Genomic DNA, 72,089 nt, shown 5'->3' with positions numbered 1-72,089 from the left:
ATGTATGTTCATGCTTCATATTTTTCCTTACAAGGTAAATGAAAGACAGAGACATTGGTGTTCGAACCATATTTGTGGGCGATACTTTATTGCAAAAAAGGAAAACATTATTCATTCCTTTCTTAAAGATACTTTAAATAATCCAAACTCATTTACGCTTGCAGCACTCCATTGAAAAAAAGCTTATGATGTATGTTCAGAGAGTTAACATCATGTTGCAATTAAACTTTACACAAGATCAGTCTTATCTAGTCTACTTAATAGTATTCCATTCTACCTCACTCTACAGCACGCTACTCCACTGAATGCTATCACACTCGGGCCAACCCCACAATGCACTACTCCATTCTGCACCACTTGACTGTTCTCGACCCACTGTCGGCTAATACACTATACGCTTTTAAACGTTATGCCATTCCACTGTATGCTACTCCACTATATGCTATTCCACTGTACACCACTCCACCCTCTGCTATTTCACTTTATGCTACTCCACTATGTGCATGATCACTAAACACCCCTCCTGTGTGCTTTCCTCCACTCAATATACCTCCACTATACAAAATCCCACTACAATCTATGCCACTCTACTAGGCTCTACTCCACTGTAGTCCAGTACACTCCACTGTCCAAATTTGCTCTTGACTCTATGCCTTAAACTATGGTGCTACACTCTTTTCTTTGTGACACATCACTCCATTCTACTGTGTAGGATGCCACTTCATTTCATAACAGTTTACTCAACTCTATGCTATGCCACTTCAGTATATGCCTCTCCATTTTGCTCTACTTCACTGTACCAGACTCACCTCTATGTCCCTCCACTGTACACTAGTCTACTCTGCTATGCCTCTCTATGCCACTCCACTCTTCTACACTCCACTGCACACTATTTCAATGTACGCTATTCCACTGTATGTATCCACTCTTATCTTCTACAGTCAACGCCACTCCACTCTACCCCGCTCCAATGTATGATGGTCTCCTCCACTCTAAATAACTCAACTTCATAAAAGTGTACTACTCTTTATCACTCCACTTTCAAACTCAATACTCCACTATATGTCTGTACACTCCATTGTATAACTTATATTCCACTATTCAACACTTTTTTGTATGACATAACACTCATCTCTACTGTATGAGACCCCCTCTCCAATTTATAACAATATACTACCTACTCTATGCCACTGCAATCCACTCCATGACACTTTACTATATGACACACCAATACAATCTATTATACTTTACTCCAGACTTCATTATGCCAAGATAACTACTTTTAAGTGGTAGCACACACCGTTTGTCCAACCAAATGCTGCACTCAGGGAAAAAAACATGTGAGTGGAGCCAAAGCAGATCTTTCAGTAGTGCTGCTTAAAGCTGCTTTAGTGTTGACCACATATGATATGATGATGGCTACTATATTAACTCAGGCCTAAAAGGTGTTTTTGAACAGTTTATTCTAATTGGTTGAACCTTCATGGTCGCACTCAACGGCCATAACCAAAGCAAACCTAACCAAGCAAACCCTATCAATATTCCAATACCTGTTAATCTGAACATTGTAGGCCACCAAATCTCCCTTATATACAAACAATTAAATTCTGGGAGACAAGCCTAGACGTAGCACTAACTGAACAACAAGCCAAAGACCTATAGTTAGCTCCCTCCAAAAATATGGTAACACCGATCCTTGCCCAGACAAAATCTGGCTTCTCCAAAAAGTCTACTGGACCCCTGCCCACCTCGCAGCCATGGGCGTGAAAGAACATGACCGCTTCTGGAACTGCGACTTAGAAAAAGGCGACCTTGCAAACCTCATACTCCACTGCACAAAAGTACAAAAGTTAAGAGATATTGGAACAAAGTCTTCTCCTTCATACACAACATCCTAGGGTTCACCCTTAAAAAAGAGCTCTCCACCCTCACCACTGCATTCATAACAGCAGATCTACATTCCCAACAAGACAGAGATCTGCTAGATCTCTAACATCAGCAACAAAAATAGTCCTCAACAAATGGAAGGACACCTCCAAGGCCACATGTAAAAGTTGGCTAAATTGGGTGACGTTCGTGAGAGGAACAGACACCACAATACTTTGTTGCACACCATGGAGAAAACCCAACAGAGGACTATGGTCCGCGCTGTACAAATTCTTGAACTCATTTGAACCACCGTGATAGAGAGCAACACGCCACGAGTTATCTGTACATGACTCCCCTAACCAAACAGGCAGCCCTACAACCCTTCCCCCCCCTACCCTTTCCCCGCCAGCTTTACCTCACAGTCAACCAACACGCACCACAGAGTAGCCTAAAAGATAGAGGCCCACCAGGATGCACAAACCATTTCAACCAGCAGCGTTTGCCATGCACCCACCATTGTTTAAAGCCTCAGGTTATATGTTATATGTTACATGTTAAATGTTGCACAATGTCAAACACAGGGAAGCCAAGTCTCTGTAACCCAGGCTATCAGTAACACACCCTGTACAACCAGCGAGTCAAGTATTTCTGTTCTGTACTGTATTATACGTTTGTTTAAAAAAAAACAATACAAATTATAAAAATAAAATAAAAAAAGATTGTATTTCTATCGAATTATTGCAAGTGCTGTGTCGTGCAATGAACGAACTCCCCTAACACACTTGTTTAATCTGCCAGAGCCATTTCATCCTCTTCTCTGCCACCGGACTTTCCAGGTCAGGACTCATGGAGGAGGGGGTGGTTGAAGCGCAATAACTCACCGGTATCGTTCACTTTTACTTGTACCACTCAAGTCCAGAGCACCCCATGCGAAATACAGAGAAACACAATCCTCTTCAGACTGAAATTCACTCCAGGTAGGATGAACCATCCAGCTAGAGAGTGGATCCGGTAGGCGAAACTTCGAATCTTGGAAAGTTTGGAAACGTCACCCGTCCTCGTGAAAGGTGAGGTGTTTGGACAGTATTACTTGAACTGAGCATTTTACTTGGCCCTCCGCTGGCAGAGATGACTGCCAAGTGGTCCCTGATCACTACTTTCATACACCAGTAGGAACAGATTCTCCCTCCCAAGAAAGGTCACTGAAGCTCCTTATTATTATTATTTTTTTTAAATAGAAACTTTGTGCATGCACTACTTTATTACTCTATAATTCTACGAACCAAAAGAAATGCTCTGGCATGGGAGATTCCATTAAAATGCGAGCACTAAATAATATTCGAAACATATATCATTTGCTTTATTTTATTTCAAAATTAAGGCATCTCATCCTTTACTTGAATATACAGAAAAATGTCATTCAAAATATGCTGGAAATCGAGGTAAGGAAGTGATAGCTACTCATAATGCGATTGCCTAGGAAACAGCTCTTTCATATCAACGGACCGCATGCTTGATAATTGCTTTTCCATTTAATGCATTCGTGTACAGATTTGTACTATAAATTTCGGAAATATTTCCAAATGTTTCCCACCTCATGTTTGAATGCACACAATCTGTATATGGCCGTTTACTTGTTAATTGAACAGATTGACAATTGATGGACCATTGTACCCGCAACTGGGTGCAATTCAGAATTATGCGAATATAAATGCACTAACGCGATGAGGGTTTCTCAAAGCGATACTGCATAGCAGTGTACAGGTTGCTAATGACCAATGCTTCAATTAGCACATCTGAAATAATTGGACAATCCAATAATGAACTGAAAGTCCTCGTTTTACAACACAACCTCGTGCGCCATGGTAACTGCAACATTGTTCAATTAGTTGCAAAAGAGTATTTTTATAATTTCAAATGACATTTGCTCCGCCTACAATAGCATCTCTATCCATACAGATTGTAACACTAACTCAATCCTTCACATTTTGTTTTCGTCAGTTAAATCTGTATTTGGATTTTGAGATTACATTTGGATACCGTTCAGCACATAATTATTAGTGCTGTGCGACATATGCCCTAGCAAATGCCTCTGAATTATAAATTAGGCATTCGCAGAAGTTCAAATGCAACCAGACTTCTGCTGCACTCTTGCACTAGGCCAGCTACCATGCAGTTGCTTCTCAATAACAATTCCTGAGGGAATGTTTATCAGACTTTCGGTTCACTTCGTTCTTTGATGACAACCGTATTTCAATTACATTAAATAATAAGTACCTTGTAATTTGTTTATGATGAAAACAAGCAGTAGGTGCATTGATTAACTATGCATAGCAGAGTTGCAGGGTATATGATGGCACTTGATGGTGCGCCAATGTTCACTGAAAGACAGATTTAAGGTCACCTTGAAGCACCCGATGACTGAACCCGCTTCAGGTGCATTCGTATGTCAGTAAGTATTGTTTGGCAAAGTCATCGATCAGAAGTATATGACCTGTGAATATTTGCATACATTAATTCTGCAGGAACAGTCCAACAATGCTAATGTAGGAGTGCCAGTGTCCCTACTGTGGACACTAAGTGCAATTCCTTTTCATGGTAGTTGCTCTGGTTAGTTTAATTCATCGGGAGCTGCACGCTCACTAAAGCAGTCTGCATAAAAGCGTTCGCAGAACAATGTTGGTTTATAATTGACAGTTCACCGGGATTGTGACTTGCGGGTAGTACACTAAAGTGTGTGATATCGCAATAATGGGTGCAGGTTGACTATCAATGTTATATGGCAAGGACAATTGGCACTTGGGATCAGAAGGGAGAAGCAGCATCTTTCAGGACTGATTGTCCTCTAGGTCTCCCCCCCAAAGAGACGTGACACCAAAGATCCCAGGACAGTGGGAGGGAGTTTTCTAGAATTCCATGTTTTTGGCCGAGCCGGTTCAGCTTACCTTCTTTGTAAGTGAAGTGCACTCTTCAGTCATTGGACTGCTGAGATCCATATTTGTGACTCTTACAAAGAGGTAATCTGATGATGACCATGGACTGCTGTAAGACAGTACAAATGAAAGACACATGCAATGAATGAGGTGAGGTACTGTGCCTATGGAGCTTAGGAAGTTCTCTCCTTTAGAGAGATTCGGCCAGCATTAAACTGCACTCGCACAGATCTACATGGCATTTTAGAAGGATTATCAAACGAGTAACTGCGGCCTTTTATTACTAAATACCACCTATTTGAGCCAGACTCCGACCTTCTGATTGGGAGGACTTGGGGGCATATTATCAAGCCTGTGCGCTAAAATTATCGCCGCTTTATCGGCCGAAAACGGCCGATAAAGCGGCGATAAATTTAGCGCACAGGCTTGATAATATGCCCCTTAGTTTGCTATGATGAATTACAAATCTAGCCTAAAAATTATAAATTGGATGCGTAATTACCAGTGACTGACATTAATTTTAGCACTCCATCCATCGAGTGTTTGTTTTTCTAATTCAGATGCTCAGCTAAGTGTGACAGGTTTGTTCTGACATGGGTACCGTGATCGATGTGCGTTACGATTAACTGCGCTATAGTGAGAAGGCCCGCCAGAGAAAAAAATATAGATTGTCCATAGACCTGTAGGAATCAGTTCTGAAAGACTCGTACTGTCCGGATGCCTTTCAGAACTGATTAGGCCTGCTCAAACAGTTTCCAGGAATCGTAATCAGGTGTTAGGAAAATAGTACGATTCGGTGGAAACAAGGGTTCCGAATCAGATTCAACAATACCGAATCCCATCCAGAGCCTTTCCTAACGGCATTGTAATCAGCTCTTAAGTGATAAATATATCCCGGATTAGCTATACGCAAATAATGAAAGTTGTGAATCAAACCATGAAGAGAAAATGTAATTAGCTATGGAAAGTTTTAACGCCAGATGTGAGACCATTTTTTGCAATTGCAAACGGGGAATCGGCCCATTTGTGACTGCAAAATTGGTCTGTCCTACGCCCAAATAATATTTTGCGAGTTGAAATTAGGAAGGGGTGTGCCAGGGGGTCTCTTCCTAATAGCGAGTCATACTTCAATGTACACTCATGGTTTATCACCCATTTCAAAAAGGAAGTAAGCCACATGTAAACTGGAAGGGGTCCCCATGGGATCCCTTCCACTTTGTGGCTGGCAGCAAAGATATTTTTTAAGAGAAAAAAATTAAACAAAAATATTTCATTTTTCTTTTTTAAATGAATCCCGTTTTCCTTTAAGGAAAATGGGCTGCATATTTTTTAAAACTGCTTCATTTAATAAATAGTTACAGATGTGGTGGTCTGCTGACCCCAGCTGGCCACCATCCCTGAGAGTGCTTGCCATTCCCAATTGGTTGCAAATTGTGATCTGCCTCATGAATATTAATGAGGCAGGCACTATGCGGCCCTATTAGGAATCACAAACAGTGCCTGAGACATTATTCTGAGACACTGTTGGAAATTTCATTTTCAGAATCTCAAATTGCGAGTCGCAAAACGACTCAATTTGCAAGTCCCAAAATGGAAGGAACATTTTTTGCACTAAAAATCGGCACATTCGCAACCGCAGAAAAAGGTGTTGGTATGTACAAGCACTATTTTGCAAATCCGTTACTCGCAAAATAGTTTTTGCAAGTCGTTTTAGGTAGGGGTGTCCCTTCCGAATAGCAAGTCAGAATGGTATGTTTTACGACCATGATCACAAAATATTTGCAGTTCACCACCTACATCAAGCAGGTGATAAGCCACTCACAAAAGGGGTCCTCAGGACCCTTTCCCCTTTGTAAATGGGTGCGAAAATATTTTTTAAGAATACTGCCTGCCCTTAAAAAATTAAAAGGAAATTTTTTTTTTTAAACATTCCATTTTCCTATAAGGAAAACAGGTAGAATTTGGGGAAAGAAAAGTTGTTTAATTGAAAAATCATGAAGCAAAAGAGGGGTACCTCTGGGACCATCAATTCACAGTATTTTTCAGGACATAGGTGTAATTATTTTACCTACGTCAATTTCTGTAAATGAAAGGTGTACTTTTAAACTGTTTGACATATAGGTTAGATATACAACATCTCATCTCTATGCCTTTACGACACAATAATCAGCACAACAAGATTCGTTACTTTTACGTATTCTTTTGCATAAAGAATTTACTTCATATCCTTGAATTTGTTACAAACCAAATTATGATTCTTTTAGTGCTATTTTTTACATTCAATGTATGTACATACACTTATATATAACCATTTTTCTATGAAATAAGTCCTAACATATTCCCTGCACATTAGGTCTGAAAAGAGGTACCCTTCTTTTGCTTCATGTTGTACAGATTCCAGCCTCTAGGGTCCTTAACTGAATCTATCCCCAGTCCTTAACCACATCGCTGCGGCGGCTATTCCGCCGCAGCGCTAAGTGGGCGGGGCGGCCGCTCGGCGGCCGCATGCTGATGCCGGAACCTCTCCGTCATCAGCCGCGGTTGGGCTGTGCTCATGACGGAGCGGTTCCGTCATGGCCCCACCCGCTCAATAGAACACGCTGCGCAGGCGCGAAATCAGCGCCGTGCAGGTGCGGCAGCAGGGCCATGACGGAACCGCTCCGTCATCAGCACAGCTCCACCGCAGCTGATGACGGAGCGGTTCCATCATCAGCGGCGAAAGGGTTAAATAATTGAAAAATTCAACACAGACATGGGGGTCTGCTGCTCCCAGCAGGCCACCATCCCTGTGTTTGAAGACCATTCCCAGTGGGTCACAAATTCCAACCTGCCTCATGAATATTAATGAGATAGGTCTCTTGTGACCCATTTGAGAATAGCAAACTGTGTCTCTGGTACTATTGTACATTCCATTTTTGGAGTCGCAAAACGTCTTGATTTGCGACTCAGAAAAATAAAAGGGTCTTACACCTGGACCATAGTTTCTTCTTTTGGAATACACTGACATGCAAAACAAAAGTATGTGAGCTACAGATTCAGCCTCCTTACCACATGATCTATGGCAAGGCATTTTGGAGGGAATACTGCATCATTATTAAGCCTATGTGACATTTTAAGTACATTAAATTCAAAATTGCATGAACTTTGTGAAATTTCTCAAACGTATTATTAAATTTTGTGTACTGCTTGGACAGGTGAGACCTGATCGCACAGGAAGTACATTGTTTTCCGCTTAAAACAGTGTCCTTTTGGCATTGTGCAACCCTTTTTTATGTGAAGTGTATGTTCATGTTACATGTTATGTGAGATACCAGCAAAATACATTTTGCTCTAAAGACATAATTTTGTGGAATTTGTAAAATGTTCATTCCATGTCATGTAATTTTGCAAAAAACATTACATAGTTTTGCATTTTCTGGTTCTTTTATCATAACGTTTCAGGAGAGATAATTGAATAATATGCAAAAGCAAAGTAAAATGTGGAGGAGGAAGGGAATCACCCAGAAATTATTTCGGCTCATAATGATTCAACCCCAATAACTCTAACCCCAATTCAGATCAATGACAGCGGGGAGTTTTGGATAAAAACGGGTGAGGTGGTCTCAGCCTTATTGAATCCACTGATACAAAAGCTGACCAGATTGGAAGCAAGCATAGATAAATTAGAAAAGCTTGTGGGTAGCATTCAGCCCAGCCAGCCCAGTCAGATGAGTACTCAGCCCCACCTAGCACATGTGAATGTAGAACTAAGGCCCCCATTAGTATGGCGGGTGGATTTCGCCCACCTGCCATTTCTGTGCAAAACGGGACCACCTGCCAAAGGAGCGGCGGTCCCGCCTTGGCAATTAGGATGCGCCCGCCACACTGGCGGGCGCATCCTGTATTTTTACCATTGCGGCGGGCGGTCCTGAAAGCGTCGCCCGCCGCAATGGCAAAAATGCAGGTTGTGCATTTCAAAGCACAACATGACAGACACTGTGCAGTGCCTGCCATGTCGCAATTTGAAATGCGGGGGGGGTACCCATGTGCACCCCCCACCCCCCGGAGTCTCAGGGGGCCCACAATAGGCCCCCGCAGAGATTCTCCGCATGCCTTTCCGCCACGGAAAGGCATGTCTGAAAGCCCATCATAATATGGCTGGTGGTGTCTAATTGACCCCGCCACCATATTAAACATTTTCTGCCCTGCCGCAAGGCGACTGGGGCGGAAAAGCGGCGGACGGTTTTTACGTCCACCGCGGTCCCCCCGCCATACTAATATGGCGAGGGGGAAATGGGTGGCGGGCCGGCATGATAGTCGGGCTGATCGCCACCACCACCATGGTGGTGGCAATCCGCCCTACATCGTAATGGACCCCTAAGTCTGTCCTGCCTTATAGGATCAGGGGCTCTACAACTATTCAGCCTGGTACTTTTGGCCCTGGAATAGTGGAAGCACCTCAAACCATAACACAGCGGGTTTGGGTAGGCCACAGGACACAGCACAGGACACAGCACAGGTCCCAACCACTATACAAGAGCGGCTGTTGAATATTCAAAAGGAACCGCCCCCCGCCCTGACAGCCTTAATCACATACATAGAGAGGAAGTCCAAATACAAAATGTGCTTAGACAACAAAATCCACCCCTGGGAGATCTACCTTGCTCAAATATGTTACATCTCCCCCCAGAAGCAACGCCTTACACTATTGTGTTGGCCAGTGTCCCTTCGTTGGCTCACTATGCCAGGGAACATTGGTCAACATTGAAAAATAAATTGTTGCACGCGATAAGTGTAAGGACGGGATTATCAAACCCGCTTTTTTCAGAGTTCAAGATTGCTAGGCAGATCTGCTGGTTAGGAAGATCCAACAAGTCACTAGAGGGCGACTGTGTAGTACTGACATTTGGGTCAGCTGATCTAGTTCAAACAATACTAGATAGGGCAGGCAATTGTTCAATTGAACAAACAGGGATTAACATTCTACCCCTGGGTTATTTCTACAAGCCACATGGCCTTACTCAGTTTATACCAGGGGAGGACAGAGGCTGGGGGTGGAGACAACATAGTTATGCCATTCCAGTGAACAATTACTATGAAGTCCTCAATACCTTAGATGATAATGACTGACTGAAGTAATTTACTGGAGGCTTGGATGTAGACGTGGGCGTTTCAAGGAGCAACGTGGTCACAGTAACATCTATCGATCGTACAGTAGTACAAGAGGCAGTAGATCTCAGGTCACCCAACATCACAATCGTAAGGGAACCCCTTGAGAGATGTACCATGAGTAGCTATCTAGCCAACCGTCTAGATCCATGTGAACTACCAAGCACGGTGCAAGCATCAGTTCATACTGGTAGCCCCACCCTTCTGAGCTTGTCTCCCCTGGGAACTACCCCAACGATGTTTGCTTTCCATGTAAGATCATCTCCTGGAGCATTGCAGTGTTGCGCAGTAAGATGCACAATCAAACATGGTGTAATTTTATCTCTGACAAGGATATATTATGTTTCCAGGAAACCTGGGTCAGAGAACCAATTCATATTAAAGGATTTAAAACTCTCCAAACACCTGTGGTGAAAGAACGACGGGGCAGAGCGAAGGGTGGGCTTTGTATGTATATCTGGAACAAACTTGCTTTGGACAAAATAGACCTTTTATTGATTTACAGATCAATATCTGACTCATTGTACTATCTTGGCTAACTTTTATAACAACATCCCCCCAGACAACTTTCATAACGTTGTTCAAAAATTAGGCAGTAAACTCAATGTATTTATTAATGGCAGTGGAAAAAAGACCATGATAATTTGTGGGGGCTATTTAATTGTGCGATATGTCCTCACGAAGATAGCAGGATCTGTGGTAACACTGATGAAGAGGGCACATGTTGTACTCACTTTTGTCACACAGTGGTGGGGAATCTGTTTAACAAGTTGATTGTGAGCACTGAGCTTGGGTTCGTGAATGATCTAGTGACTAAGGGCCAGATGTAGGTAAACCCATTTTACCAACTCTAAAATACAGAATTTTACCGATTCGGTATTTTAGATTCGGAAAATGGGATGTAGGAAAAAATTTGGTAAAAAATACAGATTCAGTAAAATTCGGATAGTCCGATTCGGTATTTACAGAATCGGTATTTACCGATTTGGTAAATACCGATTCGGTAATTCCCATTCATTCCTATGGGCCTCCAAGCCAATAGGAATGAATGGGAATTACCGAATCGGTATTTACCGAATCAGTAAATACCGATACGGTAAATACCGAATCGGAAATACAAAATACACCCAATTGAGCCTGTCAACCAATCAGGAACACTCACCACACCCCACAACAAAGCAACAGAGGAACCAACAAATCAAATGCATCTACCCCACAACACTACCAGGAAGTGGCCACACCCATGCAGGTGCAGAGCAACTGAACAGCATTGAGAGCAGTGAGACACTGAGGAATAGGCTGCCCAGAGCTGAGCTGAGCTGCACAATGGAGTCCCAGGATGCACAGAAGGATGGAGCTGAGCGGAAAAGGAAAATTAAATTCAGCACAGCTGAACTGCAGGTGCTGGTGGAGGAGGTAGTGAGACACCACACCCAGCTCTTTGGCAAGCAGTCTCTGCATGTTGCAGAGTATGTTAAAAGTAACACCTGGCTGGGGATCCAGTCCACGGTGAATGCCATTGGAGTCACAGGGACATTGATGACTTTTAAAAAAAGGTGATATGATCTTCGGATCATAACCACAAAGAAGCTTGCAGCCCAGAAAAAAGAAGCTGATGCCACAGGTGGAGGAAGGAACCGTGCACCTGCACTAACAGACCTGGAGCTGATGGTGGAGTGCACCCTGGAGCCAGAGAGTGTCCATGAAATAGGGGATGCCGACAGCTCAGCCAGAGCTGCAAAAAAAAAGGTAAGCTGCATGGACATCAATCCCCACCCCCTTCCCTGTCCCGTGGTTGTTTGTATCACACTCCAGTACAGGTTTCAGGATGTACTTGCAATGCATCATGGGAGACGTAGTCATAGAAACATACATCAATACATACATCAAAGAAAAAAGCAAGGCATGCCACACACTACATCCATAAGCAGTTGAGGACTATGCAATTGTGTGACAGAAATGTGATTTAATAATGACACACAGGTGTACATCATCACTGAGCCAATGTTCATATCTGTCCACAGGAAAGTCATCGCGCAGTTCAGCGCAGGAAAGGGAGGAGAGGGCACCGGCAACGGAGAGGAGTGAGAAGGCAGCCACAAGTGTAGGGCAAACTGTTCCGCCACCCACACCCACAGTGCACGCAGCAACAACATCAGAGCGACTCACCACACCACAGCCTCTGTCACCTCTGCTGTTTGGCTCACAACAGTTGGAACTACCAGCACTCTCCCCCACACCAATTTCAGTGCCATCTGAACTGGTAAAGCCAAGGAGGCATGATGTGCCCCCTCTCAGGATTCTGGAGACGTCCGATGAGAATGATGGGGAGGGTGACACAAAAATAGATCCTCCTGAGGTTGACAACGCTGGGCAGCAGACCGCATCTGGAGGAGCGCGTACCGGTGCCAGACGCCAAAGGGTGCGGGAGAGAGGCAAAGCCCAGGATGGAGAGGGGGTCATAGTCCAGCGCCTGCAACCAAAGGGCATATTAGCAGTATATAAAGATGCGCTACTTGAATACCAGGATGGGCAATATTGACCTGGGGAATGGCTCCATGGAGGAGAGCATGAAGTCCATGGCAGAGGGAATGAGGGACATGTCGCAGTGCATGATTGCTCTCTATGGGAAACTAGATTTTGATCACACAAAGAGGCGCCGGGATCGACAGTGCATGTAGCAACACATAAAGGCCATGAACTGGCTTGCCACATCTACCTCCCTGCTATGTCGGCGCTCTGTCGCCATAAAGATAGCATTGTGCACTGCTGCACGGATTTGTCTAGGGGGATGAGGAGCGTACCTCTGCCATGGAACTATTACTAACAAACCAGGAAGCCACTGCTGGGGACACAGGTGTCGGGGACACTGAAGACTCCACCAGCAGGAGTAGCTGTAGCACTCCTTTTCCTGACATTCGAAGAAGCAGCAGGCGCCAATCTGCTGACCCAGGCTCCACTGCCACTGTTGCCACCCAGCCTCGTGCATCCCGCACTGTAGTGCGTGGGCGCAAACATTGATGATGCCCACAACCTACAAGACTTGTCACGGTGAGGTAACCTGTGACAACCCAGTGGTGTATTCAGACATTGAAGTAGCATGGTGTGCTATCAGTAAAGTGGCGTAGTGCACATTAAACTACGTATTTCACATACAAAGCCTAGCTGTGTCTCCTTACTTATTTAGAAATAGCCGTGTGTGAACTCTGCCCGTCTCAGTCTCCCATCTGTGGCTTGCGCTGCTCTTGCTGCATGGGGTTCTGGATGATCAGTTCCATCATCAATGTCCTCATGATAGGTTATTTCCACTTCTGTACCTTTCTTGGTGGCAAGGTTGTGCAGCATGGCACAGGTCACAATGATCTTACAGCAGATGATAGGAGTGTACTTCCCTGCACCTCTGCTCTTGTGGAGGCAGCGGAACCTGCTTTTTAGAAGTCCAAATGTGCGTTCTACAATGCTGCACGTTGCTCTGTGTGCCACATTGTAACTCCTCTCACTCATGGTAGATGGATTAAGGTATGGGGGAGCACAAAGGACCGCACAGCATAAGTGCTATCACCTAGGAAAAGAGAGTGCCATTAGTTACATTCTCATTATACATTCATCTGCAGTAACTATCAGGGTGTGTCACAGTTAGTTACCTAGCAGGTATCCTTCCCCAAAATCTCCAGCAGCAAGACGTGTGTAGATCCCACTGTTCTGGAATATGTAGGAGTCATGGGTGCTTCCAGTGAATTTAGCCACAATGTCTGTTATGATGTTGCCAGCGTTGCATATCACCTGCACATTGATTGAGTGTGTTGACTTCCGGTTCCTGTATATGTATTTTGTGGCTTCAAGTGGGCAGATTGGGATGTGGGTGCCATCTATACAGCATATGATGTGAGGGAAGTGTGCCAGTTGATAGAAATCAGTTTTGGTCTTCACCAGTTCCGCATGTGTGTCTGGGAAGCTCATGTAATGATGCATTCTCTGCATCATGGCCTCCAAGAAATTCCTGAAGAAACGAGACAGGCAGCTCTGGGACACCCCACCTACCACAGCAATCACACTCTGGTAACACCCAGATGCATGCAGGTGTATGCTACAAAGCACCTGCACATTGGGTGGGATGGCGTGCCCCCTTGGTGTTGGGTTCTCAAGGAGTGGGTGCATGTCCCTGATCAAGTCCAGGTTGTTGTGGGGGTGAAGTCTGTACCTTTGCAATATCTCTGGCTCAGCGAGTTGGAAAAGCGTAATCCTCTGCCTGTAGACTTGCTCCTCCCTTCTCCAGACCCTCTTTCTGCTGCCAGTAGCCATAGCCGCCTTGCAATGACGTAGAATGCCGCCATTCTGGTCAAACTGTTGCATTTTGGGTCCTTTTTTATAGCCTGCACCTGGTTACCACCTGTTTTCACTCCATGGTAAATACCGACTCTTAAATACTGAGGTTTCCTACATCTCAATGGTCATTTTTTACCATTTCCTATTTACCGATTCGGTAAATAAGAATTTGGAAAATTAGAATTCGGTAAATAGGAATTCGGTAAATAAGAATTCGGTAAATTCCGAGTCGGAAAAATACCGACACGTATTTACCGAATCAATATATTTTTGGCTCCTACATCTCAAAAAGCCAATTCCTGTCGGTAATGGCCAAAATTCTGTATTTGCGGCCATTACCGACCGGTATTTGCCTACCTACATCTGGCCTACCTACATCTGGCTCCAAACCTTTTCCTATGCCCTTGACATTCAATGGTAGAGGTCTATCATCAACAATAGATTAGATATTGGTCTCACTTAACCACGGTCACAGGTGCGTTCTTTTAGGTGGGTGACAACCACATGAGTGACCACTCCCCGTTAAGCCTAGAGGTCAATTTGCCATCACGTAGGCTCGCCAGAGTAGATAATGTTGTAGAAATGGCGGGAAAAGTAACACTCATTACAACCATTGGTTACTCCTTTCGATGGTCAAAGGTCGATCCTGAAGCTATCACAACACAATTAGTAACAAAATGTAAAACAGCCATTGAAAATTGTCTGAGTGAATCAGCCCTACAAGATACTATTTTACAGTCTTTCTAGCAAATTGCAGCTGGGTTCAGAGATTTACTATTTGTGCAAATGAGTAACAAGGCTAAAAAACAGGCATGGTTCGCCACAAAATGCACATGCGCACTCACTAATCTAAAACATGAGCTGCATAAGCAACCTAGAAACCTTATCAATCGGTCAGTGCACTTATTTTGCAGCCTACCACACCACCACCCATGACACACCAGTTTAAAGTAGACTGCAATTTGTCAAGGAAGTCTACAGCTCAGGTCAAAGGCCACACATCAAGCAACGCAATCAGCATATAAACAGTGATGGCAGAGAAGTCACATCTTCTACAGCAAACATTAATCACAAGGTGCAAAGCTTCAGGAAAGAGTCCCCATTTGCCTTGAAAGAGAGGGAAGCACTACATGCACTGGGAAATTCAGGATGTTGGCAAAAGCAATCCTAATGTGATAACAACAACTCTTACTACCTGGAGTAACCAAGTCAAAAGCACCAAGATGCTCCTCAGAGTGATAGTGCGCTATAAAAATTCCCCCTCACATCACATCACATCACATAATGGTCCTACATCAGCAATTGAAGGCAATATAAGTCCTGGAGAGAAAAGTAGAAGGATTGGGTAAGGCAATGAAGGAAGGCTATTGCAGATAATATCGCCTTACAGCCAGGATCCAGATGAGCGTCAGGTCAGTGTACAGACTGACATAGCCAGAGCAGAATTGACAGAGATTCAGACAGCTCATGTAGTTATAGGGCAAGGGATCACATGTTTGTTCCTGAACAGGAAGAGTTCTCCAGCCGAAATAGTTTCATTCAATCTGAAGTGGCAAGTGCACAATGCGCACAAGAAGCTATGGTTCTGAGGGGGATGGATCTAGGATGGGAATAAGTTAGTACAGTGTGAGTTATGCAAGACGGAGGAAGAGGCAGAGGAACCAGATAGAAAACCTACATGTGCCATTAACATGATCTAATGTGTGTACTCAGTACACGTCCTCATTGAGCACTTTGTAGAACCTACTAATATTACGTTTGATGTACATATTCAATCTATAAATAAACAGGCAATGTATGCAAAGTAATTGCATTCTGTACATGTCTAGCGTAACTTGCTGTGCAATATGTAGCCCACTCACCTCCGAAATGAGTGTTAGACAAATCTTTTTTGTGTGTGCAATTATCTGCAACTCTTGTGGCATACTGACCAAGGTGTTCTTAATGAGTTGGATTTTCAGCTGAGAGTAATCATTCTTTAGTTCTTTGGGACACACTTACTTTATGGCAGAATTATGTAGTCTAAAATCTGACAGTACCTCTCTGGTGCATATAGTAGTGCACCCCTAGCTTATGAAAGTATAATAATTTGCCTTTCAGTAGTCCCAAAGTATGCTACATAACAATGAAACACAACAAAAGAGGGCCACGGGAGATTTATAGACCAGCAAGTGTTATCGTCCCAAAATATCAATATAACACAAAAATAAACATCTGGGTCTTTGACAAGAAAAAGAAGGAATGGATCTAGAAAACTGGGACGACCCAAATGAAAAGAAGTATTCCTTTTTAAGGACGGTTTCTCTCACCCACTAGAGGTTGCATGCTTCATCATCGGGAACCTCCTCATAGAAGGGGGATCTCAACTGAAGCTTTCAAGAGATAAGGTGGATGCCCATCTATGAGCTATAGGGTGATGAGGTGAGGTGATGAGGTGATCTGATAGTTATAACTGGCTACAGGGTACTCATTCAGCTGTATTCAGGTGTTTCAGGGTCAGGATTAAAGGAGTGGATTAAACCTGCTGGAGTGTGTCACTCAAGATGGTCAACATGTTTCTGCTAATGTTTTCTCAAACAAGGTGTGTGTAGAATTCATTAGGACCTAAGGTAGGAGTGCTTCTGCTTCCTAAAAATATTGTGATTAAAAAGTGAGATATGAAACCGTACAGTGGTCTCTTGTTGACAGACCTGTAGAGGGACATAATCCAAGGATAAAATACCTAACTGGGTAACCCTTCCTAGACTAACTACATGAGTCATTGTGCCTCAAAATATCAGCCATACAATTGTGCCACCAGTCACACAAACTCTGTGATGAATCACAGTTGCTCCTATTGCTAATGTATCTATCACCTACATTTAGGATGATACTTATTCAAAATGCAGTTACCTGCTCCAAAAAATGCACACTACCTCAATGCAGGTGTGCATAAAAACTAAATCGAGCTTACCTGTAAATGTCTGAATGCTGCCTCAACACTGGGCCCAGGTGTGGGGCTCGGGGTACTCTCTAGCCTAAGGAAATAAATACTAGGACAGAGTGACAAAAATACTGAATGAGACTCTGAGGTACAAGGACAGTAGGAAGGTGAAAAGAGGATGGTAGAGACTGTAGGTTACAGCTACCATTCAAATTTAATTGAAACACAGAAGTATCAGTATCCGAAATATAATGTAAGTATTATGCCCAGAGGGATTTAAAGGTTAAATTAGATGTGAGCGAAAGAGGGTCCTCATAACCGTGTTGGATCCTTGGTGCTGGTAAGTTCATGCTATTAGTCAAACAAATAGTTAAAACAGTGCACATGGAAAATAAAACCATCTACATGAAACTCAAGCACTTTCTCAGTCTCAAGATAAATTGTGTGTAGTGTATATATTCTTGAACGGACTAATCAAGAACAAGAGCTCTTCTAGTTCTATTGTTAGAGGGACTGATGTTCCACTCATGTGGCCTTATATGACCGCTGTAGGCAGAAATTAAATTAAAGCATTGCCAAAACCTCAATAGGAGGCACTATGAGAGGTTCAATGAGCAGGCATAATGAGATATAAAGAGCTCCTATATGGCCTAAAAAATGTGGGCCTGTACAGGCTCTGTAACCAGTGTGCCGAAATTCCGGCTGGCCATTACTATCAGGCAAACAAGGAGGGATGCACATAGGGCTAAAAACTGTGAGCCGGAATACTAGCAGGCTGTGTATAAATAAACATAAACACACAAAAGGGCAAACATAGCTCCTAGAACTCCTGGTCTGTATGCAAGTAATCAAAGCGCAAATACTGGTAGGCTATGTGTAAATAGACATAAACTCACAAACAGGCTAAAACAGCTCCTAAACGGAGTGCCATGTGCAAGTATAAAGAGCATAGGAGGACATACTTGTAGACAGAGTGTTTTGAGTCATAGGTTTCTTGAATAATTCAGTTTTTAAAGAAACAGCTGAAGGGTAAATCAGGCAGGTCTAAAAAGAGCATATTCTCCTTGCTATACTCACAAGAAAATTTTGGATACGAGTTGAGAGAATTCAGCCATTGACGGAACAATGTAAGGTTGTTATGTTCCTATGCCAGATGACCAAAATATCTTCTATATAATGCTTTCATACACTTATGTTGGAGTGGTAGGCATTAGCAGGGGAGAGAATATGTTTAATCTCCACGGCATGCTTGTGGAGATTTGCCAGGCTAGGTTTCGTGGTACAAGGAGGTTCACAATGATGAGTGAGATGAGGGATCATGTGGGTGAGGCAAACTGTCTTTGAAAAGAAACATTCTTTTTCATTTGGGTTGCTCCAGTTTTCTAGATACATTCCCTCTTTTTATTGTCGAAGACTCAGGTGTTTATGTGTGTTTTATATGCTACATATATGCTACATACCAAGCCATGTTACTCTGTGTTGGAAATTACCATATATTGCATGGTAATCAACCTAGAATATTTCCTTTATTTACTGAACACATCTTCATTAGCAATAGGACTCACTCAGTGGTAAAGTGCTTGTGCCCTACTTTTTAACCATTATAAAATTGGCATACACTTAGCCAGCACATTACATTTACTTATAGGTCCCTGTTATATGTTACTATCTGTACCCAGGGCTGGTAAACTAAATGTTACCAGTGGGCTTTAGCAATCACAATGCCACCAAGTTCAGTAAAGCATCTCTACAGCCACCCACTGCAGATTGGCTTTTCAATGTTTAAACTGCCATTTCGACTTGTCAAAATACTTTTTATTATCAATGAATTGCCCCTAAGGTATGCCGTTTTTCCCAAAAAGTCAGGGTGCATCGTGTTTAAAAGTAGGACAGATAGAAATTAGTGGTTTACATGTCATACCATTGAAAACCTCCAAAGTAATTGTTTACTGTGGCAAGGCCTATAATGCTTAGTATCAGTATAGGAGCAGCTAGGAAATGATGGGAGGGCTCATCTTAATTGAAATTTAAAATAAAACATAATGGAAAATTATTATTTTATGTTACTAATTTGAAAATTGCACTTGGAAAGTTCTGATTTTCTTTCCTAAAAAAAAAGCTTTCCAGCCATTGTCCTGCTGCCACCCGACCGCTGATGGTTCCCTTGTAGTAAGATGTGTATTGCTCCCAGACTGTGGACAAAAGACTCTGGGTATGGGGAAAAGGTCTTCTCCCTTGACTGGATGGCCTGGGGGCTGTGCCCAGCCCCTTCCTGAACTTCAAAGGATGCCTAGTCCATCACTGACAGATGAAGCACACATCTAGGCCTACATCCCTTTTGTTTCTGTAGTCAGGATGACCTCAAAACCTGTGGTAGGAGAAGAAGAGACCAGACCTTATTAGAGGTGAACAAAGGATTGTCCTTCACCCACAGGTTACCTTTCAGCATAAATGTGGACCCCACCAACCTGTCCTCAAAACACTTCTGGACCTGTGAAGAACCAAAAGGGGGAACGCCCTGCTATTTGGATATTGATGGGAGACTGGAGCTGTTTGCTTGAACCCAGAAGTCCATATGTGACTTCAGGGGTCAGTTGGTTGATCTCCTGTCTGAGCTACAGGGTCCAACAAGCATCCAGAGAACTTTTCCTGCTCTCCAGATTACCAGTCCCAACTGACCTGACCTGGTGCCCTCTGCTGACTTATGTGAGTCCGGAGCCTCAAGTACTGTCCCAACGGTCCTGAACAATGGTTGTCATCTGAGTGTACTACACACTCCCTAACTGCAAGCTTCACCAGATTTAATGGCGCCAACCTTTGTCAACATCTTCAGCTGATTCGACTCCCAAGTGACTTCGACGACCTTCTCCAACAGCATCATTGGACTGACACTGAGCAGCCTTCGATTGACTAGGAGACCTCGTACAGAGGCTCCCCATCATCATCCAGCCATTTGTGGAATCCAGTTGAAGCTCGTCCCACCAATGACTCCTGACAACCACTTTTTTTCCATAAAACGTTCTAAGATGGAAGGTAAACGTTTTACCGGTATTAGCTTCATCTATGCATACTACCGGTAATCCATTGTGAACAGCCTTAACTTTTGACATTTACCTGGACTAGTGCAACCAGAGACCCATGGTTGGTGATTTGACATTTTTCTCGCTATTATTAATTGAAATTTTCCTATTCAATTTATTGGATTATTTTTGATTTGGGTCATTTTATTTATTTAAATATTCTCTATTTTTCTAAACTAATTAAAGCCTTACTGCTCTGTGTCACTAAATAAACCTGCAAAACACACAAGATGATGGACGGAATGTTGCACAATGGCAAAACATTCACCCCAGTCACAGATCTGGGTTTAATCCATCGGTATTTTGCTCACCAAGCCACCCCAGTTCAGACATAGCCATATGCAAATCAGTCTTGACCCTGTGCCTCATGGGAACAGTCCAGAGCGAACTGCCAAGCCATGTCTTTCCTGGACCAGAATCATGCATCCTAGGACCGGTCCCGGGATGCTTGTTTCCGGTCCAGGGAAGACATGGCTTGGCAGTTCGGGCTGGACTATTACCATGAGGCACAGGGTCAGACTGATTTGCATATGGCCATGTCTGAACTGGGGTGGCTGAGTGAGCTAAAGAATGGTGATGGATTAAACCCAGATCAGTTGACTGGGGGTGAGTGTTTGATTTGCTCAAACGCTCTGTCCATCATCCCTTTTGTATCACTGAATAAACCTGTGCATTGCACACAGGTTTATGTAGGGACCTTTGTGGTATATCCTGACAAGGATTGTGATTATCATGCAAGTATGTTCTTATCCCCTTCGACTAATACTCCAATTTCTTACAGTGATTTCCTCTCCCTTTGTGACTATGTAGGGATGTATGGAATCATGAACCAGAGTTGAATGGCATGTCCATCCTTAACTACAGTACGTATAGCATTTGTAGACAATTCACAAAAGATTGAACCTAATGTGTGAAGAAGATCAAATATTTTATCATTGTAACAACAAGTGCTACAAGTCATATACAATGTAAAAAAGCCTGGAAAAATCTGTCAAAAAATGGCAGAAACCAGTGAATCACAACAAGAATCCGTTTCTTCTGAGAAATCGACAACAACCAAACCCAATGCCCATCCACTTAGAAGATCGATGGCTACCCCTAGTCCACCTCCAACAATTGATCAGAATGCAGAGGATCGTCAATATATCATCTGTAGTTTAGCCAGATCAAGGGCCAAAGGGATTGATGAAAGAACCAAGTACAGAGTATGTGAGTCTCAAAGGGCAATCATTTTATCTTCAGCTAGTTTCTTCCATGGGGACATTTTCAGCCAGTAGCTGATCTAAATAGCTAGGTGAATGTATTTGCAGTGGATTTGTATGCCCACCCGAACTTCATGCAAGCATATATGTATGCATATGCTAAAAAATAAGAATGTAAAATGAGCTCCAAGCAGCAATAGTACTGCCAGCCTTCAGTTAAGTTTGCACTCTTTGAAAGAGCAAATAAAGTTTTAAAGCCACTCTTGAGCGCTGGATACGGGTTCACACTCAGTGAGATCAGAAAAATAATGGTCAACATTGATGAAACTGTATTGATCCATAATAATGAAGTTACAATTTTTCTGATGAGAATGTTCAATGACAGAATGTGCTTTTGTTAATCTATCAAAAAGAATGAGCCTCTTATGGGGTTCTCAGCTTATTCTCACTCCGATCGAAGTAATTTTAAAATCAAGAGTTTTTTCAAATCTTAGCTGTTTACAAGTAATTTGTCTTTGTACATTCCACCTGCACTTTCTTACCTGTCCCTTAGTCCCCGGTCCACCGACATTTATTTTGTTTGAGTGGAGGGACGCAGGACTAGACTACGGGCCCCGGAAGTGATTCACAAATTCCGAGCCTAAACCTGCCAATCAGTTACTTGCTGCTCCCTGCCCACTCACCTTAAAGTCAGATGCCTTTCAAGACGCGCAGCGGACGCGCGCAGCGGGCCTGCCAACGGCGTGCCTAAAGCAAGCCCGTCTACGCCCGTCCGCGCCCGACCGGGACCAGGGGCCATAAACCCTGGTAGTTCCCCGTCTGGCCCCCTTACTTATTGTGCCCTGACACTACTTAGCTTGACGGGGCCCACTAGCTCCAAGTGCCGACACTCACTCATTATGGCCAATAACCCCATTGACTGTTCCCACTGTAATTTTAGGCTCCAACTAGACAGTGAGAAGGCCCCCTCTCTCAGCCCCCCCCCTCAAATTTTACCTACTGAACTGTCGCCCCATACCCAAACACTCAGTGGAACTTGTTCTTCTAATAGAAGCCCTCAAACCTGACGCAATGTTTCTCACCGAGACTTGGCTCCAGGACGAAGCAGACCCTACCGTCCCCCAAACCCTACCTCCTGGCTACCTGATCCAGAGAGCAGACCGCAAAACAGGAAGAGGGGGAAGGCTAGCGATCATCTTCAGAGATCACCTTCTCTGCCGGTCCTCCATTGAGGAACTGCCAGACTGCGAAAACATGAATTTCTCTTTAGGATTTTCACCCGCTTGCACCTTTTCCAGTCTATTGCTTTACCGCCCCTCAGGCCAATTTCTCAGTGCACTCCCCTCCATTGTTGCCAACCTAGCTCTTGCCCCAGCCAACTTTACGATTCTGGGGGACCTTTACATCCATCTCGATGACCCCTCAGACAACATGACCATAGAGTTCTTATCTTGACTATAACCACTACAAATAACCCAGAAAGGCTTCGCGCCCACCCATGTAAAAGGCCACCTCCTGGACCCCGTGCTCAGCAATGCACAGAACCTTTTGGTTGATACCCCCATACCCCTTCCCTGGACCGACCACTCCTTAATTCCAATTACTTGGGGCATCATAGCCAGCATCCCCTCAAGGGCACTACCAAAGTGCAAGTAAGGAAATGGTCTAACCTTTCCGCCACTCAATGGTCCAATCTCTTGGGGAACACCGCACCATCCACCAGCCCAGATCCAGAGAGGGCAAACAACAACTTTAACCTCTGGATCAAAAACTCCCTGGACATGATAGTCCGAAAGAGATCCCTCCACAAGAAATCCACCCCGAAAACTGCACCCTGGTTCTCCAGTAAACTAAGGGAGCTCAAACAGGCCTACAGGAAATTGAAAAGGAGTTGGAGATTGAACTCCACTGAAGATACGAAACTAGCCTACAAAAACTCAATCAGGACATACAAGTCTGAAATAAAAACTGCTCAATCCTCCTTCTACGAGGAGAAGATCAGCGCTGCAGCAAACTCTCCTAAGGAGGTCTTCCACATTGCTAAGTCCCTGATCTCCACACCTCAAAAAATCCCAATCCAGAGGATGCTCCTGCCTGATGCAATAAGATTGCTGAATACTTCCACCCAAAAATTTAACTAATTGCCCAATCCTTCCCTCCCCCTCAGAACGTACACACCAAGCCCAGCACAAGGATTTCTTATCCCTACCCCTTTTGCCCTCTAGCAGAGTTCCCCCTGCTAGATGAGGTCACATTAAAAGCACTCATGACTAGAGTCTCCTCGGGCTCTCCACTAGACCCTGCCCCCCTCAACACCTTTCCCTAGTCTCAGAGGCCATATGACCAGTCATCCTGGATATCGCCAATACCTCCATTTTAACGTGCACAGTCCCCCTTGCCTGAAAATGTGCCTAGGTAAGAGCCCTTCTGAAGAAACCCAACTTAGACCCCTCAAACCCCATATCCCTCCTCCCCTGGCTAAGTAAGCTAACCGAGCGACACATAAACTCCTCGCTAGTGCAGCACTTAGAGTCCAACAATTTGCTCCATGTCTCACAAACTGGCTTTCGCCAACGTCTTGGAACAGATACAGCCATCCTAGTTGTAACCAAAGAGGCACGCAGGCTCCTGGACCAGGGCGGTGCAGCAGCTATTGTCCTTGATCTCAGTGCCGCTTTTGACACTGTTGATCATGCTATCCGTTGTGCTTAGGGGCATTACCTGTCAAAGGCTGCTTGTCTCGCTGCTTGTTTCCCTCCCGCCACCGCCAGAGCTGAGATCCTGAGCAGCCGCAGAGCGGAGGGAGGCACTCGCACTCGAACTACCACTCCCAGACTTCCCTACAGAGGAAGAGGAAAGCGCTCGCACCCGGATCTCCCGCGCCAGGAGGCGCATAAGAAGGTCTCCAGCCCCGGTGAAGCGGGCGACTCTGTCGTGCTTAGGGGGCATTACCTGTCAGAGGCTGCTTGTCTCCCTGCTTGTTTCCCTCCTGCCACCGCCACAGCTGACATCCTGAGCGGCCGCAGAGCAGAGGGAGGCACTCGCACCCGAATTACCACTCCCAGACTTCCCTGCAGCGGAAGCGGAACACGCTCTCACCCGGATCTCCCGCGCTAGGAGGCGCATAAGAGGTCTCCAGCCCCCGCGGCGCGGGACCGCGCGCGGGACGTGCCGAGAGAAGCCCGGGACAAGGGCGGGGCCGTCTGCGGCCTCCTAGGCAGACCGAGGCAGGGCCTTATGGGTGAGATCCTGATCTACCCATACTGACAAGGTATTGTGCCCATATGACATTTTGATTGCCTCAGGATATACAAGATAGTGCTGTGCCATCCTCGAGTTGTTGGATATCATTCCTCTTGCCAGGGACATTCATAGAAAGTAATGGGCAAGAGGAAGGCAATGGAGGGGGAGGAGCCCTTGCTATTACTACAAAAAAAGGAAGAAGTCTAAAAAGTCGCTACATGCCGCCACTAACTGTGTTGTGTCAAGTATTGACTCCATTGCTGAAGACTGTGAGGACAATTTATTGACTGCCCCTATTTTAAGTAATGTGGACAATCCTGATCCCCTGGTTGAAAGCTTATTACAGAGAAAGAGTAAAGTGATCCAAGCCATTTTCTCTAAGAGATCTAAACCCAAGGGTACAGTAGATGAAATTCATTCTAATTCTGCTAACCACATTGAGGTAAACACCTTAGAGGCATCAAAAGGGGGAAACATGAGTGTCAATGCTGCACCTCCAGCCCTGCAAGTGACAGCATGTGAAATGGGTATCACTTGTACCAATCGCTTTGTAGTGCTGGAAGGCGAATCAGGGGAAATAAGTGAGGTTTTATCACGAAGGCCGAGGGAGACTGTGGAGGCTGCGAATAGATTTGGTGAATGTACCAGATGTTCGAATTATAATCATCTAATCTTGACGAAAGTAGGAAGCTTGGAAAGTGATATAGCTTTTATTAAGAAAATCATGATGGATTTTATAAAGCGGGAGGATTCACACATAGCGAATATTCCTCATTCAGCGTTAGCTCCTAACCTGGTTAAAACCCCTATTTTACGACCAGCCCCTCTAAACCAAACTGTAGGAGTGGTATTATCTAAAACCTCCACACGACCAGCCCCATTATGTGTCTCTAAAACTGTAGGTGAGCCACGACCTAACATCTCAGCTAAAACCCCTTCAGCTAAAACACCTGCTAGGCATAACATCCTGAGCTCATATGCTACAGCAGTAAAACAGAGGGGCCCAACACCACAACATAGGGACCTGCAGGGGTATAATAAATATTATAGTGACAGAGTGAAAACCACTAATGGGAGTAATAACCAGACAAATACACCATTGAGATTTCCCACGTGATACTGTCTACATGACAGGGGTCACTAAGTTGGGAACCACTAATAACTATGAGAGCAGTGAATCCATAAGCAATAAAGCCATCCACTGGCTTCGCCACGTGAGAGGGTGAGATCAGTCATTAGGAAGGATATGATTGCTGTTAAAAGACTTACCTTGCCTAGCTCGTCAACAGACTGTATTGAGATTCAATTTGGCAACACAGTAATTGCAGATAACTTAATGGCCTTAGAGTATAGGACATGCCCCCTAGGAACTCCAATATACAAATCAGACATGCACCTCTATGGTCTAAACTGAGGCCTGAGGATGCATCGGGTCTCAACAACATAGATTGACCATCAAAGGATGACTATCTGTATAGCTTAATACAAACACATAATACACGTAAGCCCGAGCATCAGAATAATTGCTCTGCAAGTTTGATAGAAACGGAGGCCATGTTGATTAATGATGAGGTTACCCCTCACAGGGAAGAAAGTTCTAATGAAGTGCCCAAATCCAAATATCCCCAAACTACAGCAGTAGGAAGAATAGCTCCAGAGGCAGTTATCAGAGAGAAGGATATAAACAGGAAAATAATCAAACTGCTTTCCTGGAACATAGCGGGGCTCCAGAAAAATATGGCAAACCCAGAATGGAACGAATTCATAGATAGGTTTGACATCTGTTTGTTCCAGGAAACATGGAGTATTTCTCCCCTGTACAAATGTGGATACTCTACCCACTTTATTCCTGCAATTAGTGCGGGGAGAGGTTGCCCATCGAGGGGACTGCACGTATGGATTAGTGTGGCTCTGAATTGGGCAATTACTGCTCACTCTTTACCATCGCAGGACATACTATACATTTCCGTCAAGGGCCCAATCATTGTAAACGTGATGGTGCTGTTCAGTGTGAATGCCAGAGGTTCCCCGGGAGGACAGGCTTCACCTACCGTTGCCTTACTTGAGGTGGCTCTGGCAGGTATCCCCCCATTATCCAGTGTTATTGTAGGGGGAGATTTTAACTGTACATATGAACCCATAAGTGAAGAAGGTCTCCCGGGATTCAACGAAGAGGATTCTAGACAGTCTATCCCACCTCTAACTTTAGTGCCAATTAGAAAATGGACGCCAAGAGCGATTCAAATAAATGCCCTAACATTAAACCATAACCTACGTGCCCTGAATGGTAGAACAACTTCGGACCCAAACGGTGCGATGACTTATAATAGAATCAGTTGACCTTCCCGGATTGATTATATTCTGCTCGATACTGGCTCCTGGGACAGACTAGTTAATATAGAAGTCAGACGGTCGCAGGATAGCGATCATAACCCACTTTGCATGGAATTAAGATAGGGGAGTGAGAGGAAAGCATCAAATGACCCTTTAATGATCACAAAAGAAGTAATCCCATCTAACTGCAATCGCAGATTAAAGTGGAATAATAGGGTGATGTGTCAAGAAGATAGTTTGATCTATATCAAATAACTAGTAGAAGCAGAAACCAGGGAACTCCTATCCCATAATTGCGCCCAGTTTACCGAACAAAGTTCTAACCCTATGGACCCCTACAAGAGTCTAAAAGGGAAAATTGGTTCGTTTTTTATTATAAAAGATACTAGCGGACCAAAAAAGAAGAATCCACCAAAAACTGGCAATCCATGGTACACAGCAGGATGTAGGGAAAGGAGAAGGGCCATAGCAAATGACATCAGGAGAAAGGATGCTGTAGCTGTTGGGCTGGCTAGAAGGGATTACAATAGCTGCACTAAAAGTGCCAAGAAGGACTGGGAGGAAGAATACTGGCAACAACTCAAGATCGCTGCTAGCTCAAAGAACTCTACCCTGTTCTGGAACATGATTAATAAACTTGACAGGAGAGGAGTTGAGCTCCTTTCTAACCACATACCTGAGCAGCAGTGGCATTCACATTTTTCAAACCTGTATTGAGGTGAAGATGAGTTAGGACAATCCTGGAGGTCACAAAATGATCTTATTGATGAGGAGCCTACACCAGCAGAAGTCTTTGTAGCTCGTGAAGTTCTCAATGCCATTAAGGGTATAACCCCCTCTAAAGCGGCAGGCCCGGATGGGTTACCAGGCGATTTATACATACATGACCCTAAGCTGTGGTCTGACTTCATTGCTCCTCTAATGAATCTAATTCTCCATGGATATCCTGTTCGTGACTCGTGGAGGGGCGCTGAAGTTGTTACTATACATAAGAAAGGTGATAGGGAGGACCCTGCCATCTACAGGCCGATTAGTTTAATCGATGCTATGCAGAAAGTAGTTGGCAGGGTCATTGTAAATAGAATGGGTAGGTGGCTAGAGGAGGGGAATATACAGTCCCACTTCCAGGCGGGCTTCCACCAAAATGTGGGCACAATGGACCAGGTTTTCAGGTTCTGTGCAATTTATTGGAAAGTAGTAACTGTTATGAAGGGTAACTTATACCTGGCCTTCATAGACCTCAAGAGTGCCTTCGACTTGGTGCCCCGTCATCAGCTCTGGAAGGTGCTGCTGGATATGGGGTTCCCGCGATACCTTCTGGAGTTTATAGCTAAACTTCACCAGGATAATTATGCTAGAATTAGATGGGGAGTCAGGGGCAGTTAACAGGGAGGGTGCCTGTGAATAGGGGGGTACGCCAGGGCTGCGTGATGGCTCCGACATTGTTCTCCCTCTTTATTAATGGGGTGGTAGACCATTTGAGGGAGGACAATGCAGATGCCCGAGTCCTGGTTGGGGAGAAAACACCTACTCTCCTCTTCGCGGACGACACCCTACTGTTGTACAAAACCCCTTCTGGGCTGCAGAAACTGCTGGACAGATTTAGTCTGTTCTGTGATGATCGTGGGCTGACCATTAATACATCTAAAACCAAACTAAGGGTGCTGCCCCCTTCAAAAAAAGCAAAGAAAATTAACATCACCCTCAATGGGTTGGCTCTTGAGGTGGTGGAGGATTTTGACTACCTGGGAATCAGAATCAACAATAGAATGAAGTGAGACTCCCATGTAGCCAAGATGTTGCTAAACCTCGAGAGAGAGTCTCAGGAGCTATTCAGAGGAGTCAGCGTATGTCAGTTAATAGGCCTATAGCGCCGGCTCTTGCTGTATATGAAGGGAGGGCGTTGTCCTCCGCAGTTTATGGGTCTGAACTGTGGGGCTGTGAAAACATAGTCGATCTGGTTAGAGCTGAGAACAAGTTCATAAGGGAGCTTGTTTCCCTCCCTACCTCAACTCCGCTGAAGCCCTTTTTCCATGACATGGGCAAACGCTCTATTTCAGATATAGTTCGCCTACGCCCTTTGCTGTTTTGGGTGCGCCTGATGAGGACCCCCGAGCTAGCAAACTATGCACTGGTGATGGATGAATTGATCACCTTGAATAGTACAAATAAAATACAGTGGCTAAATAAATTGAGACAAATGGTTATGAAGCTGGGATTGGCCGACTCCTGGACCTCACAGTCCCCTCTCACAAAGCAAGTTGTCAAGAAAATCTATTGGGAGTGGGTACATTCAGAGGAACAGAAGAGTACAAAATGGGGAGCATTAACCAGACATTTTTGTTAACACAAGACAAGCAAAAGGTTTGAACCATTCCTAGACCTCATTCAAATACCAAAAGATAGATCGATTTTTCTAAAAATGAGGTATGGGACATTACCCCTTAACAAATTTACATCCTGATTCATCAAGCCGAAATTGGCTCGCAAAGGGCCAGATTCTGAGAATCTGGCCCTTTGCGAGCGCTATTTTTTCATTTGGGATTCATCATCCCAAATGCAAAAATCGGTAATAGCGATTTTGCTATTTTGCGAGGAATTACATTTAAGGAATCTCTCTTTGAGATTCCTTAAATGCAATTCATCATCCATTTAAAAATTGCGAATTCGCAATTTCGGCCCGCTATTCACCGCGAGGTCAAACCTCGTGGTAAATAGCGAAAACTTAGAAAAATGCTTTTAAAAGCATTTTTCTAAGTTGCAAGTTGCACACACACATGTCCTTTGGACATGTGTGTGCGCAACACCTGTTTCAATTTGCATTTAAGGGGTGCTACAGGGTGTCCTTTGGACACCCCTGGCACCCTTTAAATCGCTATCTTATTTGCGATTAGCTAATTGCTAATCGCAAATAAGGAATACTCCCCATTCATTCCTATGGGCATTTTGGCCCATAGGAATGAATAGGGAGTTATTCCTTATTTGCGATTAGCAATTTGCTAATCGCAAATAAGGATTGTGTAGGAATCACAATTCTTTTTGCGATTCCTACATGAATCCCGTTTTGCGAGTCTGTAATAGCGATTCCTTATGAATCGCTATTATAGACCCGCAAAACGGGTCTATGATGAATCAGGCTGTTACTGAGGGATGGAAAGGATCACGGGTCTCATATGGTACTTGTCCAAGCTGTCCATGAAAGATGGAATCCTTACCACACTTTCTGTTTGGTTGCAAAGCATACAAGAGAGCGAGATCAAGATGGTTGAAAAGTATGCAGGGAGTTGGGGGTCAGAGACTTCAGGGTTGCCCTCTGCATCCTCTTAACTAACACAACATATTTTTTTGTCATATGCGGAGTTGCAAAGTATCTTTCTAGCGCCTGGCTTACTCGCACCAGGTTGCTAAACACCATTAAGGTATAGGTCCTGTATGCACTGAAACCCCATATGTATCCTACTGTTGTTACAATTTAGTACTGCTATTAGATGGTTTTTAAAGTGTAAATAGTGCTTTTATTGTTTTTTATCTTATGAATGGGACATTTTATTATATATGCCTTTTATAACTTGAATGTATGTACTTTTATGATATGATAATATCGAATAAAGTATTACAAACAAGCTATCCTGTTGACAGTTATTTCAAGCCTAGGAGTCACTCGCTCGGCTCTTTCCTGGCTTCAGTCATTCCTCAAAGACCATTTTTTCCAAGTTTTTGAAGGTAGCGCCTCTTCTAACCCTTGGCCGCTCAGCTGTGGGGTCCCTCAGGGCTCCTCCTTGAGCCCCACACTTTTTAACACCTATATGGCCCCTTTGCTGAAGTAGTCCTCCCATTTGGTATTCAGATCATACCATACGCTGATGACACACAGCTGGTGTTGTCCCTGAACCATCCTGAGGGCTCATCCAGCTCCCTAGGTAACTGCCTGGAGGCAGCAGCCGACTGCATGAAACTGTCCCACCTTAAACTAAATGGCGACAAGACTGAGCTGATGTTTTTGGGAAAACTGCCATCTCCCCTGTCTACCAACTTCTGGCCAACCTGCCTGAACCCAATGCCTGCCCCTAAGCAGCAGATAAAGAGCCTCGAATATGGCTCGACAGCACTCTGAGCTTTGGCCATCAGGCCACTAAGCTAGCAACCGCTTGCTTTGGCCTGATGAGGATGTTGAGGAAGGTTCTTCACTTGCTTCCTTTCAACGCCAGGAGAATCATGGTGCAGGCTCTAATACTCTCCCACCTGGACTACGGGAATGCACGGTACCTAGGCGCCCCGCAGGCGACCCTGCAAAAACTCCAAGTGGTCCAGAACTGCGCAGCCCGCCATTTGCTTCAAATCCCCAGGAGGCAATCAGCTTAGCCCGCTCTCAGGACGCTCCACTGGCTCCCTCCCTGGCCCAGAATCCAATTCAAGTCCATGTGCCTGGCCCACAGAGCCATGTGGAAATCCTACCCAGCCATCTCCCACTCCCTTGTCACCCCTTACCAGCCCACAAGAAATCTCCATTCCAGTTCAGCTTTCCTCGCCACCACCTGGAATGTCCCCGCGCCATGCGGTCACAAGCGCTACGAGGCCTCATGGTAGCAATGCGTTATATAAAACTTTCATTAATTCTTTCATTCATTCATTCATTCATTCATTTGACTCATTACTTTCTTGATGCCAAAATAAGATCACAGGATGCAGTACAATCAGCAGGAGCCATTTTAAGAAACATCCTCAAAGATTTAGATTTTGAACCTAATTACAAATTTATCATGCCCCATAGATCTGCAATTCATGGGAGTAAAATAGAATTCCTGATGTTGTCTTAACATTTTTCCATCAATGTTTATTATCAGCAAAGCAAAAGTGTTACAAACTACATTTCTTGAGTTTGAAAGAGAAGCCGACAACATTAATGATGGCTTTGAAGATATAAGCAAAGAAGTGGAAGACAATCCCATGAGCTGAAATGTTTATGCTGTATAAATGTACTGTCTTTTCCAAATCATGTTTTATGATTTACATCATGGCAAAAAGACGCTACACATAATCCCAGACCCATACCATCAGAAAAAAATTGTTGTCTAGAGATTAACATTTTTGATATGTGTTTTTAGATCATTTGAGAAGTCATTTTACTTGGGTAGACATTGCTGATCCGGGCTGAATATATCTGGATGACATTTTTTAAAATGGCGGATGTGTTTCAACGATGATGTATTATTCCAGGAACAAAGAGGACTATGCATTTCATTTTGGCGTGAAACAATTGGTTTTGGGAGTTAAGAGCAATCCTTCCACCAATTTCCAAAATAGCGAATATACTAGAGGAAGAAGGGACATATATAGAAATGAAACAAATAATAATGGTTTTAATCCACTTATGTATACATCAAACAATGTTTATGACCTGAATATAAAAATATTAATTATGCTTTTAGACGCATTTTCATAGTTCACTTTATTTATTTGTTTCGGCAATCACTTGTGCTACATTTGCAGAATGTTGACAATTTGAGAATAGCTTTAATGTCACATTCTTCATTTGCCTCACCTAATCCTTTTTGAATCTTCACATCTTCAGCAGCTAAAGACCAAGTTTTATTCCATTTTGCTCACCCGTAATTATATGTGCTTTGATAAGAACAGTGGGCATCTCTGGTTCAAGTTTCTTGTAAGAATATGAAGTGAGATTATGGGCAATATGTATCAAGGAACCAATTTGCGATTCTGTAATAGCGATTTTTAAGAAATCGATATTTCAGAATCGCAAAATGGTATGTATAAAAAAAAACACATTTTTTAGCGATTTCTTGATTTTCCTTAATTGCGAATTCGCAAATTGCGAATTCGCAATTAAGGAATACTTTCCCATTCATTTCTATGGGCTAGGAGGCCCATAAGAAGGAATGGGAATATATTCTCAATTTGCGAATTCGCAATTTGCTAATCGCAAATTGAGAATAATTTCAAGGGTGCAGGGGTGTCCAAAGGACACCCTGTTGCACCCCTGAAATAAGCATAGGTGCACATGTGGTGCACATACATGTCCTAAGGGCATGTATGTGCTTCACATGGCACTTTGAAAAATGTGCATTTTTCAAGGAATTCGCAACTTACCACCAACTAGACGTTGGTGGCAATTTGCGATTCCTTAAAGCTATTTAGCAATTTTTTTTGCCTTCTTACATTGCATTTAAGGAATCGCAAAATTTGCTATTTCTTAAATGCAATTGCAAAATAAGGAATCACAAATTTTGTGATTCCTTATTTTGCATTGGATTTTCCTTCATACATATCATTTTGCGAATTCCCATTTGCAAAGGCCGAAATTCTGCGAATTTCAGCCTTTGCGAATGTAAAATTCAATGATACATATGGCCCTAAGTGTCTTTTCTTGCCTGCCCCATAACATGTCAATAAGTGTGACAATCCTTGACCTATTGAACATTGCAACAAATCTAAACAGCAGAATAGTAACATCTGTGTCATTTGAAAGTGCAAGGACTCAATTAGAACCATTCAACTATAAAACTGGCACAACCCGAAGGTCATCTTCCTCCAATTTGCTGTTAAGTTCTTAAACAATATGGCCCGAACCTTTTGACTATATCTCTTCAGGCACCAACTCCTCATTGACAATCATTCCACTTGCAATAATTGGAAATTCCGTGTTCATTAAAGAATCAGCAATGTTTTGGTGAGTGACCATCTACAAGTTCACCTTGTTTGATTTTAATGACCAAGTTGCACAGGTACAGCTGTCAAATGTTGATGCAGGTAAGGTCAATTGGTCCACTGGAGAATTTTGTCTGAATCTCTGACATTCCTTGGCAGATAGTTCAAGATAATTATCAAAGATAATGTGCAGTTCTTGCAAGGTGCATGCTGACTTTCATGTAAGTAAGAACAATCTGAATGACCTTTCCAAAGCTTTGCCTGGATGAAATCTTGACAATTCACAATTGTGACATATAGTCCATAACAACAATTATCAAAAGAGGGAGAGAGAAGTTCAGGTTCCACTCGACATACCTTGGGTAAACATGCAAAATCAAAAAGAGTGGAAGAGATATGTAAAAGCAGAAAGGAGTGACACTAAAAGTGTAGTAAGACCCTCAACAGTGTTGTTCCACCAATGGTATATTTTCCCCCGGTATAATAGGTCGCCAATAATTACATCATAGGGTCTTATCCCCCACCAGATCTGAGACAATGCAGAATCCACTGTGTGAAAAAAAAAGTTGTTAAAAATATCAATCTCACAACTATCTTTCAAAGTGTCAGGTCAACATGTTTCAGCCTTCTCAGTGCCCTATGGGTATAGAGGCTTTCACCAGGACCTAAAATATAGTGCTATGTTGGATCCCTTCATACAATGTGAAAGGGTAAGACATGGATTGTCTTTTGAGGGACACGTTAACTAAGAATGTTCATCTTAGACTATTTGTCCTAAGAGAAACAGCATCTCCTTAAAAACTAAAAAGGAGACGAAAGTACAACATCTCTAATGTCTTAATTTGCTTAGAATTTCAAGAAATCACTGTCATTAGCCTAATTCCAAATGCATAATCTCTCTGGTATATTGTGAGAGCCAAGTAGGAATGGCAGCCCATCAGGAGTCCATGCAGGGAATTGTGCATTCTATTCTTGCAAGATCATAAAAATATTATTGCTTTATATATTCAATGGAACAAATTATAATGATTTTACTGATATAATCTACTTCTGTAATCTATTAACACGTTCAGATAGACAAGAAAACACTTGTTCTTACTTAACCCAAAATGTAAAATCTTGTGAGAGTGTCACAAGAGTTGACCAGGAAGTACATCCCCCTCAAAGCCCATGCAGGGCATTGTGTGTTTGACTCCCATGAGCATCTCTTGAGAGTTACCACCTTTTTATAAACACATTTTAAAATGAATATTACAACGCAATTTTAATGACTCTATTTTTACAGATTAAAATTAAATAATTTCTGGAACACATGAAATGTAACTCTAAACAGTAGATTAAAACAAAATGTATAACTGAGTAATCAGATATTTAAAAAATAGAGTTACATAATGAAACCTAATATTCTACAATATTAAAAAAAAATGATTACTCTCTTTCTGAATTGTAAGTATGAATTTAATGTAAAAACACATACATAGGCTATGAAAAGTATGCTACTACAATGTTAATGAACTATGTCTCAATATGAGAGTCATACGCAAAAGAAACAATTGATGGACGGAATGCTGGACAATGCAAACATTCACCCATGGTCACAAGGATCTGGGTTAAATTAATCATTCTTGTGCTTACCACACAACCCCAGCTGGGACCCAGCCACATGCAAATCAATATTGACCCTGTTCCTTGTGGTCACAGTCCAGCCCAAACTGATATGAAATGATTTTTATAGAACGCACATAGCTGCCCTGAGGCGTCCATGCGCTGGGATTGAAAGCAGGAGTGCGGTTGCCAAGATGATAAATCCAGCACGAATTCTATTTATTGAACAGGAACGTTTTTAGTTGCTTACGAAATGAAATGAGATCTGGATTGGACCTTAGGTGTTGCCAAGCCAGGACCTCCCTGGACAGGAAACAAGCATCCTGGGACCGGTTTCGGAACATCACCCTTCTTTAGCCAAGGTAGCTTGAATCCAGTGGTGTACTGATCATGAGACCCACGTCTGGGCATACTCTTCCCACTTAGGGTGACAGATGCAAAAGAAACCGTTCCTCAGATGCTTGATTCCAGTTCAGGGACGACCTGGACTTGCAATTGGTCTGGACTGTTCCCATTGGGTGCAGGGTCAAGACTGATTTGGATATGGCTTGGTCCAAACTGGACTTGCATGGGGAGGAAACACGCAATGGATCTAGGCCCTGATATTAGTACTGGGGTGACTGTATGACAGTCTTCTGCATTCTGTACATCAATTGTTCTCTTTGCATTTGTCACCCCAAGTGGGACGGGTATGCCCAGACGTGGGTCCCATGATCTCCATGCCACTGTAGTCAAGCTATCCTGCCTGATGAAGAGGGTGAAACTCCTAAACCGGTCCTAGGATGCTTGTTTCCAGTCTAAGGATGACCTGGCCTAGCAGTTCGGGCTGGACTGCTCTCATTGGGTGCAGGGTCAAGACTGAATTGTATATGGCTGGGTCCAAACAGGAATGGCATGGGGAGCAAAAAAACAATGGATTTAGCACCTGATCGCTGTACTGGGGTGAATATAAGACATTGTTCTGCATTCGGTCCATCAAATGTTCTTTTTTCAATATGAGAGCATATGCAGCAGAACTGAGGAGACAGATAATCTCAACACAAATATTGATACCCCAACATAATTTTTTACAAACGGTTTGCAAATTGAGCACCCTTTTCTGTTAAGTTACAATGTAAAAACAATTCCCTTTCAGAATAAGGTGGGAGCACAAGATATAATTTTCAGTTATTCTACCATTTAAAAGAAAAACCTAGAAATTCACTGAAGTTAGTTAGGTGAATTTCTTAGTGACTATAAAGTTTTAAACAAAAGAAAAAACACAGACATTCAGCAGTTATGGCACGCCTTCCACCATACACTTAAACGCAATGCACTGCTTAATCATTTTGGATGTCATCAGTGTTATCACTGACCATGTCATGTGTGATGTAAAAAGGGAGGTCATAAGAAATGCATTGCGGGGACATAAGTTAAGCTGAATTTCACTGACTTTGTACAAGTGAAATGTGAGCCTAACTATAATGTCCTTGTAACCTTTGGTGTTTTAAGTGATTTTCTACATTTTTTTACATTATATTTCTTAGCTGTAACCTTTGAGAGTGAGTGTGTGGGTGAGTGAATGAGTGTCCCAGTGAGCATGTGAAAGAGCGGGTGAGAGTGTGTGTGTAATTGTCTGTAAGGGTCTGGGAGAGGCTGCATAAGTGTCTCACTGGGTTTGTGAGTGAGTGTGTGAGTGTGTGAATGGGGCTGTGATAGGGGTGGACTGAGTTTGCTGAGTCCTGCTATGCAGAATTCTTTGGAGTCGAAAAAAACTCTTCAATGCTACGGGGAGTTCCGCTTGAGTCCAGAGTTTGCCAGCACACCCGCGTTTGCCTTGCCTTGGGAGTGTGTCCTCGTGATCCTAAATCAGGCGTGGATGGCACTACACCGTTCTCCAGTGTGTTCTCACATTCTAAATCACTTGTCAACAGCACAACACTGTTGTCTTGTTTTTCTGCTCTTTGTTAAGTTGCTGGGCCAAAATTGTATCTGTTGATAATCTTTGTAATCATCCTCCTTTATTACTTTTCCACCCCTAATTTTAATTTTTTAGAATAGTGTGTGTTTTATGTTCTGTGTATATTTCATCCTGTTTTTTGACTTTTTTTATTTCCCTTTCTGTACTTATTGCTTTCCCTTCCTTTTCCGTCTTAATATTTCTACCCCACCCAGAGCCATGGCAGAGGGACGACTTCCTTGCAGATGGCACCGCTGCTCAGGTGTGCAGCCCTGGAAATCCTGGAGAGGAGGAGGTGACAGTACTAATTTTTTTTGCAGCGCTACCTCCCCTTTATGCTGGCTGCAGGTGGCAGACACAGTAGCTGCTATCCCCTATGGTAGTGGCAGCAGTGCTGGGGGATGGTGTCCCGGTGTGTCCAGCGCACTACCCAGCAGCTGAAACACCGCTGGGCTGATATTCTGGACCGGGAACAAGGCCTGCTTGACCTGGAAAAAATTGAGATTCGGGGGCTTGGTGAGTATTAATTATTTTTTGTGTTTGCGTTCTACAGTGCTAAATTTTTTTTAACCAAATAGCATGCTGCTCACACTCAGAGGTAAGTTATGTTTAGTTTACACTGGTATATTATTGTGTGATCCAGTTTCTAGTTTCTGCTAGGCAGGTGTTCAGTGCTCTAATCAGGCTCTCGCTTTAGCTGATTAATTAAATAGTCCCTGCAGACTGTTCTTCTGTCACTATCGTGCAGTAGTTTCCAAAATATTTTGACCCCGGGCTCCCTTGACCTATTGGCTGTTGGCCGCATCTCCCCACTATGTTACTCTTTTGGGTGGGTGGGGGTATGTAAGCCTGGCCTCGGGAGTACTTCCATTTTTCTCCCTGAAAACAATTGGGATGTAGCTGATGAAGGTATTATAATTAAATACACAGCGTTGTTCGTATTACAAAGGCGCAACTCTAGCAAAATATTTCTAGTTACACCAATTTGTCCATGACTTTTTTTTGTAGATAACCCTCTCAAGCTTTTTTTATCCCATTTACAGCACAAGATAGTTTCCTTATGAATGTAGGCACAATTGCCAAAGTGTTTCTGCACTTAAAGAATAAATGCATGCATTTACATTTCTACCCATATCATACAGGCAAACACACCTGTCTCAGTTGGGTGAGTCACAATTTTTTAAACCAAATACACATTTATTTTAGCTGTCTCCTCCTTAAAATTGGATCCAATTCAATGCAAGTAAAATAAATTCAGCAGATTTTTTTTTTAAAACGCCCGTCTTTCTTGCTTTGAAATGTTGGTATTATGCCCTATATGGTGTTTTATTACCCTCTGCTCATGGAGAGAGCAGGCCTGTCCGGGAATGTGTGTGTGCTATAAGAATTTTGTACTGGAAGTACCTATAGTTCAAGTCCACATGTCAATACTTAATAACGCTAAGGAGCCAATATCGAATCTGGTGGTCCATGGGCCACCAGACTCATGGGGGCACAGCAGCAGCAGTCTCCTCTCAGTCCTATTATGATTAGGGGGGTCAGACCACCATCGCCCAGCCAAAGCCTACAGGAAACTGCCATTCCCTGGCAGTGGTGCAGTGGTCAGGAGGCAATAATATGCTTAGCGGAACTGCCACAGTCCCACCAAACATATTAGGAGTTACCTCTCAGCGGGAAGTGCCTTTGGCATTCTCATTGCAGAGCACCATTTCAGAGCACTGCCGTGGGAACGTCAAAAGCAAATCCAGTCAGACAGGAGGAAACTCCTAATCTGGTGGGCAGCCTGACCATGACTTTGGTGGTGTGACTGTAGGGCAGACCCGGGGCTGCACCACCAATGTTGTAATCAGGCCATTAGTGTGTTTGAGAGACAGGACAACTGATAAATTGCATTGGTGTGAAATGCAATTTGGAAAAAAGTAAATTATCAACCAGTTCAACAAAATAAATCAGGTGTTTTCCTTTTACTTTGTGAGTGTTGGAAAATGGGGTGCAGTGAAATATGGAGGTTATCTCCCTCTACATGCCATCTCCAGTTTTAGGCATTTCATTTACTAATCATCAACATCTCACGTTTAAATCTAATTAGTTTTTTAACTGATGCCAACCATCCCTTCAACATTAAATGCATTTAAGTGCATGGTGCATGGCTCCCCGGCCCCCTGGCTAGTTCTGATGGCGCACCAGGGAGCCAAGGTGCACAGATTGGGAAACACTGCTATAGTGAATCACTTAGAAATGCGTACTCCCTGTGACTCTGTTTATGTAGCTCATACAGTTCCAGGTTATTTAATTGAGCTATACATTGCCAAAATGGGAGACTTTGTTGACTCATCGAAAGTGTTGAGAAATAGCAATAGATAGAATTAAAGATCATTCACTGCAATAGATTAGTTTCAAATGTAGTTTTTGTTAAGGAAATTGGGAATATGAATTTAATGACAGTCGGTAGACTGGAGTGGAAACTAGTCGTCCTACAGGTGATCTGTTTTAGCAACTGCATTTGCTTATAATAAAACATTTTGTGGAGGATATGAACGAAATCACTGATAATTTTTTTGTATCTTCTTAATTTCTTTCATCAGCACCCAAGGGCAAGAAGAGAGACATTTCTGAGGGTCCAGGAGAAGCTGATCAGCCGGCCCCAACCACCAGTGCCACTGTAGAGGCTCTGCTCATCCCATTAAGTCATGATTGTTGTGGACTTTTTAGGGTCGAATATTGGGGTATTGGAATGTTGGTGCTGTCTATCATAAAGATTCAGATAACAGGCCCAAGTAAGCTTGTATTTTATGTAAAAATAAACATGTGTGTTTGTTGAGGAAGCTTTCCTTTTGCTGTTTACGCCAACCTTTAACACAGTTCCGTTCATGAGAGAGTGGCCATGGTCATCATGGACCACCCCCACCCATTCAATGTAGTGTGCTGCAGACTTGTTCATTTATAGTTACAGTATACCAGCAGTTTCCCATGCAAGTGTAGCAAGGCTGGAAAAAAGAAAATGAGGTCCTACTCCCATTGCACTAGCCAACCAACACCATATGTCTTCTATTGACCATAATCCCACGCATGGCTTGTCTAACTTTGTCAACCAACCAATTAAATGCCCATTTGGAGGAAACTGCTGTTCTAACTGAGCTGTGGTGCTGCTTTGCAGTTGTATGTGGGGGTGGGATCTAAATTATGTGTAATGTTTATCCTAGCCTCACAGAACAACGTTAAATCCGGCTCCAGTGCTGCTGCAGGAGACTGGTCAGTTGAAAGTTGAAGGGGGAGTAGCAGCAGCAGGGACGCCACTGGTAAGTCTCATAATTTCTTGCAATTACTATGCACACCAGCTATTACCATGGCTCACTCATCATCATCAAAAATGACCGTGAAGTGATCCTCCTCAGCGGGGGGCATGGCTTCACCAAGCTGCGAGATGGCCGTGCACTCGAACGGCTCCGCTGGCTGAGCATGAAAAATCGAAGAGGAGATGGTCCCCGCGACTGTTGGAAATACCGCGCCAGCAAGGGACAAGTCACGAGGCTGCATCCGAAAAGCCGAGACCTAGAATAACCGCTCACCCAGCTCTGGGAGCAAGGGCGATTGGGAGGACACATCGGAGGCTCCCGCGTGGAGAGGCGTGTACCAGGTTGCTCGGCGCTCACCGCCTGGACGCACTACTGACTCCACCCGAGGGCGACACAACATCCTCCCAGCACCCGGACACAGCGCCTGACGTGGAGAGAAGCCACAAACAGGAGAAATTCAAGATACCAGCGGTAAGGTGCGGGTACCATTAGAGTGCTGGAAGGCAAGCAGAGTTTGCCAATTGTACCCATAGCACAAGACGTGGCGAGACAGCGCTTGAGCACCTAGGAACGAGCAGAGGACTGCGAGGCGGTGGCCTGATATCGGCGAGCAGAGATGGAGGGAGCTGGAAGAGGAGCTTCCATTTTGTAAGCGAGAACGGCGCTGCCTCCATGAATTAGCAGAGAGGACCTAGAAGGAGATAACGCCTGGTGGCCCTTGCACGATTATCCCACCATACACAAGGAGAGTGCAGTGTTTGGTGCGCAATTGCAACTTAAAGAAGCATACAGATAAACAATTGAGGTTATCTGGCTCAATACACCACAAGATACAAGAGTAATAAACCTGGCTACGGACACCCAGTGAAGGGCAGCAACGCAACAAGACATAAGGCGGCGCAGGACTCAACGGAACACAGAGATATAACATAGCAAGTGTCAGACTTCAACACAACGCTCCGTGACCTACATTGTCGAGGTTTCACAAGGCCCTGCCGTCAGTAGGGTGTAACTCCAACTAGAGTACACAGATCAGCGTTCGGGCACCCGCAACGATCATGGGGAAGACAGGCACGAGGCAGCCTTGTATAACATTTGACATGAAAGCTACCAAGGCTGCGGAGGGGGACACTGGTCAACAGGAGCGTATGGATGAAGCTGCAACAAACCAAGTGCCAGAGGACAAAAAGTATGCAATGTTTAAAGAATTGAAAACGAGTCTTCAAGGAATAGACACGAAGATGGACACGCTCGTAGAGCACATGGACAGGATCACACCACGGGTGGAAAAACAGAAGGCAGCATACACACCCTGGAAACAAGGGTGTCAGAGACGGAAGACAGCCAGTCGGACCTGGGCAAGGCAATGCAGGAAATGGACGGGATTTTGAATGTCATTAAACAGAAGAATGAGGATTTAGAAGCCAGGTCAAGGAGAAATAATGTAAGAATTACAGGGATTCCAGAATCTACAGACAGTCAAAACATGGAGAAGTATATCGAAAACATGATGAATTAACTTTTTGGTCCAGACCTCTCAAAAATGTTTCTTATTGAAGGAGCTCATCGTACATTAGGCCCTAGGCCACAACCAGGAGCACCAGCGGGACCAATCTTGGCAAGAGTGCTAAATTATAGAGATCGGGACAAAATCCTGATACTGGCCAGAGAGAAGGGAACGCTATGTTAGCAGGGAAACAACATCGCAATGTACCCAGACTTTACAATGCAAGTACAAGCCGCCAGCAGGGAATTCCTACCGGCTAAAAAATATTTCAACAGCTAGGAATCAAATACGCACTCATCTGTCCTGCCAAGCTTAAAATTCAAGGACACGGAAAGCCCACGTTCTTACACATGCGAAAGCAGCTCTATCATATGCGAAACAAATGGCAAAAAAGTACAAACAATGCAAAACGGCAATGGATGCACAGACCGAGAAGAATCTCAGTGACTATGATTGACTGAGGGGACACTGCAACGCGGAACTCACAGATAAGTGACTGCCGTGGCACTGTCATATGCAGGGAGGGTATTACAATGCATAGAAAGGTGCTTCAACTTTGGTGGGGAGAGCGTGGTCCGCTCGGTCGCTTGCAGTTCTTCAGGGAAAAATATGGTTGTGGAGAAACAACTGGTCCTGGGGTCCGAGGAAGTTTGTTGAGTGCTCTGCCACCCTGCTACAAGGGTAGGGGTGGTCACCGGTGGCCCCACGTACCCCCATGGGATGATTCCCTCATGTTCTGTTAAAATTGTGACATTGTTGTCATTAAGAGAAGCAGAGAGGGAGGAACACAACCTAATTGGGGGGTTGGTGTGTGGAATTTTATGTTTGTTACCGCCACCAATATATGCACAATTCCATTGCTCTCAAATGGAAATTCCATGTATCCTGTTTTACGCACCTATCCGACAACCAATGCTTATTGTATTGACCAGACATGCCGCATCCATGTTGAATAAGAATTTCATACGACGGAATTATAGTGGATCCTTATATATAACGGACAATGTCACAAAGTAATGCCTTAAATACACTTAACTGCCTTACTTGGAACATCAGGGGACTTAATGATCGTAGGAAGACCAGACTCTCGCTAGAAATGCAGTAGACATATGTCTGCTTCAAGAAACACAACTGACACATGCGTCGTCGGGAGCACTGAAAACTAACAGATGGGGGGAGGTGTTTGAATCAGGCTACTTGAGTTACTCCAGAGGGGTGGGGATATTAATCCGAAAAGGCCTTCAATTGAAGACACATCACATGTTACAGGACAGGGAAGGAAGCTACATTATGGTTCAGGGAGAACTTTACAACACTCCGTTAGTGATAGTAAACACCTATGGCCCCAACTCAGGTAACCCAGCATTTTTTCAACACATATGACAAATGGCATAAACTATGAGACATATGGCGATTCAATGGGGTGGGGATTTTAATGTGGTACTGTCAATGATGGCAGATAGGCATGGAGCACCCCGTGAGCATCACCGAAAGCTTCGGCACTACTGACTGACATAATAGAAGATCTACACTTAATTGACTCCTGGAGAGCACTGCACCCTTCCGTTAGGGAAGGCACCTGTGTAACGCATCATCGGAATGTGTGGTTGAAGCTAGACTACTGGTTAATGTCCAGGGACCTACATGCCTGGGTAACTGACGTAACACACCACCCATGCAACTTTTCTGATCACACCCCTGTACTCTTAAAAATAAGTAGACCCAAACCATACATCCAGCCATTGACATCCACTGCGCTACTTGATCTGGTGTTCCGTAAGAACTGCGAGGTAAAATTGAAGAATACTTCACTTTGAATGAGGGCACTGTGGACTCCCCGGGCACACTATGGGAAGAATTTAAGGTAGTCACAAGGAGCAACTGCATAGCGCTTAAAGTGGGGGTCTTCAAAGATATACGCACTACCATTGCCCGATTGGAGCATAAAATTAGGAAGCTAGAACAACTGCAGCTCACGAGCCCAATCCAGAAACAATATCGCTCGTCAGAACCAAATTTCAAGATGAAGGAGAACAAGAAACACGCTTTCTGCACAAATAATCACAAGCACAACGTTACCGGAAAGGTGAGCCTCCAGGGAAAATGCTGACCGGATTACTCTGGCCACCAAGGGGGTCCGCATACATAACGGAATTACAAACGGATGACAGTGAAACATCCAGAACGCCCAAGGACATATTGCACACAATGACACAATTTTATCGTAGACTCTACACCACACAGAAAAATCCGGCTCAGGCAGACATCACTGATTATCGAGATACTTTGGCTTTAGCGGGGTTTAGCAGAGGGGCCCGGGAGTATATGGAGCTGCCGTTCACAACAGACGATGTCAGGCAGGTATAAATAGCATGCCTGCAGATAAGGCCCCAGGAGATGACGGCTTAACACAAGCATTTTACAAAGAATATGCATATGTGCTTGTTCTTAGGCTCCTACTGGTGTATCTTGAGGCTCGGGAGACAGGTAGTTTGCCCCGTCACTGCGTGATGCCACTATAATAAAAATGTTGCTGAAACCAGATAAGTATCTGGCCTATCCGGAATCTTATTTGCCTTATATGCCTGATAAACATTGACGCTAAGATGTATGACAAATTAAATAGGCTCCAACCAAAAGCTCCCAATGATATCCCTTCCAGACCAGTCTGGTTTTATACCAGGTCATTTGACGGCGCATAACTTGTGAACGATTTTCGGTGTGTTACATTATCTGGCCCCCAATGTGCAAGTAGTGGCTGCACTATCGGACGCCACAAAGGAGTTTGATTCATTAGAATGGAAGTTTCTCTTTATCTTACTGGAGCGAATAGGGCTGAGTCCTATCTTCATAAAACAAATACAAGTATTATTCACAAACCCGACAGCGAGAGTCAGAGTGAATGGCCAAATCTCTGAACCATTTACGATAATGAGAGGCACAAGACAAGGTTGCCCCATGTCGCCATTATTATTTGCGATAGTTACCGAACCACTGGAGGCCAGGCTGCGCCAACAACATACGCAGAGAAGCATTGGATTCACTTCTAGAGGTTTATTAATATCCATGTATGCGGACGATATGACAATCTTCTTAGTGAACCCCAAAGACAACTTTGCCATAGTGATGAGAGAAATAATCTGATACGGAGGCCTAACAGGCATTCAGATAAATTGGGCCAAATCTATAATGGTGCCACTTACGCATAATACAGAAGGGTTTGACACAGAATTCCCTATACAATGGGCTGATGGCGGAACTAGATATTTGGGGATATGGATTAGCAGGGATATGCAGGAACTATGGCTAGATAACTACGGGGGAGTCATTGATTGGTTAGAGAGCAAGGTGCACAGGTGGAAAACCTTACTGCTATCCCTGATCGGCCGTGTAGCCATAACGGAAATTGTTATTCTACCTAAATTACTTTACTTGTTTGTAAACATTCCAATGCCTCTACCTGCCTATTTCTTCAGGAAACTCCGCACCAGCATATTGGAACTAATTTGGGCCAGAAAGCAACCTAGGGTTTCTTGGAAAGTATTAATACTACCATTCGTGCAAGGGGGTTTAGGTGCCCCGGATTTTCAGCTACATGCATACTCTTCACAGGCGCAGTTCTTATATTTTTGGCAACACCCGACCCCATATCAACTTCATGTGGCAATAGAAATTGACAGGGTAGCACCTCTCCCACTGAATACGGCAGTATACCAACCCAAGAAACATCCTCATTCAGAAATTTACACAGCTGAGACACTATGTTGGGCCAGGAGGCGGATTGCTAAGAGAGCAGGCCAGATGGTCTTATTTGCGCCATCCATGCCAATAGGCGGGAACCCACTCATTGGCCCTTTGCTGGAAAAGGCCACCACATTAAGAGGGAAATCCCGCAATTTGGAGACCGGGAATGATCTATTTCCAGATGGTACGTTTTTAACACTTACACAGATGTGCAAACTAGAGACACCTACTGCATCAGACACGCTACTAGACTATCAAATTAGGGTGGTGTGCCGGGCCAGGTTTGCAGAGTTCCCCCAAACTCCCCCTACGTTACCAGCTTTCGAAAATATTCTATCTACATCATCCCCTCCCAAATTGATAATACGTATATATAGCATTACCCAGAAGGAATCTTCAATCACATCAACCAAATCTAAAACTGACTGGGAGACAGATGTAGGTATCACCATCACAGACCAGCAATGGTTATTCTGCAGTGCTCAACTCGAGAACCTCACAGCAAACTATAGGCTGCAGCTAATTCATTTGAATTACCTACATAGACTATATCGCACACCGCCCCAACTCCACCGAATGGGATTACATATTTAGATACAAGGTGCTGGAGGTGTGGAGCTCAGAACGCCACATTCGCCCATTTGGCCTGGTATTGCAGACCGATATCGCAGTTTTGGGCAGAAGTGTTCCATCACATAGGTAGTATAATCAGCGATCCTTTAGCCTGTTCTCCGTTGATAGCCCTGCTGGGATATGTACAAGAATTGCCGATAGGGCAGCGCAAGCTCACAGCAATGCTACTACTCCTTCCAAAGAGACAGATAGCGATCCATTGGAAGAAACAGAACCCTCCAAGCATAGCCGAATTGGTAGGAGCAGCCACATACTGTAGGGATCAGCTGTCTTGCTATTGGGAGCTGATGTAGCTTGTAAGAAGATGGCAGGGAGGATTGTTTGTGTTGTTGTTTCCTAAACATACTTAAGCAAGTCAATATCCTGTTGATGTAGACAAAAGGATTTTATAAAGGAGAGATCTTTTATGTTCCACATGACTATTTTATACTAGCAACTTTTGGAGATATGTAAACATGCATGAACATTATGGAAAACTAATAAAAATACATTTTTAAAAAAGCGAGCCTCCCCAGCTTTACCAGCCACAGCGCTAGTTGAGTTAGGGTGAAAGGATGGTTTGAAGAAAGGGTTGCTATTGAACGGGTTTATAATGTATTTGACGTTTTGGTGAAAGACTGAATAGGAGAAAGTAAAGCTTAATCATGGTGGCTATGGGTAAATTAGAATGAAAGGATGAATGAATATTTGGATAGTTTGGATGAATAAGCAAGGCAGCTCTTCATCCCATGAGGAGCATGCTGCTCACCTACTTTGCTTACTTGGTTTATGTAGGGTTAACAATATCTTTCAAAGCAATGGTTATAAGTGGGGGGTATTTATTTGTATTCTTTGTTCTACTCCCTAACTTACTATATTTGTTAAGTGTGCCAGATCTATTATACCTCTCATTCACCATCCCCCTTACCCGCCTATGGCATCTTTGCCAACTGTTACAGAAGTGCAGTATGAGTCAATCAATTTGTGACTGCAATGTTAGCTGTGTAACATGCATCTGCTTTAGTTAATGTGGCATTTGCAATGCTTTTAATGCATTGCCAACCAAACACCCATGCTCGTCTGTCCCAGCCTACCAAATTGTAAAATCCATTCTTGGCATGTGCCGCATTTAATGCAATATCCATATGAAGTGATTTCATAATATATTTCATGTTTTCCCATTACAGTTTTAATTTACACTTGTTCATATTTTTCCCTTTTGAATTGTACTGTGCTGAATAAGTCAACAAAGATGAGTCGATGATCAATGTAGTGCCTCCTCTACTATATATGAGCTCTCACCTACCTGTATAATCCCTCCACCATAACCAGTGTAGTAGAGAAAATCAAGTTTCCTTTCATTTGTTACTGCCCAGCAAATGAGTTTGTTGGAAATGAGGTGTGGTGTGTGAGGCTACAGAGTAAAGTGCGAGTAAGTGCATGAATTGGTGTTAAGTTTGGCATATGGAATACACAATGACAAATGTGCCAAACAAAATACATATAGCTCTTTTCTTTACCTGTAGTGCAGTCCATTGGATTAATTTTCCTCAACAACTACTCACGGCAGACTTAATAATATATTAATATCCGCATTTAATGCATGAGGTGTGCGATGTAGTATCTTATTTATTATTCATCTGCTTTTTTGAAGAACGGGTAAAAAGAGAAATGCATTTCGCAAAGTGCATTTTCTTTGGAATTAAAAATCGATAATTGTCAACTACAGATGCAGCCTGAAGCAAACTAGCAGAGGTTCTGGCTAGCAATGAGCATGGATTCATTATTTTAGCATCACAACTTGTACTCCATATAGTGCATAATGCCGTACTCCTTAATGAGAAGTTATTTATTTTCAACTCAAAAAGCCTGACTCTGGTTATAGTTACTTGAAAAGCCTTTAGAAGAAAACATCTAATCAAACAATGTTTTTTTTTAATTCTGTGATGTTGTTCTCTGCCTGTTAATACTTTTCTACCACACAGTCAGTGCTTTTCTATGTTTAGCAAAATGTGTGGGTAAAATATGTGCACTGAGCACTATTTACAATTTGTCATTTTTGTTATTCTTAATATAGCTGCTCTTGCTGGTCCAACCGAACCACCTAACAGGCAGGAGATAGCAGCATGTTTAGGGCGGCAGAGGCTGGAGCATTTCCAGCTTGAATAATGGGAGGTTGTCATTCTGGAAGGGGAGGAGGAAGAGGAGGAGGAGGAGGAAGTTATTGCGCAACAGCTGGGCCCCAGTGCAACTAGTCGTCCTCGGCTTCCAGCCTCCCAGCCGTCCCATTGCCAGCACCCCGTAGCCAACTGATGCCTCGCCACACCACACCACACTGACAACAGGCCATTGCTGCACACTACTGATGGCCGGCTCACCTCGATGGAGTAGAGCATGGACCAGCTCCAGACTGACATTGATAATGCCCTCTTCTAGCCCTTTTTCATTTTTTTGTTTTTGTGGAAGCGATTTGTTGTTTGTTGGGGCTGAGTGGAGAAGGTGGGAAGGTATTTTGGACTGGAGAGACTTTTCCTGAACATTTTGAGTTTTGGGGCTTGGGTAGGTTTTGTTTGGAAAGAGGGATGGGCATGTTGTTTGGGTGGTGAGGGTGCCTTTCTTTGTAAATAAATAAAGGGAGAAAAATGTAATCTAAATTTATGCCTGAAGTAGTTTCTTTTACTTTTACTCAGCACTTCTGCCTTCAAGTGGTTATTACGCAGCCTACTATTTGTAACTTAAGGGAGAGTAACACTTAGTTATAGAGTCTAGGCTTATACTTATCTAACTATCTTGACCATTATGGGGAATGCTGCCATAATGACCCATATTGTGAACAACTATCTAGATAAAAACAGTAACAGTTGATGTATTTCTTAATAAGTTAATTTTCATTCTTACTTGAATATATACATGCAGCTATAACAGTGGAGGCATCCCGATTTCACAAGCAAGGTCCGACTTCCAGGAGAGCAGGTGAAAGCCTACTGTAGGGTTGATCTGAATGAGTGATCGATTATTCATCGTAGGCAACTACTTGAAAACCTTGAGTCCACCCACCACAAACATTAAAAATCGTTATAAAAGTACAAATAAATCCAGGTGCAGGCTTCCAATCAAACAAACAACACACTTATACAACAGTTTTCAAGAAACGAAGGCCTTAAATCCAAAAGTATATATGCAGCAGACAAGGAAAGTGATCTATCCAGCTCCAAATCCCAATGAAAGTGGTCAGGAGAGGGACAAAGTACTGGTAGGAGCCTGCTGGAGAGGAATTGGAAGTTGGAGTCTCTGGGACGCATTCCTCTGGTTTTTAAAATGGCTTCTTGCTCAAAAAAATTAACTTAAATGGTCAGTTTGAGAAGAAAATCCACTTGAAAAAAGCCTCTCAGCTGCATCATCAAGCAGAAAAGCTGCTTGACTGTTCCGTTTGTGATCAGCACTAAGAATACTAGATTGACACAGTTGCGGGTGGAAGCCGTGAGAGTGAGAACGAAGTCTCACAATAGCTCACTAGCGATGTGTGAAGTCTTGCACAACCTCGCAAGCGGCCCGAGACTCTAGTCAGTCTGGCTGAGAGGCAAAAAAAAACTCGAGCACCCAAATGGAAAAAAACTTGCCCAAAATGCAGAATTTAAAAATGTTGCACTCCTCCGTGGAGTGCAAAGTGCCCAAATTCTGCAAACTCTGCAAACAGAGCAGCGTTTGATGCCCGGGCTTAGTTTGTGAGTTGCCGAGTGAGTGTCTGAGTGGGTGTCTGAGTGAGTGCCTGAATGTCTGAATGAATGTCTTAGTGTGTCTGTGACTGGGTGTGAGAGTGATTGGCTCACCTGGCTTATGATGGCTGATACCCCGTAACCGGTCCCAGGATGCTTGTTTCTGCTCCAGGTAAAACCTGGCTTGTCAGTTCGGGATGACCATTCCCAGGAAGAGCAGGTTTAGGACTGATTTGCAGTTGGCTGTGTCCAAACTGGGGTTCACAAAGGAACAATAGATTAAACTCAGATCTTTGTGACGGGGTGAATGTTTGCTTTGTTCAGCATTGAGTGCACCATTTAGTCAATCATTTGGTCTTTTTAGCTTTTGTCGCCCTAAGTGGGTAGTGAATTACCAGACATGTGTCCCGTGCTCACCGTGCCATTGATTTTAAGCTAGCCTAACTGACAAGGGGTGAAACCCCCAAACTAGTCCCAAGATGCTTGTTTCCGGTACAGGGAGGATCTGGCTCGGCAGTTCAGACTGGACTGTTTGGGGTTAAGACTGATTTGCATATGGCTGGGTCCAAACTGGGGTGGCAGGGTGCACAAAGGAGTGATGGATTAAACAAGCAGTGGCTTGTGCCTTAGGGCACCAGAGCGCCACCCATTTCAAGTGCAAGCATATTTTTTTTAAAGTATTATTCATCTTTCTTAAGCTATTCATTTTGAAGTGCGATACTACATGGCTTGCTGACCTGAGTTTTATGATGAGACAGCTAGGCACTGGCAGGCCAGTCATATGCATTTGTGTATGCATCAAATCTCAATGGCAGGAGATGTCATGACGCAGGCCTTACCTCTTCATTGCTTGTGTTTCCAATGAGGAGAACTGGATCCTTTGTATTGCTCAGCTCTGAAAAAAACCTGAGCCCTTTCAGGCACTGCAATCTGAGGCTCTGTGTGCTATAAACCATGTCACACAAGGGCAATCACTCCACTTGTTAAACTTGAATGCAACATTGACCCCACCCTTTAAAGCAGTCTTTCTTCACAGCAGTCTGTCTACACTTTTTTTTAAATAAAACAGACTGCCTGCTACTGTGATTACTTGTTGCTACTTTACAACAGATCGGTAATGACTAAAGGAAGGCTTAATTCAGAGATCAAGTAGCCTGATGCATGTGACTGTGTACTTAACTGTTCAGCTTGGGCAAAGCTACTTCAGTAACAGTGGGCACTCCAACATAGCTGTACCAGGTAAGACTTTCAGCAGAAGGACGCGATGTATTTAAGACAGCCCAAGAGGGAAGTTGATCTAGTTTAGAAAGAGTCAATAGCACTGTAATTAAATAGTTAATTTTGCGCACTTGGCACTTGCTGTAGTCTCACTATTTAGATCCAAAATTGCATGCATTTAAATAATAACAGTGAAAGAAAAATGTACATTCACTCAAAATAACTGGAGGCCGCAAAGCCCCATGTCACTAAAATTCACATGCATCTATTTGTAATTATGTAGTACTGTCTGCACTACCTTTGAATCAAAAATAGTGACACAATGATGGCGCTGGCCTCTCATTAATAAGCCCCTTAGTCCTTTTGGATTTCCATCACAGATAAGCAATTCACCATTTACCATGTTTCCGACCCTTCCACAATGTATGTAGAGCCGGTTTTGTCCTGGAGTGGTGAGTGGTCCTCTGACCAAAATAGATGTTTGGGGGTGAGTAACTCAGGCAGGATAGGATCCTCACCACCACCCCAGGAGCACTCTCCCTGGGTCTTGTGGCCATTCATTTTTCCTGTTTCCAGCCTGTTCATTATTATTTGACCATAGAGAGTCCGTCAAGTACAGTGTCATGGGTAACAGTTCCATCCGTATTTGCCCATGTCTGCAGGAATAACAAGAAAGAAGTATGGTTTCGTAGGAGAGAGAAATAAAAAGGAGAAGAGATACATGAAGTGATTTGAGAAAGTGGGACACCAGGAGGAGGAAAATGGAAGTGACTGGAAAGGTATCAAAAATAAGTATGAAGAGCAAGTTGCAAGAGAAGGAGAAGAGAGCATTACTCAGAGTTAGACAACAAGAATTAAATTAATGGGAGATGAAAATAGAGATAGAAAGTGAAGAGTGTACAGAAAGGACTTGGGGAAAAAGGCAGTATGGTGAAATATGTGTTGAAAAAAGGTGCAACTTTGCTTCAATTTTAACAAAATAGGAGAGAGAGGTCCTCCAAACACTCTTGAATGGTATGGCCCAGTGGATGTGCTGGTTAGTTCCGTCCTATCCAAATGAAATGTGTGAGAATGCCTAAACACTAATATATTCAGGGGTGTACCTTCCATTGGGGCAGCAGGTGCAGTGGCAGCAAGGCCCAGAGGCCTGAGGGACCCAGTAAACCTTGACGATAGGAATGGAGAGGCGCTTACTGTAACTCATTGTAATATTTTTCAGCTATCTTCTCCCCATTCCCAATTCAGAGTTTGAAGGTTTGGTCTTTAAATGAGAGCTTTCAAAATCCCAGTTGTTTAATTGTCTCTTGTTGTACAGACGACCAGGCCCTAAAGCCTATTTCTTAACACCATCGGTCAGCCCTTAGAATCATCTTTATTTACCCCTGATTCTGCCTTATTGGGTGACCTCAATTTTCATTTAGAGCATTGTAGCAAACCTTATGCGGCTGCTCCGTCAGACTTTGTGTCAGATTTTGGCTTAGAACTACTTCTGGTGGGGCCAACTCATGGCTCAACCCGTACCCTAGACGGTATCTTTTCCAATTGTAGCTATCTGGTGAATTTAGCAATATTACTAGTTACATGGTCTGATCACTGTGCAGATATATTTCTGTGCCAAAGATCAGTCCAGGAGAAGGCTCCCAAAAAGCAATTCATTTCTGAGCATGGTACAAGATTAATGTGCAAGAACTGAATGCAATCCTTTTAAAATCCCAAGCGGCAATGTCTGAAGATCCAGACAAGTTGGTATCTACTTATTCTGCATGGCTGAGTGGCACTGTCAATACACTGATTCCAGTCAAACAGATGGTTAACAGGACAAATATACCTACATCTCCCTGGTTCGGGGAAAAGCTTCAGGCCGCTAAGAAAGTCTGCCACAAGCAAGAACACAAGTGGACGGAAAATTATGATAATAAAGAAAAATATAAACCTCTGCTAGCAGATTATAAAAAGCTTTATAATGAAGTTAAAATCACAGTATTCTATTAATTCCACTGAAAACGCTTGCTGTACCTCTTAAGCCCTTTTTCAAGCTGTCTACAAAATTTCCTCTTTGCTGGTTAAGAATATGGGTGATAATAATCATGAATTCTGTGACTCTTTAGCTTAATTTTTTCTGAATAAAGTAGAGGTTATTTTTTATAAGTTCACTTCGAATAGTGCAATACTTCCCATTAGGAGGGGCGTTTATCTTAGGGACTACAAGGAAGTCTCCTTCGCTGACTTTAATCCTCTCACGATAGTTCAAATTAGAGAGCTAGTTCTTTCCACCAAATCTTGACCACCTCCTGATCCTTCCCTACTAAAATCGTACAGCTTATTCCTGACTTTATTGCTGCCCAACTTACCTCCAGCCTTAATGCCGCATTAAGACTGGTATCCTTCCTAAAGATTGGAAAACTGCTTCAATTCTCCTGCTGCTTAAGAAAGACAATATTAATATTAATGCACACAACCCCAATAGTCACAGACCAAAGTCCAGGCTGCTCTTTCCAGCTAAAATACTGGTGCAAAAAATAAACTGTCAATTATCATCCTTTCTGGATAGCAATCAGCTATTGGATGATTCCCAATATGGGTTCCGCAAGGGGCATTCTACTGACTCTGCTCTTTTGCAACTAAAGAAATTATTAGGGCCACAGTGGATGATGGGGGCCATGCTGCCCTCATTCTACCTGAACTTACTGCAGACTTTGGCATGGTCAACAATGACATTCTGTTGAATTGGCTTGAGGATTTGGGTATAGAAGGGCAGTTCTGGCCCTTTTTAGATTGTTTCTCACATAATGGAGTCAGATTGTGTCCACAGGCGATTTCACATCTAAACGATTTTCCTTGCTGTGTGGAGTTCCTGTGAGTCCAACTCCTTTCAATATTTATGTTACCCTGCTAGCTGCCCTGGTAAAATCATTCAGTCTATCAATCAACTCATATTCGGATGGCACACACATTGTTGTTTCCCTATCTAGTAAGGGTCCAGACGCAACTGAGTAATTCCAGAACTGCATGCGGGAGGTCGGTGCTTGAATTAATGCAAACGGTCTTAAACTGAACTCTGCAAAACAGAGGTCATCTTATTTGGGAAAAATACCTCCTTTAGGAATGCCACATGGTGGCCGGACGAATTGTGTTTGCTTCTAGTCCCTGTAAAAAAGGTGAAAATGTAGGAATCCTGATTGATGATAAATTGACAGATAAACAACAAGTCAATGACGTAACTTCTACAGCCATTTTTATGCTTTGGATGGTCAGTAAAATTGCACTGCTTCTATCCCTAAACCAGTTGAAAACAGTGGTCCTTTGCCTTCTAATGTCAAGTTGGACTATTACCATGGACTAGATTCTAATTTACCTAAAGCTCTCTTGAAAAAAAGCTACAGAACTTACAAAATACAGCTGCAAGGCTGCTGATGAAAATCCCAAGGTTCCAGTCAGCCTCACATGCCACGGTGAGCCTTCATTGGCTACCTGTGCATTTTAAAACACTTTGTATTGCTTATAAAGATCCTACCTTCTTCAAAGAAAAACTCAGATGGTACATCCCTAACAGGACAATTAGATCCTGCTCAGCTAGGAATTTGATTGTTCCATCCTGCAAGTTCGCTTCCTGGGGAGGCAGGAGCTTTATGCTCTGCACGCCTAAGTGGAATTTCCTACCCTTTAGAGATAACATCTGTTCCCACGCTTTGGAGCTTCTGCAAGCTACTAAAAATATGGGTCTTTACAAAACCCTAAATGAGATCATTTTGTTTCTTTAGCACTGAGACACCGCAGGGTAATTCTTTGTGCTTTATAAAACTCAAATCAAATCAAATAATGTTGTATTTCACAGTTCAAACAGCGACCAGAGGGCCTATACCCTTCCATGAAAAATTGGCTCCACCACTTCGCCTACAGCACATATGTGGAACAGTGGATTATAAAAGCTAGATAGGTTAAACACAAAGAGACGTATTTATGAGACTCTTGCGCTGCTAGAGAATCATTTTTTGTGATGCTCTAGTGGCACAAACTACAAAATAAATATATTTGAGGTCATGCAAAGCCATTTTCCATGGCTTTGAATGGTCTAGTAGATATCGAGTAAGGCAAGGCATCGCAAGTTGTTGCGCTGCCTTATTCTGCACTCAGGAGACATTCCACAGCCATTGCGGGTGATGTTCCCATGTAACAATCATGAATTTTGACACTTTCTCAGCTTTAAAAAACCATGTACACCTGAGGAAGTGCCAACACATTATGTTTTCGAGGCGTATGGAGGGGAAATAACATAGGGGCATATTATCAAGGGATTTATCTCCGCTTTTTTGGCTTTAAAAGCCAAGAAAGCGGAGATAAAATGATCTCCCTATCAGCAACAGGGTGCTGATGCGAACATGCAAATTTGCGTGTTAGCACCCTGTTGCTGATAGGGAGATAATTTTATCTCCACTTTCTTGGCTTTTAAAGCCAAAAAAGCGGAGATAATTCTCTACGCTTCCCCTTGCATCCTTAATGAGAGCAAAGGGGGCGTTCCAGAGAAAAATAATAGGAGAAATGTTGTTAAGCGACATTTCTCCTATTATCAAGCATTTCGCTAACCCTGTTAGTGATAAAAAAAGCAGCGCTAACCGCGGTTAGCACTGCTTTTTTAACACCTGGTATTTTCCTGACTTAGCCGTGATATCCTATGGAAGGTGGATATCATGGCTAAGTTTGTGAGCCCCTATCATCAAGCTAACGCCCAACTTCGAGAGATTATCGTTGGTTTTCCAGCGATAATCTCTCAACTGGCAGTTAGCGCGAGGATTTTTAACACTACTGAGATAAACCTTGCTAATAGCAAGTTATCTCTGCGATAATTTCCGGCGATGCTTAGCGTTGAAAATTTGTTGCTAAGCATCGTTAGCGGTAAATATCGCTAAATGTTGGTAATATGCCCCGCTGTCCGTATGTCCGTCAAACTCTTTATCAGCCCCTGTGTGTTTTTTTCTTGTTCTTTGCTGAACTGTTGTAAGAGGCAGCTTACTGTGATGTTTTAACCAATGTGTGGACATGACACCCATTTTGACATTTGTATTGAAAATCCTCAAACGATTTCAGTAATGAAACGTTCACTCAGCATTTACATGTTTTGAATACACAGTTTGCATGGTGCAAAAGCAACACACATTAACTCATGAAGAGGTCCCTATGGTCCTCATTTATGGGTTTTTGGCATGGGACTGCACAGCAGGTTCCCTTGTGCGCTGCACTACATCAAAGTGAAAGCGCCGGAATGCACCAAATGTATCCGGTCCATTGCTTACGCTGGTGCCGTTTTGGCAGCCTATCGCTGATGCAGGCCCCCTTGGACCATGGTGTAAGGGTGCCTGTGTTGTTGGCATGATTATTTTTGTGTAGAAAAGGGCATCTAACTGCATTAAACACTCAGCTTTTTCATCTTTCTACGTGTGCTGAAGAATTCAGCACACATGAAAAGAGGAATACAGGAGTAGAAATTATAAATCCCGTGATAATATGCCCCAGAGTTACTCCTTCACAAATGGGACGGATATCCCCACTACCAAATTACAATTCCATTATATCCGATGGAACTATAATACAGCGGATGGGCTATCCATCACGCTGGTGCTGGAGTAACTCTGCCCGCATAATGTTTGCGACGTAGTAACCCTGTCCGCCAAACTCGTAATCAGATTCAAAGACATAATTCACTCATTAACCAAAAGCCGAAGTGTTGAAAAGATAGGACCATCTGTTTGTGTGCTTGGAAGGGAAGAATCCATGTACCAAACATCTTCCATATTTAATTCTGTTTGATAACGTGTTTTAGAGAACGACATACAAACAAAATCCTCCACAGTCTCCTGTAATAAATTTTAAAACTAAGGCCCAAAACAACGATGCATATATGCAGGAAATAACACATTATTTTAGCAGAGAACCTGCCTTACGCTGGAGCTGGTCAGTTCTGCAGTCACTGAAGGCAGCATTTGAACTCCTACCTAACAGGATGAAACAGGAAGAAATGTCCTTTAACAACAGAGAGAACATGTTTCAAAGAATCCCATTCCCTCGGGCAGAATCTATTTTTATACAATGCTGTCTGTGTGTTATTGGAAGACCTCTTCCTGTCTGATGTGCACAGAAAGGATTATGTAAGGGCTACTCTGTTGGAAAAGGCTGCAAGATACTTTCCAAGGCTTTGCAATTAGGAAAGTCTGCAGTCGGAGCAGTATTTCTTGCTGGAGTTATCTTAAAAGCATGTTAATGTTGAGCACACTTTAACATATAATTACAAAATGAGGTTCCTTCAGGGTATTAATCATGCTAGGGGAGTAAACAGAATCAATCATTTTGACAAGAGCATTGAAAGAGAACACACCTAAGCACGGTGGTGATGCGCTGCTGACGGGATGGACTGCAGCAATACAGGCTCTGAGGGACGTGCAAACGGCTTTCTGAATGGACCAGGCAGACAAAGGATGGACGCGGGAAAGAATCTACTCAAGTACACCTCCCTTCACCTTCCTGCAGTGGTTGTCGTTGCTCTCCCGAGTCACGTCTGACCTAATATCCGTCTTTCTACGTTGCATCCTTTCGGTGCAATGCTCCCATTGCATATCCACGGCGGAGTACGATGATTGAGAACCAATGGCAAAGTTACCATTGACCTGAAAGAGATATAGAGAAATATCCATTACATTCCTGCCTCATTGTCTTTACTAAAATCCAGGGGGTAGATTTGCAAGCCTGTTGTGACACTTTTACGCCGCTGTTGCATCTCATTTGTGATGCAACGGCGGCGTAAACAATGCGCCACTCTGCGACATATTTACAACGTGACGCATCTAGTGAGATGCGTCATGTTGTGAAGCCCTGCTCTACATTATACCTGCGTCAGGTATAATGTACGAGGGGTGGGCGTTCGGTCACAAGGAAGCCCCGTAAAAGGGACGCTGTGAAATCTACAAGATTTCACTGACTCACTTTTACGTCCCCGCTGTGTCCTTACTCCTGCTACTAGCAGCCGTAAGAAGTGACGCAGCGCAGCAAGTATAGGGCACCCTTGAGCAGTGCTGGAGTTGCTTGCTGCTTGCAATACAACTCCAGCACTGCGTCACCTTTATGCCGTCAGATGCGTCATGCATCTTTCTATCCTTGCACCCCGGTGCGCCGCAGTGTCAATGCGGCGCATCCATGGTGGCGCAAGGGGTTTCAGCCGTCCCGCAAAATACCTGGCTCATACCTGCTGATAAGCAGGGATGTGCCAGTTATTGTATATCTGCCCCCAGATTTCTTTGTTGCAAGCTAGGAAAATCCCTTTTTAGTGCTAGACTAAAATCACTCTGAACAAACTGTTCAAACCTGCGCTCACTTAGTCAAAGTCAGCCATGCTGGGTGTACTCTGTGCCCAACAACATAGAGTTCCATATGAGCCACTGCAAGTACTGTATGCTGGCGGTCACACCGTGCAGCGTGTAATATTATACGGAAACCAAAACTCATACTATTTGTGTCCTTGCTGTAAAATGATGGCAGAAGACAGTAATCTGTGCTCTCCACATTGTAGGTGCCGTAGAGCAAAGAGGCACCTGAGCAGCAGAACAGCAGGACAGGCTTCCTTCCTGTCAGGAAAATTATGTCCTCATTACTATGCACCCCTTGTAGTTTAGTCTATACTCTTAAGCATATGGGGTACTTGGACAGACTTGGCTGCAAGTGATGGGTAATGTACGCTACTCAGGTAATTTATTCAGGTTCTGCTTCATTCCAGCGTGGCATTTCTCTACTCCTTAAAACGTAACTTTTATGTATGTGCATGTTTGCACGTCGGCCACAGGCCTTTATCATGGGCCTATACCATGTTACTCATCTGTAGAACAAGTAAATCCTCTCTACCTGATGGTGTATTCCCTTCTCTTACCCTGGAACATCATTCCTGAATACAAACAATGTAATAGGACCTGGTTGCTAAGGATTGGTTCTTCTCACTCAGCAGGTGCACTTCGTTTTAACAATTATTACTTCACGGTTGAGGGATTACCGGTGTAGCAGTGGTGAATGAGAAGTGTTAGTGCATGAAAGTGACTAGTGCAGTTCTTAGATAAACAAAATGCTAAAAATGGTAAAGGAAATGCATAATTGTGGCATATCATGGGCATTTCAGGACAGGTTGACCTCATAGCCAAATGGTGCAGGACCAGCAGCATAGGTACCAATCCTGGAGCTATGCGTGTCTGAAGGTAAAGGTAGAATACAGGTGGCAAATGCGTCAGGGGGTTTGGGGGCAGGACTGGTGCTACAAGGATAAATGTAATGACTCAATTTAAATATATTTTAATTTTAGGTACCTATCAAGATAAAGCCACTGTTCACTGTTCATGAACTAGAGAAGCTTAACTTCAATTTACAAGAAGCAGTGGGGAAACAAAAAATTACACTCACAACGCATAGCAAGCAAGAGATGTATTTAAAGATCTGCAATAATGGTTTCAAAAAAGCCTAGGAAAACTGGGATGCTATTAAAAATTTGGTACTATGGGAATGCAGGCTAGGGCCACGATACAGCTGTAAAAGTGATGCACTAACGTTTGAGGCAAGAGGAAAATATGTGAAATTGTTCACTTGCTTGTCTACCTTTTTTAATTGAGGCTCTGAGTGGACCTGGCTGCCTGGCGGTTTATGGAGAGCATGTTAAAAAATGTTCTGACACATTAAAACTTTCCAGAATGAATGACAGATTTATAGAGCGTCCAGCTACTCAACAGAGCGTCATGACGATGGAACACACAAGCTCTGTCTGCAACAGCTACGCTAACGTAATGCCAAAAGATGGGTTTTTAGTGCCTCCCCAAGCCAGGATTCCTGAGAGACAGTCCTCAAAGTGCAGGGAAGCCCATTTCACTTTTTACCGGACTGAACCGAAAAGGGACAGCCACCACTCCTGACTATGACCTGGAGAGAAATCATGGATGGAGCAGAGAGTGCAAGAAAGATGGTAATTATGAACCTGTTGATCAAATATTGTGGGACCTGCTTGTAAAAATTCTTATGTATAAAAGGAAGAGCCTTAAAAGAATCCTTCTCTGAATATGGAACCAGCGTAAGTCTGGCAGACCTTGGGCGACGGATTCCCGTCTTTGAATACCTTGAATGCGGGGGTCACAGCATTCTGTCCAGTATGAAGTGTTTCTATTCATTAGTCTGGAATAACACAATACATGTTATTGACATATTCCAATCTGGCTAATATTAAAGCATAGACAACTGTCCTGATGGTCACCTGATTGAGAAGATCGAGAAATGTCCTTATGACACGCAGCACAGCAGAGCAGGTTCCAGACACAAAGAAAAACTGGAAAAGATAAAGAGCTTATTGTTGATCCTAACAACCAGGTTCTTGACTACTAGTGTGGGTGAAGGTGGAAAGGGTAGGTCTTTTGGCCACATATTGCCCAGACACGTATGTAGAAGAGCGGTCAAAAGTGAGGATCGTCTGGGTATCTTCAACATAAGAGATGGTAAACACCCCAAAAATTCATTGAGCTTATCTATGAGGCCATATAAATAATAAAACATGTGGGGCTAGGAGAAGAAAGAGCCTTATGACAACTCAAATCATGAGACCTATGGAGACAACCAAATGTCCTGCTCTCCCTGTTCTAAGAAAGAGTATAGCCATTGCTAAGCCAGACCTCTGCTACACAACCACATCAGTCTCTGAAGCAGAATTGGATGGGAGTGCAGTATCAAATGCTGCTCGAGCAAAATTAACTCCACACTGTTACCTTCACCCGGAGTAAGTGTACTTACCTCTGCTACTTCCAACAAGACAGTTTCAATGCAATGCTGAGGTTGAAAGCCCGATTGTGTATGCTGGAAGTTGTTCTCCTCCAAATTGCTGGTTAGTTGGGAATTTGCAATCTTTTCCAGCACTTTCGCACTGGCAGGAAAGTGAGTGACTTGCTAAAAAGCAGACTACTTAGAAGGGATAGCAGATGGTTTCTTCCACATATTTATTATTTGGGCCAGTTTCCAGCTAATAGGCAGTGCCCAGTGTCCAGATAGAGAAAATTGCACACAATAAAGTTTCCCAATGGGGATATTTGGTACTGTTCATAGTATAGCTGCTGTCAGACAACATCAGCAAAAATATGTCACAGTTTGAGAAAGAAATAGGATGATCTATTAAGTCACAGGTCATATGGAATCAGTGCTCAGTTAGTGCAGCGGTCCCTCCTTGTCAGAAGGCCTTCGCAGCGTGCACTCCCCATTGCCCCTGCCAACTCGGCCAATGATAGTAGCAGCACAATTACTATCACACATCACACTCCTACAAGTATCACAATTCAGACTATTAATATACATTAAATATAACTGACACCTGCTGCCTAAGCTTTTTAAATAGCTTTGAGGGGCAGGAATTAGTCACTGTTAATGTATATTGAATAAATATAGAACAGTTGTCCTCATCAGAAAATTAGACTAACAGCACCACCAATTTGTGGGCTCACATAACTACCAGTGTTGCCAATTAATTGCAAGTGCTGAGCACCAGAAACCACCAGCTCAAATTTCACACTGTAGGAAAGGCAACTTTATTCAACAGAGCTGTTGTAATCTGTCATTGTAAATATCTTTTTACTTTTCCAGGCTTTGGTTATTTAGTGTGTTTATTAATAGTTGGAATGTCCCAGCTGAGCCCTGCCATGTTATGATTGCTCTTTGTCCCTTGGAACTCCTGGTATTCCTGGGAGTGCAGGTTAGAATGTTCGTTGGTCAGTCAGCTGGGACACTTGTCTAACTGTGGAAACCTTACTGTTTGGAAACATCTTTCATGTATAATTGTTGGATTTCTTCAATTATACACCACTTCAATAGCTATCACATGTAGCAAAATCGTACATATAAATGCTTTGGTGACATAATAAATGGTAATGGACGGTACAAAGCGTAGCTCAACGGCAAGCAAGTGCAAAATAACTGGCTGAAGTGTGACACAGAAATTCAAATCCGTCCCCTAGTAGCAAACCTGGCCCCCACCACTCCAAAACCGACACTCACCCTTCCAGCCTCCCGGGCAAACACCCGATGCTCGCTATGGCCAGTCTGGCCCTGATTCTGGCAACAGGCAAATGAGTATAGTATGTGTGTGTGTGTGTGTGTGTGTGTACCTATATACATGTACAACACAAAATACATATAAATACAAAGTTAAAATGAAGCTATGGTTAGCTTTGGTTGTAACACCTCTACCTATGTTTAAATAACCATCAGAAATGTACCTAAAATAGCAGTCAAAGTATAGGTCTGATTATGAATAAAAACAAAAAACTGTGAAAACTGCAAGTTATTGTTAGGAGCACAGTCGGTAACTCAATAGAAAAAACACAATGCAAACCATAACTTGCACACCAAATGAAATGATAATGTCCTCACCCTTAATTTAATAGATGCAATAACAAATGTTCAAATGCTGTAAATCATCTTACAGATGAAATGACATATCATACTACCCTTACCACTTTGACTTAAAGGAATATGGGTGTTGTATCATTTATTAGTTTGATTATTTAAATTTGAACTATGTTGTGGTTTAGGTTGCTTTGTTTTTATGCATACTCTTGGACATGCCTTTGACCAAAACCAAAAAAAAACATACAGATATCAAAATATGACTTTTTTCTTCCAAAAAACACAGTTCCCAGAAAACTTTTTTTAAAACAACACTTTATTCGGCTTGGGTTACGTACACGAAGGAACGCAGTACTAACCTGTTTTTCATCTCAGGACCCTCAATTGAGCTGCGGCCTTGTAAAATTTTTAAAAGGCTGTGGAGAAAAAAATGCCAGGGCCAGAATCTTGAATTGACTTGGTTCCAACTTGTCTTGCAACACAAATCATGTTTAATTTTAAATACTGAGTGACAACTGAAAGGCTGATTTGGTTTTATAATTATGAAGAACAGAACTTAAATGTGCATACTATGATGGTTTTAAATATATGTGATTTTATATTGTGCTTTAATTTTATATTTTGTATCGTATTGCATTGGTTTTTAATTAACTGTGCAAATAAAATTACCTTACCTTACCTTACCTTACCAGTTCCCAGAAAACAATAGCTCACACTGGGGTTATCTTGACATGGTGACAGGTACAAATGCCAAGCATGGCACTGACCATGAGGTGCCCAGGTCAGCGACAGAGTCGCAAGAACTACCAGGTATACTCCCCAGGGAAGCAGTACCTTTTGTGATCATCCAAACAACAGCATTGCATAATGTCAGGGAGGTGATGCAGTGCCTGTGCCAGGCAGCGTTGGTTCCTCACTGCCACAGGGGGGGTAGAGTGTTGGTTCCTTAGTACTACAGGGGAGTTGAGGTGTAGGTTCCTTACTGCTAGGCAGGGTAGGTGAGGTGTTGATTCCTCACAGGTGATGGGGTGGTGAGGCGCTGGTTCTTTACTGTGCATTTCTGTGAACTTCTAAACATAAATTTAAGTTTTAGAACCAAAGCAAACAATAGCTTATTTCAACCGTTTGTGGAGTTTGCAGAGTTTTGCACAATTTACGTTACGCTTGTAATTTGGAGATCCGGCAAAACTCCGACAACCTCTTCATGGCAGAGTAGTTTTTCATGTGTGACTTGCCAACGGTAAGTTGGGTAGCGAAGCAAGAACTGCTCTCACCTAATGCAACTCATGGGCGCTAGGACGGCACCTGGTTAGAATTCCTCAATGCTGGTGGTCTCGACCATTCACGGTGAGAATGCTTCTGCTTGAGATGAAAATCTAGCAGCAAGAAGCAGCGCCCTTTGGCATGCTGCTTGGTGCCGTTTGTGCTGAGTTTTTAGTGTGGAACACGCTCCGAGCGCTAAAAAACAGCACACTGTGCCGATTCCACCCACTCCATAGAGTTTTCATGTAACTACCCGAAATTCCTCAGGGTGAAACTACAGGAGTTCTGCCCATCCCTAATCATATATCATATCCAAGAGTTCCCTGCACCCAATCATTTGGCTATGTGCAGCAGGCGTTAGTCTTAGCCTTCAGATGTTCACACTAGAATGCCCAGCACCCAACCTATCATGGGCAGGCAACACTACTATATTTTTTCTGTGTGTTTTTCAAGATGTTCTTATAGTGACGTTACATTTGGCATATTGATGCTATGTTGAATGTTTCCTTACTACATGTGTCTTTCACTCAAACCTGTAAACAGAAAGCACAAGTCAGAAGAGTGCCGCAAACGTTTTTATGTGTTAATAATTTCACACCTGCCAATCCCCACTATGCAAAGGTTGGCTGCAGGACCTGCCTGGAGACTTTTTAAATATATTTCTAAGCACTCTCCTGCCCTATCTTAATAAGTTCTCAGGCCAAACTTTGATACTGGGACCACAACAGGATGACAGGAGCTAAAACTTTTCTTGCTAAATGGCAGGGTTTTATTTTAAATTTGCATCCGCAGGCAGTCTGCAAACCTGGGCTCGAGGACCGCCCATGGACTAAAAGTTTAATTATCTCTAACATTTAACCCTTTGAGGACCACAGACATAATAATGTAATGCCAATTTCTTGAAAACAACTGACTAGATTTACACCAAAATAAGCAAAACCCTTCCTTACCTCGGTCCAGGCCTGCACTATCCCCAGCAGCTCTGTGTGATTTTACCCGCATCCTGAGCCCTTCTCCTACCTCAAGGGTTCGTGCCAGCAGCTCTTGCTATTGCTGCTCCGGTATTTTTCTCTTTGTACACACGTGACCTCATCTGCCTTCGACTCTCCATAAATACTTTATTGCAATATTCCTGTGTTGTGCTACGGACGTCACTCTCCCCACAGCTCTGCGGCAATCTGCTCTGCCTTCTGTCATCCAACCCTCTGCATCAGGGTTCGAGCCCGCTCCTGTCTGTGTCAGCGGCATTTTAATTTAATTTTCTTATTTAATTCTCTTATCAGTCTGATTTGTTATTTTCACTTGATTCTGCCTATGTTTTTCCTTGCAACTGTCGCGCAGCGGCGTGCCGCTGGTGTGCCAAAGGTCACACCTGGACCGTGGTCAGCACCAGAACCCTGGACCCCGAAGACATCATGACGCCCGACTGCACTACAACACCAGCACCCTCCACACACTCAACCCTGGTCGAAAACACACCTGCTACTGGTTCAACCCGGAGCACACCCAAGGACCCTTCACCTGCCGGAACTGCAACTTCTCCAGCATTCGGTCAGCCACACCGCCCACCAAGGGATCCAACTACCTCAGAAGCATCCTCCTCAACATCCGCTCCGTCCGCAAATGCCTTCGCGGCGTCTATTGCTACTATGGTCAAAGGCTGATCTTGCAAAGGGGTTTGGTAATATTTCGGGGTATACAATTAATGCCGAAAAGACTGAAATAATGGATTGGAATCAGCAGATTAGCTCGGTGGGGAAGAAGAATCAAATGAGGTATCTGGGAATCCATTTGGTTAATAAGATAGAAGAAATCCCCAAAATCAATTTAGAAAGGGTCATGAAAGATACAACAGCTTTACTACAACGCTGGTCCTCGCTACCTTTAAACATATATGGGAGAGTGAACCTCCTGGAAATGATAGTGCTCCCTAAGGTGACTTTCTTATTTAATGCTATCCCATTATCTTTTCCAGTACCATTAATCAAAAAACTCCAAGGAAAATTGGGCTCTTTTATCTGGAATGCCAAAGGCCCTCGTATAGCGTGGAAGAAATTAAGAAGAGGTCTAAAGACAGGAGGGCTAGCCTTTCCAGACTTAATGTTGTATTGTCACGCTTTTCATTTTAAGCATTTTAGAACAATGGCTGGCCCTATGGACCAATCATCAATGGGTTTGCTATTTTCCGCTCTATTAAAGGAGGTGCCCCAGGGGTCAAATTTCTTCCTGTACAAGTTTGGGGCTCAAAAATCCTTTAAAAAAGTGAGGTTGAAGATTTTAAGGTCAGCTCTGAAAAATTGGGTATTTGTAAGGAATAAACTAAACATCTCTTATTATGCGCCCCAGGCACCCATATGGGATTCACCAGGCCTTCCAGCCTGTCTAAATGATCAACTATCTTTACCTTTGAAGTTGGCTGGGCTGGAGTTGTGGGGAGACCTGCAGGAAGATGGCCAACTCTTAAGTTGGGACATATTGTCGAACCGAACTAGGGGATCCCTGACGCGGTTCAAATATTATCAATTGTCAGGTTGGTGGACAACGAGACTGGCGACCCTCCATGCCAATAACCCCCCTAACCCCAAATTCGAGGCGGTCGCTAGAAGGGGTAAGTGGAAGAGTCAAATATCCTTCTGGTATTCGGCAATGATAGAGAGCGAGGATGTGTCTGAGGCCGAAATCAGTAAATTGTGGTGTAACGCTCTCACTCCGGCTAATGGGTCCTTTATGGATTTCTTGCACGACTCCTTTAGGGTGTAAAACACTGTGATCAAGCCGGCTGCTCTACAAAGGAATCACATATTCACTATGTACAGGGTTTATATAACTCCGAAGAAACTGGCTACATTTTCAAATATAGATTACAACTGTCCAAGGTGTGGCCTCTTGAGGGCAGACCATGTATATATGTTTATGGATCGCCCTGAATTGGTTGACTATTGGGGGAAGATAAAGGAATTTCTGGAAGAAGTCGTCTCAAAGCCTATATCAGTCTCAAGGTTCACAGTAATGTCCGGGCTAGTCGCGAATTATCAGGTGAATGATTTTCTCACAAAATTTGTATTTTACATTATACTATTAGCAAGGCGCGATCTGCAGGGCGTGGAAAGATCCATCTCCCCCTACCTTTGCTAACTGCCTGAGGCAGATTATGTTAACAAGCAAATCAGATATCGCATGTGATCCTAGAAGTGAGACGAATGTTTGGGCAGTCTTGGTGGCCTGGCAATCCCGATGATTGGTTTTCCAATGATTTGTCTGGAGCCCTGCTGGTTCCCCGTTCTCCTAAGTAGCATGGGGTGCCCACAGATCGGCGAAAAAAAGGAGATTGGAGGGGAAGGTAGTGGCTACTTGAGGGTACGGGTAAACCAACTTGCATCTGGTCGAAATCAACAAGGGTCAATGCAGAATGGCCAGCAGTGCTTGGAGGAGCCAGTGTCCCATCAAGAGTTCCATCTGTGATATGTGAGGATTACCAAAAAAAAAAAAAACCACCCGCTTCGCCCGCAAACACGCCATCGAGCTCTGGGACATCCTCAACTCTACCTCCCCTGACGTCGCCTACCTGACAGAGACGTGGCTGCACCTGCCTCCACACTCGACATCGCCATTGTCATTCCGGAAGGATACAAGATCACGCACAGGGACTGCACCAACGGAACAGGAGGAGGAATCGCCATCGTCCACAGAAACACCCTCAGAGTATCGACCAACACCAACAACACCCTTAGCACCGCCGAAATGAAATGAAATTAAATTAAATGAAAAGGAATTAATAAAGCGCATGGCTGCCCTCGAGCGTCCCAGCGCTAAAACGAAACACAGGACCACCACCAAATGTAACTGAAGAGAAAGCCTACAGGGGGAAAAGGTGAGTCTTCAATGCTTTGTGGAATCTCGCTAGGTTAGGTTCTTTCCGCAGGGCCAGCGGTAGAGAATTCCATAATTGGCCTGCGTTAATGGAGAACCGGCGGCCGCCAGACCTCACCTTTTTTGCTCTGGGTATCACCACAAAGTTACCATCATCCGAGCGAAGGGCTCGCGTTAGTTTATAAGGGCGAACCAGGTCCCTAAGAATTGGAGGGCCCGATCCTTGCAAAGCTTTAAACACAATGCAGAGGGATTTGAATTTTATGCGAGCTCGGATTGGAAGCCAATGCAAGGCCTTAAGTGCAGGCTTGGCTGAGGATCTTTTGGCAGTACCAGTGAGCATTCGTGCTGCCGCATTCTGAGCTCTTTGGAGCACATTCAAAGTGGATTCTGGTGAAGCAAGGAATAGGGCATTGCTATAATCCAGCCTTGATAAAACTAATCCTTGCACCAGTAGTTTCCGGGAATTTTCAGGGAGTAGCGGGAGGATCTTCCGCACCGACCGGAGCAGTCCGTAGCAGGTCCCTGCCACTGGTTTAGCTTGAGTACTCATTGACAGCTCAGGTTCCAGCCAAACCCCAAGACTTTTTATTGCTTCTTTGGGAGCTGGGGGGGCACCTAGACTGGCCGGCCACATGGATTTAGGAAGTGTCGTACACAGGTTGCCAAGGAGCATCAGCTACGTTTTAGTCCCATTTAGTTTAAGCCGGGAATCCGACATCCATGACATGATGTTAATTAAACAAGATGCAAACATTTCCCCCTGGCTTTCCAAAAGGGACAGCGAGACGATCAGTTGGTTGCGATTTTCACCCCGAAGGGTGAAACCACCGCCTCCAGTGGGGCCATATAGACGTTAAAGAGCGTAGGGCTCAATGAAGAGCCCTGCAGTACTCCGCACTGAAGGGGGGTAGGCAAAGATCTGAAATTGCCTTCGCAAACCTGATATGTCCGGTCACTCAAGTACGACGAGAGCCATTTAAGGGCAGATCCTCTCACTCCAATCTTCCCCAAACGGTGGATCAGAATATTATGATCCACCGTGTCGAATGCAGTGCTTAGATCCAGGAGGACCACCGCAGCGGATCCTCCCGAATCCAAGATGCATTTGCCTTCCTCCACCATCGAGATCAGGGCCGAGTCGGTTCCCTGGCCAGGACGAAAGCCCGCCTGCGTCCGACCTAGTAGATCGTTGGATTCCAAGAAGTGCGAAAGCTGGCGATTAGCAAACTTCTTGGTGATCTTATTCAGCCCAGGCAGGAGCGAGATAGGGCGGTAGTTAGCCAGATCAGCCGGGTCAAGGCCTGGCTTTTTCAGAAGGGCCTTGACAATGGCTTGCTTCCAGCTGGGTGGTACTATGCCATAGGTGAATGAGGCATTCAAAAGATCGATTGCTGGGCCTGCAATGATATTCGTGAATTGTTTGAGGGTCCGAATGGGCATGGGGTCCGAAGGGGAACCACTCTTCAGAGCTGATAGCTCCACACAGAAGTCCTCCCTTGAAATGGGGGAAAAGCTGTCAAACACCTTCTCATCCGAAGCGGCCTCCAGGACTGCTTTGTCAATCCTCCCGGTACTCGGAGGAAGACTGGCTAAGATGTTCTGTATTTTGATGTAAAAAAACTGAGCCAGTAGATTGCATTTGTCAGAGTTAAACTCTTGGGTTACCGGGGGAGTGGGGACAGTGAGAAGCTCTTTAAGGATCTGATATGTTTCTCTAGAAGAGTTACCTGCCATTCTTATTCTTTCCTCAAAATGGGCGGCTTTGGTCAAATTGCGGGCCGCCTTGTATGCTCTCATCGCTTCACGATAGTTATCTTTGTTGTTAGCCGCCCAGTTCTTCCGCCATTTCCTCTCCAGTTTTTTACATTTCTTTCTCATACATCCCAATTCAGGGGTGTACCAAGAGGACTTGGGGCCACTCCTTCTGTTTGAAGTGGCTTTAAGAGGTAGAACAGTATCTAATGCTTGGCAGAGCCAATCGTGGAATGTGACATCGGCTCCCAAAGGATCACATCCGGATGGGGGAACTGATTGTTCAAGGGTACGGGAGAGATTCTCGGCGGATAATTGAGACCAAATTCTCTTGTAGGTGCGTGGTGCCCTAGGACCTGGAGGAGAAAAAGGGTCCATAGTGAAGTTCAGGTCAAACGGCACCAGAAAGTGATCAGACCAGGGCATGGGGAGGGGAGGGCTCATCTGAAGATGCGAGATATTAGAAAACGCGCAATCCAACAAATGGCCCTTCACATGTGTAGGTTCCAGATTATGTAACCTGAGGTTGGCTGTCATGCACTTCCAGATCCAAACCGATCCCAACACCACCCTCAGAGAACCGTCATCTAAAGACCCCTTGGATATCCACCACAGTTCAGCGACTCCATCACAGACTTCATCAGCACGCACACCCTCGCCTCCAAGGACTACATTCTCCTAGGAGACCTGAACTTTCATCTCGAGAACAACAACAACACCAACTCCACCACCCTGCTCAACAACCTCCCTAACCTCGGACTCAGACACCTTGTGACAACACCCACCCACACCGTGGCCACACGCTCAACCCCATCTTCACAGCAAGCCCCCAGGTTTCCTTCAACCGCACCACCGAACCCCACTGGACCGACCACCAATGCATCCACTTCACTTTCAGGCAGCCCACCAAGCACCAGCGCACCCAACTGCTGCCTCAACGATCTTGGAGCAAAATCACCGATGATCAGCCAACCACCCCCCTCGCCCAGAATCCACCCGCCGACACCACCGACCCCGCCACCGCCACCCGCAACCTCAGACAATGGATAGATGATTGCACCAAGACCCTCGCCCGCTCAAGACACCCTCCAACAGCCACACAAGCAAGAAAGCCACCTGGTTCACCGAAGACCTCCAGTTCTCCAAAAAAACATGCCGAAAACTGGAGAAGAACTGGCTCCGCGAACGTTCACCAGGCAGCTACAACGCCCACAAAAACAACACCCGCAGACATCACCAACTCTCTAGAGCTGCCAAGAGAGCCTCATTTAAGGACCACCTAGACAACAACTAAGACAATAGCAAGGAGCTCTGCAACATCGTAAAGAAACTCTCCAACCCCATCTCCAATGCCAACGACATCCCGCCGTCGCAAGACCTAAGAAACTCACGTGCTACCTTCTTCCACCGTAAGATCACCGACATCCATGACAGCTTCAACACCACGACTACCCAGATGACCACCGCCCTCACCACCACCACCACACGCACCAACCATCTACTCTCCTGGACAAGCGCCAATGACACGGACATCAGCGATATCATGAAGCCCATACACTCCGGCTCACTGCTAGACCCATGCCCCCACCACATCTTCAACAAAGCCAGCGCATCCATTGCACCCCATCTCAGCAAGGCCATCATCATCTCCTTCGAGACAGTAACCTTTCCGGAAAGCTGGAAACACGCTGAGATCAAGGCATTACTCAAGAAACCACAGGCGGACCCCAAGGACCTCAAGAACTTCCAGCCCATCTCCCTGCTCCCATTTCTGGCTAAGGTCACCGAGAAAATCATCAACAAACAGCTGACCTGCTACCTCGAAGACAACAACATCTTGGACCCATCCCAGGACCGTTTCAGCAGCAATCACAGCACCGAAACAGCCCTCATCACAGCCACAGATGACATCAGGACCCTGCTAGACAGCGGAGAAACAGCAGCCCTCATCCTCCTGGACCTGTCAGCCGTCTTCGACACGGTCTCCCACCGCAACCTACCCACACACCTACACAACGCCGGAATCCATGGGAAGGCGAAGACTGAACCACATCCTTCCTCTCCGGCAGAACCCAGAGCATCCGCCTCCCCCCCTTCCACTCCAATGCCAGTGAGATCATCTGCAGTGTACCCCAGGGCTTGTCCCTCAGCCCGATGCTGTTCAACATCTACATGGCATCCCTCGCCCATCAACACAACCTCAACATCATCTCCTACGCTGACAAAACCCAGCTGATCATCTCCCTCACCAAAGACCCTCACACAACCAAAACCAACCTCCACGAAGGAATGAATGTCGTCGCCGACTGGATGAGGACCAGCCGACTGAAGCTGAACTCAGCCAAGACAGAGGTCCTCATCCTTGGGTCCACCCCTTCAGCCTGGGACAACTCCTTGTGGTCGACCACACTGGGAACCGCTCCGACTCCCACAGACC

This window comes from Lissotriton vulgaris, chromosome 9 (genome assembly GCF_964263255.1).
Source record: "Lissotriton vulgaris chromosome 9, aLisVul1.2, whole genome shotgun sequence".
In the NCBI taxonomy this organism is placed as follows: Eukaryota; Metazoa; Chordata; class Amphibia; order Caudata; family Salamandridae; genus Lissotriton; species Lissotriton vulgaris.
The sequence above is the reverse complement of the archived record's forward strand: the minus strand, read 5'-3'. Positions refer to the sequence as shown.